The sequence below is a fragment of the Serinus canaria genome, chromosome Z, assembly GCF_022539315.1.
Source record: "Serinus canaria isolate serCan28SL12 chromosome Z, serCan2020, whole genome shotgun sequence".
Lineage (NCBI taxonomy): Eukaryota > Metazoa > Chordata > Aves > Passeriformes > Fringillidae > Serinus > Serinus canaria.
In genome coordinates, this window is record NC_066343.1 from 30490103 (window position 1) to 30562191 (window position 72089).

Here is a 72089-nt window from a genome sequence, read left to right on the forward strand (position 1 = left end):
TTTCAAACTACCTTCCAGAAAAGAGCACAATCAAGAGAAGGAAACCTCTTGTTTGTGCCTAGTATAACATGAAATATACTGCTGCACGTTTGTATTTGCCCTGTTGTGTCCCTTTCATCACTCTGCATTAGCAGTGATAGAGCAAGAACAGTCCAATAAAGCCTGGAAAGTTTAAAAATTAGTCTCATCACACAAACAATGAGTGTGCAAGGATAATTACTGTTTATTGCAGTTTTAACAAATTTTTCTCAAGTGCAAATAGAAATATATATATATATACATTTGTACATGCACACACTCCACATATATTTATCTGGATTTAATGTACTTTGTTTGAGGCAGCTCTGCTGATCAAACTCGCTGCCAGACTGGTAATGCTCTTCAGCACTGGGTGAAGAAAGGAGGATGAGTAAATAATAAAGTGAGTACCTCATGGCACTTCAGAGCCTGCTTCTGGCATGTGGCGCTGTACTTGGAGAGCTGGACCCCTACCATTACTTTCCCAGTTGTGAGTTGCCCTGTGCTTCTCTGCAGTTGAACCATGAAAGAAGCCTATTCATGGTTCCAAAAAACTGGCATTATCACAAGGGGCCTGTGCTGAGCAGCCAACCTGACACTGTTTTCCCTCATCCCACAGCCTCGGGGGCACATGGGCATGCATAGCTCACCGCATTAGTAGTTCTGTCTGTAAGAACATGGATAGTCACCTCAGAATGGCTTTTTACTTCTGTTTGTTAACAACAGGTTTCGGAGTGGGATGACGCGGAAGAGTTTGTGCGTGGTTACTTCAGGCAAACAAAGATCATGAGTGATATGAGTTCTGTGGTCAGGTAAGGAATGCTGTCTACTGCAGGAAATTCTTAGGCTTCTATTGCTTCTCCAGTGCTTTGCTATTTGTTACTTCCACAGTGTCATCTTACTGTGCTGCAGCAACACTTCCAAGGACCTTGAGCAGGAGCTTTGTTTCTGCACAACAAAACTAAAATCAGAAATAGTTTCAGCTTAAGCATGTCTACATTTAAATGCAAAGTAAACAACAAACTAGAGGTGGGATGGCTGACATATACACACATGTACACATATATAGACAGAGAGGGAGAAAGTACTGAGTGAATATTGCAGAAATTGTGGTAAACAGCATTTATGGAACTTGTCTAGCGATTAAGGTACCTAGAGACAAACAAATACATATCTCTGGGAATATTTACTTTCAAACATGACCCATCACATTTGCTTGTTTGCCTGATTGTGTGACTGCTAGGATGCTGTCACTTCTGATAAAAAAGGTGGCCCTGCCCAGCCATTTGATGTGAAGACCAGGATGGGCTGCTGGAATGGCTGTTTCCTTTTTTTTTTAAATTCTCATGACCCAAAGTGCCCTCTGTCTCGCCTAGATTTTAGCTGTGATAAATCCTCTTTTAGGCCCTTGTGAATGTCACAGAGCTGTGCAGAGGGTGGAGTTTCTTACAGAATTCATACTATGATCTACTAGATCTATAGAAAAAGCACATATACATACGCATATATACACACGTGTGTACACACACACACACACACATATTGGGAGAAGGAAGGCAGCATCAGACAGATGTGGCAACAAGGACTGAGGGGCAGAGTAATTTTATGCCATGGCAATCTCTTCCATAGATCATTTGTGCTACTAGGGAAGTCTGTGTCATTATCCAGACAAAATGACGTGTCTGTCAGATTTGTCTGCAGTAGTGGAATGCCTGCAGTCGTCGCTTCCCAGATAGCAGCTCCATTTATTATCAACAACATCACCACTGCCATAACACTGCTTCATGCTGCAGCAGGAGTGGCTGTGATGCTATAAGATGTGACACTAAAGTTATGTAACAACAGCGCACACCACAAATGGCCTAGTGGGACTTGGTGTGAGTGTAATCCATGGAGATTTACTGAGGCATTTGTGAACAAAGGCATGTCAGCATTTTCCTGTGTTTTCTTGAAGGAAGAGCTAAATGGACAAATTGGTGCCAAAGTATGTCTTTATCCCATGATATTGGGAACCCCAGGGGGAAATTTTGTTTATATCCTAAAAATTGTCAGTACCACTTAGAAAAAAATTCCCGTTGCCTCCTTTTGTTCCTTTTTGTTGCACTTTAACTGTGCTGCCTCAGCATTGCTTTGTGGTGTGACTGTGTAGCAAAAAGGGAAGAGTAATATCATCAGCCAATAAACAGTGGGCTCCCTATGTAAATTTATTCTTATCATGATTATGACCAAGCTCAAAAACCTCTTATATTCTCTGCTGACAGTCAGAAGGCTAGCAGTGCAGAGCAAAGAGCCAGGCAAAACAAAAGCATTCTAAGTTGTGGGTTAGAGGTGAAATTATCCTTTTATTTTTCTGGCAGTTGTGTTATTACTAGCTTTGTTTGTGCTATCCCTTATGGGGATCCTGATATTTGGTGTTCTTTGGGAGAAGGAGGAATTTCTGCAATTAATAACCGAGCAGTAAGTTCTCATTCCTCTCCTTCTCCTTACATCACTTCTGCACCCTGGGCTGATGACCTACCACTGAGGATGTGAGCAGCACAGCCTCTCTTGGCTGATTATCTCACTGATTATTTCCCAGAGACAATTTGTTTCCTTATGGGGAAAATCTATCCGAGTTAGATCTAGGAAAGGACAAGCTCTTCCTTCTTCTGCTTCAGCAGCCCCTCTAGCAGAAGAAGGAAGAGCTTAAGCTTAAGCTTAAGCTTACTTCAATCTTCTGCTTTGCTTGGAAGTTTCCTGGAGGCATGGTGCAAACCTTCTAAACCCTGATGGATAGTGAGGAAAGACTGGGGATATGTAAATAGCTGCACTAAGTTGAGGGAGGCTCACACAGCTGGTAGGAAGTCCTTTGGCATTCTGGTTCCACTGTTTTTGGCTTCCTCCTGGCAGAAACACAAATGGCAAGTTGAAGAACATTTCACAGTGGGATTTGGATTCATGTAGGCAGTACTCTTCTGAACTAAACGTGGGAGGGAGAGAAGGAAGATGGAAAACTCAGCCATCTGTCAACATTTTTAAAGTCACATTGAGAAGGGACATTTTTATTCTCAGGGCTTTTGGAAAACTTTCCCTGACAGCACATTTCACAGAGGACTCTTTCTGACAGGGACCGCTATCTATTTAGTGACACATCTGGTGAAGCAGATTGCACTGTGCCGAGCTGAAGTTCACTGCAGGGCTATGAGCAGTTCAGGGAAGTCGAAGATTGGAGGGAAAAGAATTTTGAAGCCTTTCTGGTGGCTTGACTCTCCCACTAAAGTGCATTTTTAGCTGGTGTTTACTCTCTGGGAATATCCACTGTCACTCAACAAGGTTCTGAAAACCTATGGACAGATTTTCTAATGCATACACTGATAATAATTAACAAACTGAAAACACACTAAATTTCATGAAGAAAACTAAGCACTTACTTCCCTGACATTACAATCAACCCTCCCAACCTGCTCTGTCTCCCAGCTTTTTGTACTTTTCAAAAAGCATGCAGAAGAAAAACCTAAAATAGTTAACAGAATCATCTGGGTGTATTTTGCTCTTCAGGGGCAAAGAATGCAATTATATCAATGATAGTAGTAGGACACAAAAAATAGACCTTCTGTATTTCTTCCTGTATTTGTTCTGATGGAGCACACAGTCTCTTGTAATGCATTGTGCATGGATGTGAAAAAAAACTTCTGAATTTCCTGTTGTCCATTGCTACACTAAAAATATAATTTATGGTCAAGAAGAAAGTATATCAAGGAAGTACAGCAAGAATTTTATTGTTAGTATCATTAAAACATTGAGAGACTATTCAGTTTTATTTAATCTCTAATTGTTGCAAAAATGAAGGAATAGCAATAGCTGGAGTAATGCTCTCAAATTGTCACACACACACAAACACACAGAGTCTCTGCTTCATTTAACTCCTGTCTTTGATTCTGTGCTCACCCTTCCACTGGTCTCTTGTATTCTAGAAACTCCTCACTGGCAGAGGGCACAGGGGGATCTTATTGGGAGCTTTCAGCACCCAGAGTCCTTTGCCAGGGAGAATGTTCATGTTATGAAGTCTTCTTTCTCCCTCTAGGATCACTTGGGATAATTTGTATATGTTGATGGGATACTGCTCTCTTCCTACACTGGTCTGCAGCTCCGAGTTACATCCAAATTAAATACACCCCAGGCCACCTCAGTATGTTCTCTCTCTGTTCTGTTCATGACCCCTGAACCCAGTTCGTCCAGCTCCAGGTTCACACTTGAGCTGAACCATGGGCAATTTCAAGTGTGTTTGCAGCTGTGTTCCTCTGTGCCACATCCTGTGTCCTTCTCAAGACCTCTGCTCTCCTGCCAGGCCTGGCTTTGTCAGCACTTTGCCATCAATTTGTGGTACAAATCTCACTGCACATGGAATAGCAGTTTGCCATTGCTGTCTGTGCAAAGCCATGGTCGTACCACACCAGGGGAAGCAAAAGTGAAACAGAAGAGGCACAAGCTCCTGAGCAGCCAGAGGAATTGCTGGCACAGCCAAGAGAAGCAACATAAAGCTACAGACAGGTCAAGGAAAGATCAGAGAGGGCAAACCTGAGAGGTCTCAGTTCACAGGTCTTGCACATTGCTTGTAAAGCTTACAGTCTAATTTACTACCTAACACTGACATGTTTTATGAAAAATCCTTTCCTTAAGATTTTTCCTCCTGAGAGGCTGAGAGGCCTCAGGAACAAAGTGTAAACAATTCTTGTGTGCTGCTGTGGAATGCAACAGGTGATTGGTCTGTGATTGGTCTCATGTGGTTGTTTCCAATTGATGGCCAATCGCAGTCCAGCTGTCCAGACTGTCTTGGTCAGAGACAAACCTTTGTTATTCATTCCTTTTCTATTCTTAGCGAGCCTTCTGATGAAATCCTTTCTTCTATTCTTTTAATATAGTTTTTAATATAATATATATCTTTAAATAATAAATCAAGCCTTCTGAAACATGGAGTGAAGATTCCCATCTCTTCCCTCATCCTAAGAACATTGTCACAACTAGCAATGGCAATGTTCTGAGGGAGGGTCACACATAGAGGAGAGCAGCAATACTTGGTCAGCTTTGTGCTGGAAATACCCTGGCATTGACAGCACTGGGTGTGAAGTTCTAGAGAGCCTGGAGGCAGGTTCAGCTCCCAGTTCCATGTTAACCAGCATGCCTGCTTTCCAAGCTGAAAGTCCACATAAACAGCCAGAAGAGGAAGCTAATTTTCTTAAACTCATCTGGACGCTCCTGAAGGCAGGTTGAGACTGTGGGGCGTTCTGCATGGAGTCGGGAAGAGCAGCCTGTGTTCTGACCTTTGCCTCACCACAGGCTCCCCACGTACCCATAGCTCAGTCACCTGTGCTGTCTGTGGTACACTGCCCACACTGTTAGCATCTTGCAGTAGGCATGGGAAAGGTGGGAATGGCTGGGCCCCCAGGGCCTCACTGCAGCTGCTGGAATCAGGTAAGAGCAAAGGAGGATGGCCAGGCATGCTGGAAACGTAGCACATACACACAAGCACAGAAGCCTTGTCACACAGAACTGCATCCATCTGTCTCTAAATACATGGACCTTCAAATGGCATTTCCAGCTCTTGGAACTCTTAATATTTTAATTTTACCTCTGTTCTTTATGACAAAGATAATAATAAAATTATTTGCAAAATCCAAGCATTTCTGGGTTGAAATTTCTGATTTCTATTCTTGAAATGTTTCTGCCTTTCTTCTTAGGTGGAATTCCCACTGAATTACTACAGCCTAGGCACTACAGAATTTTGTGACTTTGAACTCCTCTTTCTCCTTCCTTCCCTCATTACCTCCCCATTGAACAGGCTGTTTAAACCCCTGCAGAAGACATAGTCACATCCACAGAACTCTACACAGGATGGTTTAGCTGTGCTGCAACATTATTTTGCTGAAGATCTTGGACCAGGGAGAAGAGTATAAGGGGCTCTAAGGTCTGTATCTGTGACATACCAATGTATCTGTGCATGCTGATGGCCATGCAGACAGAAACATGAAAAATGTCAGAAATAAGAAACAGCAGAAAGGAGAGCACTTGTTTAAAGAAGCTGCTAATAAATGATGGGTGTTGGGAAGACAACGACACCATATGGATCAAGTGAAGGTAAAGAAAACCTGCAGACTCCCAAGGGAGTACTTCCGCTCCCAGCCCAGCCCTCTCCAGCAGCCCTGCTGGATACAGCAGAGTTGAGCTCCCCATCATCACAGCTGCTGTCCTTAGCTGCTGACAGCCTACTCTTCACACCCAATCCCATCTGTGGGCAAGAAGAGACACAGGAGGACCAAGAAGATACCATGCCATGGCCATCCATTCTCAACCAGATCCGGGGAGACTCATCTGTCCTGAAAACCAGCTACTGGGAGATCACTGTGACTGAAGAGCAGAGTACCAGTGACTCAACTGCAGGTCATAGCACACAGTGTACCTACTGCCAGCTGCTGGCAGTGAGTGTTTGTACCTTCCCCAGAGTGTGAATGAGTGTGCACGTGTGTGGGGGGGTGTCTGCCTGGTGTCATTAATTGACAATCCTCAATCTCAACCAGCTGGAAAGTAGAGGGGCCTCGGGTCCCGGCTTCTGTGTGGAGAGGCCTATGATTTTGGGGTGCCTGTGGGAGAAGCCCACAAGGAGGAGGGGGCTTTTCTGTCTGTGCCTCTGCCTGTGTGAGCCCCGTGTGTGGGGGTTGTGAAGGCAGCTTGTCAATGTCAGTGTGCATGGCTGCCTATCCTCTGCATGTGTGTGTGTGATTTTGGGGTACCTGCTCTGATTTGATACTGGCTGAACCTGAAAATGAGAAAGAAGCAACCCTGTTCCTCAGCCTAGGCACTGGCCCAGGGCACTGGGCTGGGCTCCAGGAGCTGCTCCTGACAGAGCCCATTTTCTTTTGGTTGCACGCTGTCTCCAAATGAAGCAATATTTCTGTAGTTACCTGTGAACTCCTCAAGGAAGATGACTCCATGCTTCTCCTGAGAGGTAACAGCATGTCAGCTGCTGTGCCTGCACTCCTGCTCTGTGGTGCAATTGGCTCTCCATCAGATGGCCCTGAGATGTTCAGAAGATCCCAAACTGTGACGAGAGAGGCTCAGAGAAGGTTGTATCTGAAAATGAAACATTTTAAAATGAAATTGCTCTATTAGCCAAAGCAGGTGGTTACAGAACCTCTTCCTGATATGCATAAATTTTAGTGAAGTTACCCAATGTGTTTATCATCAGAACCTCATCTCTGTTCATGGGTGGGATTAACTGCAGTCAGTCTAGAGCTTGATGGACTGAAAACAGAGTACTTGGGAGATGCAGAGGATTTAAATCTACCTGTTTAACTGGTCCTTCAGGGTAAGAAGGTGACTGCCTGCTTCCCACTGGCTGATGTGAGAGAATGAGCATGGCCATTTGAGGGGTAGAAGATGCACTGCCCCTCCTGCCTGCACTCTCTCTTCCCTTTTTCTGTACAGCAAAGTGATACCATGTAGGCATTCTAACAAAATTAATCTGTTTATGTGTCCATTCATGTTCATCCAGACATTGCACAAACATCAGAAATCTGGAAAGCAGTTTTCAGGCCATGGAGGGCCAGGAAAGGATCAAAAGAGTCTGACAACATGCAGAAATTTTCTGGTGGTGTCTTCTTCCTGAAACATCTGCTATGAAGTGCTTCTCCTCCAGTTTTATTCTTGATTAGCCCTTTTTCTGTGTCAGCTTTATTCTATTTTTATTGGTTAGAGTACAACTCAGAGCTTAAATAATTTCTCAGATTAATAGAAGAAGAGTATTTCTATCCTTCAAAACAAATGAAAGTAAGGAAATGTCAGCACTTTTAATATAAGCTTGTGGATTTCATGGGGGCTTCTGCTTAATTAAAGAATTTTTAAAGTTGTGACATCCTTCTAGTACTCTCTTTGGTCCCTATGCGGTAGAAGGAAAAATAAAAACATAATAGTTTTTTATGCCTTCCTGTGCTAAATGTCAGTGTGAATAGGCTTAAATGTGCTCTCATTTCTTGGTGGGCATTTTATTTCCAGGCCATTTGAGAAAGTAGTTACTTAGATTTGTCTGCTGTCACACAGAGCGAAGGAGAGGAGCAGGGTGTTACTTCTGCAGTATCATAAAGAAGTGGAGCACTCATTAATATTTATAATTAACGGCACAAACAGCTGCACATGCTCTGTCTGGCTTCTCTCAATTCGTGTTAGATTCCTTGTTTACAAACATCCAGCGATCACTTAGCTACTGTTAAGGAACAGGAAATGTTTCAAGGTGACACTGTGGAGATCCCCAAGCAGGCTCCCTGCCAGACATTGCACTCCTTTCCAACACAAGCACTTCTTTCTTTGCAACAAACCAGCACTGGGGCCAAGCACATCCAGAAACTATGCTCTCAAGTTTTTACTGTTCAAGTCTGAAGGTGACTTATTAAACAATAAATCGTGAAGAAATAAAGATAGAAACTAAAAAGCTGTGTTTTCCTTGTACATCTTAAAAACAACACAAGTTCTTCCCAAATTCTCATCACTAGGGCAGAAATGTCCCTCTTATGCTTTGCCACTGTGCAGGAGGGAATATACTCACATTTAAAGCCTATTTCCTTCTGCCAGTAGTGACTGTTTGTGCTCTTTTTCTGTTTTCTGCTGAACTGCCTGTCTTTATCCGCCCATCTACCAACGTGCTGCCACTCAGCACTTCCCTTTTCTAGTGTATATGTGGTGCCTGCAAGAAAATGTGAGAATCCCTGTCAGTAATTCTTTAGCAAAAGGAGTGTCAAAGCACTGCTCTTCCTGGTGCTGCAGTTCAGAGACAGCGAGAGAGCCATGGACTGGCTCCTATAATCCCAGCTGCAAGTATCTATAACACTTGAGTCTGTCTTTGGAGTCCTTTCCCTGGGAGAGCATGCCTGACCTTGCTCTGAGATGGGTCTGGTGAAAAAAGAGGGCAGAAAAGAACTGTGAAAATTACATTGCTCATTTCCCACCTTAGCCAACGTGGATCTACATTCTACTTCATCTGCTTGTGAGGTTAAGGTTGAAAAGTCTGGTCTACATGGTCCCTATCTGGCAGTGAGACAAACAGTATATATTTGTGTTGTTCCTGCAGCTTTACTCTTGTGTTTGCTTTTGTTTTACCTTTCAAATCCCTTTTGGTTGTATTTTGAAATAAACAGGGCAGGAGATTCTCTTCCTTTTAATGCTTTTATTAAAGTGATTAGCTCGAAGATGGGGTTTTAGCAGATCCGCAGAGTTCTGCCGCTGCTCCCAGCAGTGACTCAGAAGAGGAGGATTTGCAGCTCTGTCCCCAAGAGGGCAGGGCCAGGAGTCCTGTCCTCGCAAGGCAGGGGGGTACACCCAAGGTGTCTCCTTTTGGGTTATCAGTCCAGCGGGTCCTGGGTCTGACTGACATCGTTTGTAGTTAGGGCGAGGAGTGACCGAGGTTTTCAAGTGTCTCTTCCAGCTTCGGACCCCGGCCCTGCTGTCCAGACACCACTCTGATCCCCCAATTCTGTTTCGGCTCGTCTCTTTTGGGGTATTTTCCAGGATTTGGTAAAAGTCCTGTCCTAAGGTAGTCTGGGTTTGGGGGAAATTTGCATGTCTCCTGAGATGCAAATATCCCCCTCTCCTCTCACCGTCCGGGGGGGGGGGTTGTCTTCTTGGCAGCAGGCTAGGGTGGTACTGAAATAAACAAGAATCTCCTACAATTGAGAGTCAAATGACGATACTTAAGGATACTTAACTGGCGGTTACAACATTTCCCTAACAAAGAACTCTAGGCCAACGGTTAACTCTCAGATCAACTCAAAAACTCCTCTGCTGCTCCTTCTCCTAGGAAAAAAAATGGTAACCTTTTTTTTTTTGTTCATAACAGACCCCCCTTTTTTTCTTTGATCGAGCTTAAACCTAAGCTCGCATCAACCTTAATTTCCTTCGGTATTGATTATAAATTTCTTGAGCCCTTTGGTAATCACAGTTACTTAACTTTGTTTTTCTCCTGGGTTTCTTCAGGTTGGCCTGAACGGCTGGTACCACTATTTTAAAGAAGCAGGGACATATGCACAGTAAAGAAAGCAATCCCCCCAGTATACACACAGTGGGGAAAATCGCTTTTTCCCATAAATCCTTTTTGAAAATCCATAGGTTATCCCACCAACTGGAATCAAGTGTAGGAGTCTGTTCTTGGTTGTTTACATGTGCTAGTTTTTTATCTCGTTTGAAATGTTTCTAATGATTGCATTCTTTATCTCAAATACTGCTTGGAGCCTGATGATTTTATTTAACATAGATATCGGGGTCTGAACTTGGCCCTTACAATTTTGACTTCTCTCAATTTTTATTGCACTTTGCTTCTTCTGTTTGGTTTCTCTTAAATCTTTGTAAATATGAACTCCTAAACTTGATCCAGATTCTTTGTGTAATAAAGAGAAATTTGGTGTTATCATTCTAGTAGTGCAACTACTAGACCAATCTCCTAACAATTTCGTGTATGCTGTAATACCAAAGATCAAAACCAGGGGTTTAGGGCTTTCCCAACATTTACACACTTCTTTCATTTCCTAAAGGGTTTATCTCTTTTTCAGTACCCTCATATGCTTCATAGTAAATACTCTTGTCCCTTTCTTTTTTCTTAACAGACAAAACTGCTAAATACCTTTTACAAACCATTTTCTTACCACTTTTACCATCTCTTGTCTTTTTACCAGATCTATCAAGCTTGCTTCAGTAACATTACGTTTGAAGCTCAAACCGGTTTCTCCTACAGGGCACTCTCTCAGGAGTTGCTGCATCAAAGTGGCAGTATTCTGGGCCATCCATCCTTTCTCTTCCTTTTCACAAAAGACCAATTGGGAGAGGTTAACACAAATAGGGTTGGAACTTTTATCGACTCTCGACAAGGAGCTTATTTCTCCCTCCTCGAGGGGTTGGTAGCATTCACAACACGGCTCTCCTGGGCTCCCCAGAGCACCAGCAATTAAAGCCATCATTACTACCCTTCCCAAGGGTCCGGTATGGGTCATCTTACACAGCCTGCCCCCACCCGGTCTTGCCTCTTGAGGATTTCAGGTTTTTTAGCCCTTTAAGAGTCCTTTCTTTTTTATCCACCTCCTCTCTGGTTACCTCTCTTGGTCTGTCCCTACTAATTTTTATTTCTCCTAGGGAGGGTACTCTGTAGAAGTTTAACTTGGAATATTTGATTTTGAGTTGGGGGAGTTTACTCAGAATTTTTTCTAGAATTACTTTAACAGTTTTTCTTTTCTCTTAACGTTTTACAAACCTCATTTAAATACAAAACTGTTTTACAACACTCTTAGATATGTTATGATTCTGATACTCTTTCTATACAGAACTCTTTCTATACAGTTCAGTCTTTTTTGACTCTTTCTTCTGAGAGTCAATTTTAAGTCACTTGGTCCTTTTACCACAGTATTACTCAGATGAATCAACTGGAGATGTAGTTGAATCTCGTGCAGTGCCCAGGGGTGAGACTGGCCCTTTTATCTTGGTAATGTGAGTCCAGCCTTTTTCTCTGGTCCGCACAGCTGAATTAGTGACGAGGAGTACCTGGAAGGGGCCTTCAAATTTAGGCATTAACGGTCCAGTATTCCATGACTTTATCAGAACCCAGTCTCTTGGGTTAATATTATGAACCTTTGCTTCAAGAGGGGAAGTTTGGGGGAGGTATCCTTTTTTTTCTAAGTCCTTCTAGTGTCCTTCCAATGATTTCTAAATACTTTCTGGTAGCCTCTTCTCCTTCCAGATAGTCTCCTGTACTATAGGGTGTTAACAGGAATGGCAGTCCAAACATCATTTCATAGGGTGAAATCCTTAAGTCAGACCGAGGTCTTGTTCTGATGCGCAAAAGCGCTAGGGGCAAACACTTCAGCCAATTCAATTTTGTCTCTTCTACCAATTTAATTAATACATTTTTAGTGTTTTGTTCATCCGCTCCACCCTCCCAGAACTCTGGGGGTGCCACGGAGTATGCAGTCTCCATTCTATTCTAAGGCTCTGATTATATTTGCAATGTTTGGGCTACAAAGTGTGAACCTCGGTCTGAATCTATGGTGTTTACTATTCCGTATCTGGGGATAATGTTTTCCAAAATTACACTGGCCACAACTTGGGCCGTTTCCCTTCTAGTCGGGAAAGCTTCCACCCAATGGGTGAGATGATCTACTATGACTAGTAAATATTTATACCCCTGCACTGGGGGCATCTCAGTGAAATCTATCTGTATGTTTTGGAAAGGTCTTAGAGCTAATTCTCTCCCTCCAGAGACTACCTGTCTCATGACTTTCTGGTTTACTTTTTGACAAATGAAACACCCTTTTGTAATTGCTTTTGCTAGGCTATATACCCCTATGCACAGGTTATTTCTTAAGAAATGATCACATAGCCCCTGAACTGCCCAGTGGGTTAGTTTATGTAGTTCTGTTAGTACTGCTCGAGCAAGTGCTTTATTCAAAAACACTCGTCCATCTGAAGTTAACCACTCCCCTTGTTGCCCCTGTTGTAACTTTAAATCTTTTAAAACCTCTAACTCTTTTTCACTGAATATGGGTTCTTCTCTTCTTTTGCTCTCCTCAGGTGTGGTTTCTGCTTTAAGAATTTTCACTGGTGATCTCCAGGTTCCAAGGCTGCTTCCTTTGCTATCTGATCAGCCAATCGGTTTCCTCTAACTTCCAGACTGTCTCCTCTTTGGTGCCCTTTATATGGACCACCGCTACTTCTATGGTTTCTGTAGAGATTCTAATACAGACCTGACCAGGTTCTCATGAGCTAAGCTTTTTCCTTTGGAGTTTAGATATCCTCGCTCCTCCCATATTTTCCCAAATGTATGAACTATCCCAAATGCATATTGAGAGTCTGTATAAATGGTTCCCCGGTCCCCCTCCAGTAAGTCTAATCCTCTTTTCAGGGCATATATTCACAGCTTTGGGCTGACCAGTTTGGGGGGGAGTGTTCCCTTTTCATAATTTGTAAGGTCTCTCCTTCTATGATGGCATAACCTGAAGCGCTTTCCCATCTATTACCCTAGAAGAGCCCATCGATGAACAAGATTCTTCCAGTGGCTAGAGGTGCTGATCTCTAAATCCTCCCTTACTTTGTTGGAGGTTAATCAATTCAAGGCAATCATGCTCTAAATTCTCTACAGGCTCTCCCATTAGGAAGGGTGGCTGGGATTGAGGGAATTGGATGTAATAAAGTCTAAGTCATCTGTGTTCATTAGTATGATTTCATATTTTAATATTCTGGCATCGGTTAGCCACTGCTGAGCCCTCGGCTCAGCACTGTTTTAAGATCGTGAGGAGTATGTACCTTAATTTTCCTGTAGGGTCAATTTTTTGTTTCTCAATCAGGATAGCAGTTGCTGCTACTGCTTGTATACAAACTGGCCAGCCTCTAGCCACTGGATCTAACAATTTGGAGATGTAAGCCACGGGTTTTCTGCAGCCCCCCCACTCTTGAGTTAGTACACCATAGCTATACCCTCTCAGCACTCACAACAGGTCAAAGCTCTTCTTGAGGTCTGGTAGGCTTAAAACCGGGGCAGAAGACAATTTGTTTTTTAGGTTTTCCAGTTGTTGATCATCTTCTGCTGTCCAAGTCAAAGGATCTGGAGCTACTAATTTACTGTATAAGAATTTACACTTTGCGTGTATTGATCTAACCATAACTTGCAATATCCAAACAGGCCCAGGAGTTTTCTCACATCTCTTTTTGTTTTTGGGGCTGGGAGAGATAGAATGCCTGAGATTCTGTCAGGACTTAACTTCTTATATCCCCCTCCTATTATGTGCCCAAGAATGTTACTTCAGATTGTACAAACTGTAGCTTTTCTGGGAAATTTTTAGTCCCTTCTCCCCCAGAAAATTCAAAAGCTTAATGCTAGTCATTCTGACCTGTTCTTTTTCCTCCCCTGACACCATCAGGTCATCAACATACTGCAGGATTTGTACTCCTTCTTCAGGAACAAACTGTTCTAACAAACTCTCCAGGGCTTGTCCAAAGAGGTTGGGGGATTCCGTGAACCCTTGTGGTAATCGGGTCCATCTTAGCTGTTGTTTTCTTTTGTATCTGGATCCTCCCATTCAAAGGCAAACCCAATCTCTACATTCCACTGCCAAAGGGCATGACCAGAAAGCATCTTTCAAATCTATGACAGTGAACCAAGCATGTTCTCTGGAATCTGGCTTAGAAGAATATACGGGTTGGGCACAACTGGAGGTCTAGCAATGGTCCTTTAGTTGACCTCCCTCAGATCTTGTACCAGCCTATATTTCCCTCAGCTTTCTTAACTGCCAATATAGGGGTATTGTGTGGTGACATACAGGGTTCTAAAATTCCCTCTTGTAACAGTTGTTCAATAACTATGGCAAGCCCTTTCTTTCCTTCTAGGGAAATTGGATACTGTTTAACCCGTATGGGTGAAGTTCATCTTGCATTTTAGTGTATGGTGGTAATGTCCAATAGGCCCCGCTTTCCCCCTTCAGCCCATACTCAGGGTTTATTTCTGCGATATCCCTTGGGATATCTTCATATTGTCACCACCATCCTCCTTTTCTTGGGACAATCCCAACTCCCAATGAACCTGCAGATCTCTTCCTAACAAACTTTTTTCTAACTTAGGCAGATAAACAAAATTAGCTTCATACTGTCTAGAGTTTCCTTTATTTTTACACCTTCTATCACTGATGCTCTAATAGTTTCCCTTCAACCCCTAACACTTCACAAAATTTTTCCCTACTGACATACCTTCTGGTACTTTGTTCAGACAAGACTTTTCTGCTCCTGTATCAACCAAAAATTCAAATTCTTCATTAGGGGTCCACCTCAAAGTTACCAAGGGCTCTTCTAGATGTTGCATGGGATCCCCTAAAGTATAGAGCCCTTGACACCTTTAATAATCACCCCTAAGAATCCTCCCTAAGTCATCTTGTTCCCTGGCTATTGCCTCATCAGTACTAAGCTTTCTACATAACTTCCTTATATGACCTATCCCTCCGCAATAATAGCAGCACTTGATTTGAGGTCTCTCTATTCCGCTTGTACCTGACGGTACTGCCCAATCCTTGCCTCCTCCTGGTGGTGGACCCTTGGATTGTGGGATAGAATAGTTTGCCCCTACACTTTCTCTAGTTACCGCAACCATGATATTCAGAATGGAATTCATCTCCCCCCAAGTGTAGATATTTGGACTTAAGAATTGATCCACTTGGTTAGCTATGCCCACTGGGTCCTCAACTAAATGCCCTAACTCTTTCTTGAATCCTCTCACCTCAGAAGCGGTTAGAGGAGCGTTCACAAAGCCAACATCTCCTGCTACCCCTCCCATAGGAACTTCTCTGAGGGGAAAAAGTTTCTCTACCTTGGAGGTCTTAGATGGGGTATTGCAGTGTGGCCCATCCTCAGACACTGAACTACCAGTTTGAGAGCTATCAGGATTCCCCTGAACTCTCTGCAGGTCACCAGGTGTATTCGGCGATAGCGGTTTATCAGGCAAGGAGGCATTTGTGCCCCAGCTAGGAGGAGGTAAAGGGACAGCAATAGGATGGGGAGAAGAGCCTGCATGCATATTAAATGGAGCTTGAGAAGGGGTAGAGAATGTAGCCTGTGGAATAGGCACTTGTGGTGGTGCTGAAGGAACTGAGGGAGCTGAAGGGGGTGCCAAGGGAGTGGTTACTAAGGGAGATACTGGGTCTGCCGCAGAGGAAGCCAAAGGGGTAGGGGAAGGAATTACAGGAGGTGGTAATGAGATAGCAGCCGGAGGAAAGGCTGCATCTGCTCTTTGAGGTGCTCGAGGAAGAGGATTATAAGGTAAAGGGGAACCCGGGGGTAAATAGTCCAGGGGGTCCCATCTTTTACTAATTCCAACATCCCCTCTGTCATTCCCCTCTCTCTTCCTCTGTACCCTACAAATTCTCACACCTTCATCCCCAATAACACTCTTTAGCCAACAATCTGCATACAATAATTGCTCAGGATCAGTGTCCTCCTGAGCTGTCAGATATTGACTCAGCTGCTGGCACATCCACTTATCCTTTGTCCCACACCAGGGCCATCCTCCCAGCACTTCTAATTCTGGCCAAACTTCTACACAATAATGGATCATCTTAACCTTATCCAATCCCTCGGTGGCCTCTATAGAATCCCATCTTTCTAACAGTTCTCCTAAAGGACAGTTGGGAGGTATATTCCTCAGCCTCTTGCCCTCTTTCTTGCTGTTATATCCTCCCATTTTCTTGGTCTCAACAGAAAAAAAATTTAAGAAAAAAATTGCCTGAAGCTCAGGACTTTATATTTATACTACTGCCTGATTTCGCTATGTATCACGACTTAAAACCCGGCCTCCTTCGCCAAGGCCTGACTTCCTTCGTCAGGACTTAAAACCCGGCCTCCTTCGCCGAGGCCTGACTTCCTTCGTCAGGACTTAAAACCCGGCCTCCTTCGCCGAGGCCTGACTTCCTTCATCAGGACTTAAGTTTGCCTGCAGGGCTTTGAGCTTGCTCGAATCCTTCTCAAGACTTACAATCTGCCTGACCTCCTTCATCAGGACTTAAAACAAACCCCGGCCTCCTTCGCCGGGATCTGTGCCTGACTTCCTTCGTCAGGACTTAAACCCCAGCCTCCTTCACTGAAATCTGTGCGTGCCACTCACCCAAAATTCCTCCGCACGCCCGGAGGGGGGGGCCCTAACTCCCCCTTCGGAGGCTCTCACTCACTCGAATTCCAAACGCTTCCCTCCGTTCCCGGCCGGCCCCCTCGCGGGAGTCCGAAACCGCGGTAATGGGAGGTCCCACTCGCTTCAAAGATCTGGAACTAACCAGTCTCGTCTCATTCACACACCATTCACTCGCCCCCACTCCCGCCGCCGGTATTTTCTCACCAATCCGGCGCTCCTCGGCGTCACTGGTCCAAGCTGATCTCCTCGGGTCCCCAATCCGGCGCTCCGGGCGACCGTCCCAGTCCTGGTGTCCTCTTCAGGCGTGGCAATCTCGGACGAGGCCCCCAGCTGAAATAAACAGGGCAGGAGATTCTCTTCCTTTTAATGCTTTTATTAAAGTGATTAGCTCGAAGATGGGGTTTTAGCAGATCCGCGGAGTTCTGCCGCTGCTCCCAGCAGTGACTCAGAAGAGGAGGATTTGCAGCTCTGTCCCCAAGGGAGCAGGGCCAGGAGTCCTGTCCTCGCAAGGCAGGGGGGTATACCCAGGGTGTTTCCGTTTGGTTTATCAGTCCAGTGGGTCCTGGGTCTGACTGACATCGTTTGTAGTTAGGGCGAGGAGTGACCGAGGTTTTCAAGTGTCTCTTCCAGCTTCGGACCCCGGCCCTGCTGTCCAGACACCACTCTGATCCCCCAATTCTGTTTCGGCTCGTCTCTTTTGGGGTATTTTCCAGGATTTGGTAAAAGTCCTGTCCTAAGGTAGTCTGGGTTTGGGGGAAATTTGCATGTCTCCTGAGATGCAAATATCCCCCTCTCCTCTCACCGTCCGGGGGGGGGGGTTGTCTTCTTGGCAGCAGGCTAGGGTGGTGCTGAAATAAACAAGAATCTCCTACAATTGAGAGTCAAATGACTATACTTAAGGATACTTAACTGGCGGTTACAACATTTCCCTAACAAAGAACTCTAGGCCAACGGTTAACTCTCAGATCAACTCAAAAACTCCTCTGCTGCTCCTTCTCTTAGGAAAAAAAACGGTAACCTTTTTTTTTTGTTCATAACACATTTCTTTAATAGTTATGGAAAATTGCATTCCCTTCTCCCAGTTTCCTTCTGCAAAGCCCTCAGCAATATTTGGTAGTTTTCTTTTCCATATTTCAGTCTCAGATCTCAAGATTAGGCTATTTCATTCCTTGAAGGGTTGTGTGCCTCATTTTTACTGGCTGAACAGCCACGGATACTGCTGTTGTTTTTCAGTTCATGCAGAAGCATTCCCTCTGCTTCTCATGGCACTGAAATTGTGGAATTTTTTGAGTGTCTTCCATATCTTTGATCACATAATTAAATCAAGCAGACAGAATGCAGACTTTTGTTGGAATATCCACACTCTATGGTCTACTATCCACCCAATCATGGAAAATGGTTTTCTAAAATGAATTCTGAACACTTTAAACCTGATGAAATCTCTAAAATCTTTTTTCTTCTCCACCTTTCCCTTATAAATTCTTTCCTATAATTGAGTGAACAGTTCATGCTAGACTAGGGTTTTAAGTAACTTCTTGCTTAACAAGGAAGAACGGTAATCTCCACTAAAAAACTTCATGAGAAATCTGAAAGATACAAGAGCACATTCTTTTGTTTGCCATCTGTCCTTTGTTTCTGAGCAAATAGATGACTAAAAGTAATTTTTATTTTTATTTTACTTTTAATTTTTTTTTTTTATTTTAGTGTCTTATTTGCTTTTTAAACACCTTGAGAAATGGGTTTTTTTTCTTTCTACTGTTCCATCGTTTACATCTGGACTTTCAGGTCTCTGGATACATGTTACATCAGTGTGACTATACAGTATGGACAGATTCTTCTAGATAGTCTGTGCATGGAGAGTGTAATGTTTAACAAAATTTGTTTTTTGAACCCACCTCATGTCACCCTGGAGTTTTCATTCACCCCAAAATGTAGGTTACAATCAGCAATAATACACTTCTTCAATACACAGCTTTATGAGAAATACCAAAGTGGTTCAGTTAGAATTCTCTGTAATATGCTCCCCACCCTGATGCTGCCCGTTCCCAGTCTCACCAAGATGTGACACATGGGTTGAAGCCAGCTCTAGTCCATTACTGTCTAGGTTTTGTGCCTTAACTAACTTGACTGGGACAAGTTGTTCAGTGTTGCACTCTCATAAAATTTTAAAGGCTTTCAAGTGGAGTCAAAATCATGTTGTCATGTTGGCAGTTTTCTATAATGTATCTAAATCCATGCCTTCATAGTAAGCCATAATTTTATCAACAAATTGCAAAAAACATGGTATTTTTAGCTGTTTTTAATTTCTTCCGCTTATAAGAGAAACTACTCTTTAGAGAACCCAAACAAATTTTCAGCCATTTTTGATAATTTTGAACAAATGACCAAAGACAGTACTGTGAATTTCATTATTAAATTTGAGCTGGCTTCTCTGAAAAGACTTAAGATGTACTCCTAAATCAATCCAGGCTGAAAACAGCAGAAGTAATTAAATTAGTTCCTTTCCTTGGCTATTCAGCCCCCTGTTCAACAATAAAATTGCTGAAACTAATTAATATGGCACAACCATTGATTATAAAAATACCATATTTCTGAAATATGAGCTATAAATATATTTTAATGAAAACTGACATGCCAGTTCCTAGGTCTTAAATGAAATATGATTCCTTATTTTGCAAGTAGCCTGGAGTCAGGGGAGTCAGAGAATGCTGTGAATTAAGAAAGCTCTGTGATAATCTATGACAAAAGGGAATAAATCATAATTGATAATCTCTAGATTCCATAGAGCTTTTTTTTTTCAAAGCATCATTAGAAAAAGAAACAACATGGGAGACTCAAGAGAAAACCCAGAGGACTTGTAAGAGGAAAAGAAAGTGAATTGCAAATTAATATTGTCAATTAAAAAAAAAAAAGTAGGATAGATAATTAGCAGGCATCTGCCAGTGAAGGTAAAGTCTAATCTCTCAGACCGACAGTTTAAAAGGTCACATGAGACCTGTAGTCCTACAGTTATGTTATAATTTTCTCTTAAATTCAAAAGAGCTATGAAATTTGCTAAGGAATGCATGTAGTACCCAGTTCAGTTTGTTGAAATAGAGTATGATCTGCTGGGTAGCAACACACAAGATATCTGAGAACAAATTCTATTTCTCTTGAGGAAGGCTATGGTAAAGCTTTTCTGTTCTAAATAGGAAGATATTGCACTCTACTGCCTGGCAGGAACAAGCTCAAACTTCCATTGCAAGGTTTTGGATAGCCTGCAACCATGAATTAAGAGGATGACTTAATCAGTTTATGGTTGACACTTGTTATACCCTGGAAATTAATGAGTGACTTACCTCAAAGTCTATGGAAAAACATACATTTTCAGTGACTTCAGTGAGGTGTGAGTGTTTCAGAGGTGAACCATGGTTTGTAACACATGATACTTTGTGGTATTGCTGGCCTTTCTAAAACACTTCTGTTTAGAAACAAGAAAGACAAGAGGGGACAATTGTGCTGTGACAGGTGTGTGTGTGCCAGGTCTGACTAATACAAATAGCTTAAGGGTCCTCAAGGGCCTTAAAAGCACTGCCCGATTCACCACAGATCTTTTCAATTACATATCACACTGTGACTTGACCGTAATGCCATTAGCTATACAATTTTTATCCAATTTGCTGTCCCTGAAGAATTCAGGCATTGTCCTTCAGGTCTGCTTTCTGAGAGCTCTGACAGCCTGGGTGAAGCCAGCTCTACCAACCTATTTTTAACACATTTGCTTCTCTTGCTGAGCATATAAATTTATTATTAGAGTTCAATTCTTTCAGGCTTTATGTGTTAATGCAAAATGAGACTTATGCAATCAAAAAACTCGGTTGTCAAGTGGCTGAACTTCAGGTAGTAAGAAGTGGTGGCCTGGTTACCGTCTTATAGCTGTCATAGCTACATTAAACTAGTAGTTCCTGCAATTAAGTTGTGAAATCTATCTCCCTGTTTTAACACTTTAACAGGCACACTCTATCAGTATAGGATGTAGCAGGAGAAAATGAAAGGCAGGTAATGGTCTGTGTATTATAGAAGCATTCTGGAGATTTTCTTAGGAAATATTGCAGATGCTTGATTCTGCTGTTAATCCCATGCTTTGGTTATGACATATCTCTGTGCATCATGGAATAACAAGTCCAGCTTGTCTGTAGCCCGTATATTGGGTATTTACACACTCTACAACGCATATCAAAGCATATCCCTATTTATTAAATGTCCAAAGGTTAATGTTAGCCTCCATTTCATCAACAGCACCAGCCTCCATAAATAGGTTTTCAGTCTAGCCACCAGCTTTATCCTGGCTGCTTTTGTACCAGGGTGGAGAAGAGATACCTTGATGGTGTCTACAGTTCTTGCTCAATTTTCCTCTAAACAGCTTTATTTGAACATTTACCTTTGTTATGTTGCACCCAAATCTTGATATCTGGAAAAAGCTGCAGCTGTTTTGTAAGGTATTTGTCATGGAAATTTGTCATTTTTTCTCTGCAATATTTGACTGCTGCTATCCACATCTGGTTTGAATCAACTTATTAAAAGTATTGGGGGATAGAATCTATATCTTTCATTTTGTGGGATCATTGTTCATAAATTAATTTTTCTGCAAGCCAAAGCAGTAGAAATTTTATCAGTAATGACTGAGAAAATGAAAATATGCAGTTGTTTGGTTTCAACTTTAAAATTGCAACCAATTTAATTTTGATGTGGAAAATACATCTCTTTTTCTAGTTTCATTTTGGTTTTCAGTATACTATTTGTAGTGGCTAAGCATTTTCAGCAGTGATGTGACCCCAGAGTATGAGAGAGGTGCCCTGTCTGTTAGAGAGGAAGATAGACACAGCCAAACAAGTACCATTGCTTAGTGATGGTGGTGCTCTTGAGTCTGACACAAATGGTTTAAGGTCTCTTCTAGCTTGATGTAGTTGGTGTAGTACACTATGGACTTTTTTTAAGTAACTGTCATTTATAAGAAAACACTCATAGCCACCAAATTATGTGTTCAGAAGGTTTTGAGCTTTTTTAACTTGATGTTTCCTGTTTGTTTTCAGTTTTCAATTTTTTTAACTGAGAAGGAAGATAGATGAATTATGATTAAGGCCTTTTCAGGAATTGGTATTTTACTCTTGGCTCTCTTTGAACTTCTGTCATTGACAGCACTTAGGCTGGGGTTTGTGTGTGCAAGCACTCCTATTGTTTTGATCTCTAATCCCTGCTCTCTTTCCATTGGAACAGAAAAAGAAATAGTGCTTTAAATTCATATATGAATTATGTTCTGTTCCACCACCATGAGTAAAGCAGAAAAATTACCCAAAAAACATTGCTTAATCTGTTGGGAAGATAAACTTGCATAATGGCAGGAAGCTGTTTAGCAAAGAGATGAAATTGGAGAGAAATTTTTTAATTTGGTTTTCCCATCATCTTAATATAATAAGCAAAGCAATTTTGTACAGCAGGTCAAACAGTCTGCAAATGCAATTTATCAGTACCAGAGGGATATGACAAGAAATTGTAGCATAGGACCCCTTTTGCATTTAAGGAAAGGCAATGTTGCAAAGCCCCTCTTCCTTTTGCTCTTTGGTCATGCCTGAGCACTCAATTTAGGATTGAAGATGGAACTAAATTCTTATTTTGTATGCTTGTTGGGAAAATCATGTCATTCTCATTATTCTTAATCTGTGCCTCTTTAAAAAGGGTGGATGAACTCTCTATGTCAATCTAACAAGTTTAGCTACTCAGTGTTGCTAGCAGAATTATTCCAGGATTCCTCCATGCTAAGAAACTGTTAAAGTCCTAGGACTTAAGTATTGGATGAAAAAGGCATTAAGAAAGTCACTTTTGATATCCTAATTCATGTAATCCTAATTCTTGTTCCAGAAGTATCTGGTTGCCTCTGACTATAGTTTCTGCACAATATGAGATAATTAACCACAGCAACAACAAAATCATGTTAAATACCATCCAGTAGTCCATAACCATGTTACTTGTGGAATTATAACCCCCAAACATTTCTTTCCAAGCTTTTTGTGCCCTGGTGCTCTGCTGGTAACAATAATGCTAAACATCACTTGTCATGATTCACTTCAGTGTTCTGTGTCAGCAACCAGTCAAATCCTGCATCTGCTTTGGTGAAAGGTGCCATTCAGACCTGCTCTGGGGTAAAGAACATGGATGTTGCAGGGAGATGGTCTCCAAATGACCTGTCTTTAGCCTCTGAAAACCTTCTCAGGAGATTTATTACTGTGCACACAAAAGGGATTTAGGGCTGAACAGAGTCAAGTGCTGCAGTAGATGAAGATCTAAGAAGATGAAGATCTATGGAGATGAAGAGCCAGGGTTTTTTCACAGATGTGCAAATGTGTGGGCAGGGCTCAGCTTTGCTGACTCTCAGCTGCTGGGGAGGAGCAGCAGGTGAAGGAAGGGATGTGTACTGACAGCTTAATGCTTTCCTCCCTCAGACCATGCCCCTCAGGAGGGACACATGGCCCAGGTCCATGCCATCCCCCATTCCAGTGGTGCCCTGAAGTCACAGCACCCTGCCTGTCCTCATGCATGGTCCCAGCTCTGCAATCTGTGAGGGCCAGCTCAGTGTCCTTGCCTTGGGACTGACTTCTAGGTAATTGCTTTTTCCCCTTCTAGTTCTGTCCAAACTGTTTACACTGCTCATGCACCATTGTGCAGAAATGTTTTACTACTGAGTTGAGGGCATGGAAAGCAAGCAGTGAAGTCGATAATTTTGATCTTGAAGACAAGATTTAAAAATCACCAGTGGAACACCTTCCAATATAACATACTTCTTTTTTTCTGGGATTATCTGTGTACCAAATTGACCAGAAAGATACACTGTGCAGAAGGAATTACCTTCCCACTGCTTTTCAGCTAGACCAAGTGAAAAGTAGGCCCTTTCAAGAACTTCAATTTTGCCAACAATAATTTTGCTATCTCCAAAGAGCTCCACACAGGTGTCTGCAAAATGTTTATATCTGTCCTGGAAAACTATTTGTTGAAGTGTTTTTATGTGGAACTTGTAACACATTGAAGAGTGCAAGTGCACGCTTGCTGCAAAGTGAAAACCACTGGTTCAGCAGATGCAAGCACCCTTTCCCAAGCATTGTGGGAATTTCAAGCTGCATGGGAAATGGACAGAGTCACAGTACCTTGGCGTGCTAATCTGGTCCTGATGAGTCATTGCTTGTTGGTAATGGAATTCTTTAAAGACAAGAGTGAGTCATCTTGTGCAGTACCAAACAGGAATTGAATTGCCTCTGGGCATAGAATTACAAGAAAGCAAAGCCAGGGAAATCCTTTTAGTGCTGCAGTAAAAGCACACAGATTACAGGTGGTGATGCTAAATTGATCAGTCAAAGAGAACAGGACAAACATGTGACTCGTAGCAGTAGCCAACAGAAGAATTTTAGCTAGAATGTCCTAGATGACCTCTCAGTAGAAAATTATGTAGGCTTTGTTGCTACCCCCGTTTCTGACATGGGAATCTTGTCCAAGTCTGCCAGAATGATCTGAAAGCAGTCTTTGTGATGGCACAAAATCTTATGTCAAAGCATTTTTAAACTGGTCCTAAATTCAGTATTTAATGAAGGGGCACAGAGTGGGAACAAACAGTGCCTGTTTTGTAGCAGGGAATCACCACCCAGTGTGTGGAACACAGGGAAGAACATCTGAGCAGCCTAAAAGCTACCTTTCTGTCTTCTTGATCTGGAGCTGCTATGGAACCGCACTGTCTCCTTGTGTAAATTAACTCCTGTGTACTGCCTCAATGGCTTCAGGGCTGCCTGAAATTTGTATAATGCTGCAGATTGAAAGTTGTGTCTTATATCCTCAATGCCTTGTCTCATGACAGTAAAATGTGCTTATTTCATAGAATCACAGAAGGGTTGAGGTTAGAAAACCATCTAGGGATTCTGAATCCAGGCTTGCAACTAAAATAAGGACCAACTGGAGCAGGTTGCTCAGAGATGTGTACAGCTCAGTCATGAGCATCTTCAAGATGAAGATTTCACAACTTCTCTGGCTAGCCTTTCCAGTATTTGATCACATTCAAGTAACTAAGTTTTTTAGTAACTTTTTTCCTCAGACTTGCTGTATATAATTCATCTATAGGTAGACTGGAGTCTCAAAACTGTTGCAGATGCATTACTCGTCAGCAGTAAAGGTTCTTCTGTGCCTTGCTCAACCACTGCCCCGGTGCAGGGTGTATACCTGCTGAGGGTATAATGCATCAGAGGGACTTTGCAGGTTGCTGCTGTGAGAGTTGTATGCCCTGTGCCACTATCTATCAGGCAGCCTGACCTGTGCCACGATGCATTTCTGTAACTGCAGCGGTGACATTGCTGCTGCTAAAAGTAACCACCTGATAATGTGGAATGAGCTGATTTCCCTGTGGGAGGGTTCATGTAACTTCTTGCAGTCTGCTCAGCACAGCAGCACATGTACCTGGTTTCTCAGTTCATCTCTGACTTCTGCACTACGGGAGTGCCCATGAAATAAAACTTATGCTGCGCTTCCCAGGCCTGGCCTTTCTTTAGAGTAAACTAAGGGCTAAGGGCAGGTCTGCCTTTTTTTTTTTTTTTTTTTCAATCTCTGTCACAGTGATAAAGTGTGAATGCACTTTCATTTTTAGGCCACTTTTTGAGGCCTGTACTGCATTCCAACCAATATTGTCCCTAAGTGTTCTCAACTTCTGGCTTTGGCAGCCTGTTGGCTCAGATTGGTAACACATCCCAGGTCTGGCCAGGAGGACCCCAAATCCTCATAACAGCAGAGGATTCTTACTTACCCCTGACATCAGATGTTGGAATGACAGATGCCCAGACATGGGTTATACCAGCGCTGTCTTTAATACGTTATTCTTTCTTTTGACAAGAGTGGCAAGTCATCAAAACTTTATAAGAAGACATAGTACACAGGCAATTTGGAAAAAAAGCAAGGTTTTATTTTGCTTTCCTCCCCCACCAAAGTTTTGGTAGCTGTAATAACCAGCACATTCAATGCCCAGTTTATGACACCAAAATGGAATGGGAGATATTGCCCAGCAATTTGTACCATTGTGCTCACAGCATTTTTCATTCTCTCTTCCAGTTTTTTCATTTCTGCGATGTCCTCAGGAGAAGTTAGTGGTGCTGAGCCCGACAAACAAACTGAGCCTTCCCTGATCCTCTCCAAGTCTGAGATAAGGAAAATGGATGTCAAGTGTGTAATGAACTTGGGGCTCATTAGACAATCCTTGACCAGCTGGCCTGGCTGCTTTCTGAACTGAGAGAAACACAGGTGTTAAAAGTAGGACATGATGACATCTAAGCCATCTACGTGAAATGGTTTGGAATATTTTCCCAGGGGGTAAATTTGTAGGTGTGGGTAAATTTGTAGGTTAGACCTTTTGAGATACATTTACACTGACTTCTGTAATTTATATAATCTAATGCCATATCTTAGTCCCTTTGGATTATGAGGACTCTTTTAGAGTCTGTAGGAGAATACCAGTTCAATAGACTTATGAAACTACTTGTTTGACTGTGGTTTTCTGATTATATTAATCATCTGAGTACTCCACCCAAAATCTGAATTTCTGGTTTCCATGTGTGTGCGTGCATACGTGTATGATCTGCTTTCATCCAATATCAGGTTTTTCAGATCCCTGTGGAGAATTTCCTGCAACACTGATAAGAAGGTAAAATATGAAAACTATTTATAAAAAGTGCTAATACTAGGTTTGAGAATACTTGTGCTGTTGTGTGAACACAGTAAAGAATATTGGACCCACCTCTGCATTTGCTGCAGCAGAAGGGAAAAAACACCTGGACGATATCAGTGCTTGATACAGTTTAGAGGAGGACACACCAATGGTGGTAAATATTTGCTGCCCATGTTGTTGCACAGCAGGTGTGTGAACATAAAAAATATTAGTGAGTTGTGTGCAAAGAGGGTCCTTGTTTCCAGCATTAGACACAGATAAGGCTCATAATACTTCTCATTTCCTGTCAGCTTTTTGAAAGCACTGGTGAGGAGTATTGATGCAGAATGTACAGCCTGTGGGGTTCAAAACAAGGGACTTAAGGGCCAGCTTTTTGACTTCTAGACGGGAACAGTGACTTTACTTTATTTGGAAGTTTATGCTGAAAGACAAAATCTGTTTCATATTACATATATCATGTGAAAGCTGGTGGAAAGATGCTACTTCTGAAATTATTCTTTAGTAGCTTCTGCATTGGCTATCTTTTGCCATTATTTGGGAAAGGGCAGGAGAACAGAGGGAAGAGGAGCACAGGCAATCTCTCTCTGTACCATTTCATCATTCACAACATGATGATCAATCTGAACAACTGGGAACATGGTTGCCACTGTCAAATACTGAGTATGTGGCATTTTGTTTTCCTTTTCTATGCCTCCTGGATGGTTTTGTTTCTACATGCATGCCATCTTCTTTTGATTCACTTTCCAAGAAGGAATTGGAGATGAATGTTTGTCTTCTGCTTCTGGAAGTTTACAATGCATTAGCCTTTCTTTTTTTTTTTTTTATTTTGACAGCTATTTGCCTTATTTTTCTTCTTGTCTTTCAGTGTACCTGTGCTTGCTTTGATTCCCACTGGGATTTCAGAGGCATGGAGCAGCAGCAGCAGCACTGATCTACTGACTAACAGGTTCATGAGAACTCTGTAAATTCTTGTTGGTCTCGTTTGGCTTTGCTTTGTAAGTAGAGGATTATGCGCTGGTGTAAGTACATCTGAAGCTTCTGTCCTCTGATATGCTTCTGCAAAGAGCAGCACGTCCCAGCAGATGGAGTAAGATAAACAGCAAATTCACAGCCCCTGCTATGTGCTTGTTTCCATCACAATTTGAATGCAAACTGGATGTCAGTTATATACATATACATATACACACATACATACTGGATGTCAGCAGTATATATACTACTGACAGTATATATGTATATAGACTGTAGTCAGCTGATTGGAAAGGTCAGATACTTGCCCCTGCTTTGCAGTTCTGTGAGTTAGTGTTAACTGGGATGGCAGAGGTCTCAGAAGTAAATTACCAGTAACAGTCAACTGGAAATCATACACTTCCCCAAGCACCCTATTGTCTACAAAGAGAGATAAATCAGGGAGGGATGTCAGTAGTTCTTAGGAAATTAGTTATTCAGTCTTTTATTAAAGGGGAAAAAAAAAGATTTTTCCCCCAATTCAACATCTTTTCATATAAAACAAAAACAATGTCACAAGGAGAAGCCCTGTATTATTCAAAAGCCCATAATTCTGCAGAGCATTTTGCAAACATAAACATCAAACCTTGGGTGGCCTACACAATCAAAAATACATGTCTTTTTTGTTGCCAGCAGCAGGAGTATGCCAAGAACTGAGTCAGAAATCACCCCCAGGAAGTTTGTTTTTGAAAATAGGCAGGTTGTATTGGGATGCATGGTGAGCCTGTGGGAGTAAGAGGCTATCCACGTGCCATGAGTTTGAATGTCACTGTTGCACTTGCTAAGGCTTGTATTGTGATAGGACTCTTGAAAATGCCAGAGAAATAATAATAAAAAATATATCTAGGGATCTAATCCATATTTATTTCTTTCAATTTTCCTTTGCTTTTTTTGTTTTTTTCCTTTTTAAATACAGTTCCTGCTTCTATGAGTAAACAAGGAAAACTGGTAGCTTTCTGCTTGAAAACTCCCATATCTTCTGATACATTGGCATTCATGTTTCTGGGGCTGTCTGCCTCTGCAGAAGATTTTGCTGCTTTCTTTCCTTTGATAAGCTACTGCTTTTTTTCCTCTTTTTTGGTACAGTTTGGGCTTTATTCAGTGACTGAAATCATAAATGTATGTGCTTGTGTTTTAACTGTTAGCAGCCATCTTGCAAGTATTGTGAGTTAAAAACATGTTCAGGTGTTTTTTAGAACTCTGATATGAAGCAGTTATACAATGCTGTTGAATAAACTGCCCATGCAGTATGCTAGAAGGTGAAATTTTTACTGGAACTATGATATTGTATGTCAGCTTCTGATAAAACTGCATAAAAATTACCATTTCAAGATACATTTATCCTACAGAGTCATTCACAAGCCTATCCCCAAAGAACAAACAATAAAACAAAAAAATCCCTCTCCAAAAACCCTCTCATATTAAAAAATGTACATTACTTTATCTGTATACATATATGTGTGTGTGTGTGTGTACGTATATGGTAACATTATGTAACTGCTGTTTCTTTCCCTTTCTATTTTAGTTTCTCAGCATGACTGCAGTTGTCTACAGAGATAATTGGAATATTTTTGCTCCTGTTGCCCTAAAGAAGGAGGGCAGGAGTGTTGTTGCTGCTTCACAGACGAAGAGAAAAGAGGTCAAGTGGATTTTCTCAGGGTCACACAATGACATCTGCAGCAGAGCTGAGATTTGAAGCCAAATTCCCTGAACCACAGAATTTAGACTATTAAAAGATCCGAATATATTGGATGTAACAACCAAGAAGACACCTAAATCAAATGCATAGTTTTCATGGCCTTCCCACTCCTCCCCCCGGCCAACATTACAGCAAATTGTGGGCTTTGTTTAAACATTGCTCCTGCAATATAATAGCTCTTTATCATTATACTTTGCAAAGCTTGATTGGACTGTTCACTTAGTCCCAAATTTGTTGGCATGGGATTACTGCAGGGGAACCACAATTTTCATAATAATATTGATTTTGAAGTAGATATGTGCCTCACAGTTTCTTTCTTTAAATCAACTGGATAAGAAAAGCTAAGACATTCACCTCCTGGTCCTGAAAGGAAGGACTCCAGCTCTTTCTCATTTTCTATCTTTAAAATGTATCTTTGGTGAACTACTTTTGGAAAAAGTTTAATTTATCATGCCCACAACCTGCCATTATGTGCAGTAGTGATCTGTTTTTTCTATGTGCTCCACTGTCTCCCTACTCCTGTTTGGTTTTTTTCCCTTCAAACAGTCAGCATATTTGGACAGAACAACTTTTCCTGCTATCCCACACAGGCTTTAGGGTTTGGGGGCCTATTGAAACACAAACCAGAAACAGGCAGTTTCATCCTAAACTCCCCATGCCTTTTCCCCAGTAAGTGGAGGTATCTCCACTGGCTTAAATCAGCACATAAGCCTGAGAGGCTGCCAGTGTTCTGCAGAGACCAAGTGGTTCTGCTTACCATGTTTTGGGGTAGTTCTCTCCTGATACCTTAAATAACCTGATTTTCTGACAGCTTGGTCTATCTACTTTAGCACCCAGCTCTTGCATTCTAACCTTGTCAGGGTTATCCCCTATCTCTTGTGCGTTGATTAGTTGAGAAACTGGAGCTAGGTTAGTTCTGGTGTGCAGAACTGTAACAGCTTTCCCCCGCACCTGGCAGCTTCTGTTCCCATTGACAAATCTCAGCTCCAGAAACACTCTGCATTTTTTTCTTTTTTATCTCTTTTCTTTTTGTCCTTTTCAGTTTTGGCAGCTTGGTCTGCTTCTGAACAGTTTTCACTTAGGGTCACATGTCTGCTGACTGCAAAGATTCTGCTGAGTTCTGCTGCTTCCCAGAATCATTTTGTCCCTTGCAAACAGCCGGAGCTAGGCTCTCTTAGAAAACTTCACCACAGTGGATGACTTGGGCAAAAGATGTAAGTATGTACAGCTTTGAACTCTGGAGGCCACAGTACTCAGTGAAGATTTCTGGACTCAGTAGCTTCCTGTCTTCACTCACAGAAGGAAAATCAGAGGGAAATGTTGTATATAGTGGATTAATAGTTCCCTTGGTCCCTGAGCATTTGTTTCTGTGGAGAAGAAAATTGTTCTGAGATGGGAGGATTTGCAGTCCTGAGTTAATGTGAAGTAAGGCAGTCTACCAGTACAGTGCCAGGACATTAGTGATTTATTTCACCTGAGCTGGCCTTGTTGATCTGTTTTGAGAAAGCCACTGTGTTGCACTACCATACTTTCATTGATATGGCACTGAAATGCACTACGAGGTGTGTGTCCATCAGCACTGTACTCGTGTTCTGCACTGGTTTTGAGGAATCATTGAAGTGACTAGGGACACGGCTCTCTCAGGTTTGGGTGTGCATCTATTGGCAGCAAAGTATGTTGCTGTTTTTCAAGAAAAAAAGGAACATTGTCAGATTTTGCTGTTTAGTGAGAAAAGAGGAAACTGAATAATCAGACCCAATAGTCAGACCCAATAGTTTAGTTCTGTTTAGTTTAGTTGATTCCATTCATCTCCAGACTTTTCTGGTCTAGGAGAAGGGTGTAATTTAAAACTCTCATGGCGGCAGGTCAGACAGCGAGGTCTGGGACTGGCAAACTCCTCTCACTGCAGTGTTCCTTTGCCCTACTACACAAGTCTTCAAAGTGAAGGTTTAAAAAGGGTGTCTGTAAATAAGCAGTTTGGCACAACCATGCCAGGTTTTAGTGTTTTCTGCAAAAGCACATGCTAAGCCCCCTTCACCATAATTTCTGTGCTGAGTTGTCTTGATTTCATCTGCTATTTAGAATATTTCTGTGTGAGCACCTGATTGTTAGCCTTATCTTCTTTGCTCAGGACTCTGCTTGGATAATTGTGAGTGCCTTTAACAACTTTCCCCCACCCAAGCTTTGGACAGAACAGTATATGAAATTTAGCTCAGCCTTTCCACTGAGCAGGTACATAAGAGACCTCCCTACTCAGTGAAAGGTGCTGCGTTTTCAGTCATGTGGTTTGTGGGAGCAGTAGGGAGGCAATGTGTTCTTTAAATGTACTTCTGACAGGAGACAAAATGGCCTCAAGCGGCAGCAAGGGAGGTTTAGGTTAGATACCAGTAAAAATTTATTCTGTGAAGAGTGATCAGGCATTGGAACATGCTCCTAAGGGAAGTGGTAGAATCACCATGCCTGCAGCTATGTAAAAAACATGCAGATGTGGTGCCTAGGGACATGGTTTCGCAGTGGACATGGCAATGCTACGTTAATCGTTGGACTTGGTGGTATTTTCCAGCCTGAATCTTAAACAATCTACCATTCAAGTCCAGAGCTAAGTTTTGGACAGGAGTCCACGTTGAGACTTAGGATGGAGGTGCTGGAGGTCAAAGGGGCTCACTTGGGACCACTGTTTATAGGTTCACAAGAGGATTGGTTTTTAACACATTGACGTCCTGGCCACAAAGTTCGAGTTGGTGACTTTCTTTTAAAGTTCAGCAACAAAAATGTTGTTCCTCTTGGCTTGTTTTTCAGGTGAAAAAAAAGTTTCCCATAGAATTTGTTAAAACCAGGAGGTTTTTAGACAGCACCACCTCCTGGGAGCAGACAGTGTTTCTCATAAGCTCAAGAGAAGCTGAGCTCAAGGGCTGTTCATCAAGACTAAGCATTTCTGAGATTATAGCTTAGCCCAGGGTTCAGGACAGGGAGAAATGCACTACCAGGTTTATAATGTTTCTGGGATGGGTTTTTTTCAGCGTGTTTTGGGCATTTTTTAGTTTGAGTGGGTTTTAAGTTGCTGTTGTTTTTACTCTAATGGGCCAAAACTAACTTCTGACTTCTAATGGAAGGAAATTTGTGTCAAGAAAAACAGTTTTCAGTTCTCAGTTTCCTTATTTTGAAAAAAAAAATACTATGGGCTGAAATATTGTATTTTCACTTACAATGAAGGAACTATTTTAAATGCTTTTTTAAACTTCAGAAGAAATTTTGAAAATGCTAGTTGAGGAACCTCCAAATACAGATTGAACTTTCTGTCATGTAAGCATCTGTTTTATGTCAAATATTCCTGGACACACTTTCTGTCCATAATTAATCTCATGAATAGAGCAAACGCCTAAAAAGTGTTCTGCCTACCAGAAAAAAGTCAGAAGTCCTGCACTGGTATAAATAATCTTCAAATGCAATTCAAACAACCACTATCAATAATCATAATTTTAATTTATAATGCAATAATAGAGTAAAATGCAAATATTAAGTATTATGATTCTATTCACTTAATTGAAATGGAAAATTACAAGGGGAAATGAAATATCATTCTTATCTTTTTTATGCTGTCACATTTAAAAGATTTTGTCCCTAATCACAGCAGAAAATACATTTGGAGAATACTCTTCCAATATCCTAAGCATCTTCACCTATGTATAAGGTGAAGATTATAGGGCAAAACGTTTAGTCAGTTTTGCTTCCCCACTCTGAAGTCCTCCTTTGTGGAAGTCCTCATTTCCCCAGCCTGTCTGTAATGTCCTTATTACTGCCCTATGGGTTTTCACCAAAAGTGCTCAACACACTTCAGAAGGACTGTGCTTCAGACAAATGAAGTTCTCTTAGTATTTCTGCTAGGGCTTGCTGAAACAGAAGATTGCTCTCTTCTCTCAGCAAGCCCATCCCCATACATTGTTGGTCTCTCAGCAAGACCATCCCCATACAGTGTTGGGTTTTGCCCAGCAGTCCAACACTACTTACAAAGTTTCATAGCTCCTAGGCTGCACCAGACTTTGCAGAGTCTGGAGTGGCCCTCTGGTATTGTCCATGCTTTTATTTCCACCAAATGATTGTTTTGGGCCCCAGTCCATGTTCAGAGTCTTCCTTCGTTCATCCTCATCTCCTGGAACAAATAGCATGCTACCACAGATAGCTATCCTGAGGACCAATAAACTTTGGTTCATAGTGGTGGCTGTTAACATGGGCCCTAATAGTACTTTTTGTGCTCCTGAAGACCCTTCCTGTTCCCAATCAAGCCAGCTGGAAGCTTTGGGGATGCTCCTCAGAGTGCCATGGTCTAATGCAATGAAAATGCCATTTCCGATCCCTGACTTCTGCCCTTTGTGTTTACTGCAGCTGAGCCCATAGCAACTGCAGTGTTGAATGTGAATAGTTTAACAGATCATCTGGAGATGTGTGTGACTCTTTGAAAGTAGACAGTTGTCTGGACATTCGTGGCATTGCTAATTGCTGTTTTATGTGCCTAGAATAGATGTTATGCCTCAGAGCAGCAGCCTGTAGTTATAGAAATAATTAATCCACCGGCAGTATCCCTAAAATTGCCTGCAGGGTGTCCACAGAGCCCCAGGGCTCCATGCTGCTCCCATCAATATCTGGCTGTGAGGATAACATGCTTATAAATTGCAACCAATTTGAGGCACCCACGCTGAAATGCAGTGCTTAAGTGAAGAGAGAAGAGGGCATAAAGGGCAGTGAGGAAAGGCAATTTAAAAGGATGAAGTTGCTCTTGAACTGCTTGATTTGCTTCTTTCTTTAGGGATAAATTAGATTGAAGGACAGACCCTAGAAGCCTGGTGCTAGCGTAGCTGAAACTCTGACCCCGAGCCTCTACAGCTCAACAGTTTTTAAGCTGTCTAATTCTTCTGCCCTTCCTCTGGTGTGGTGTAGCTAGGTGAGGAATGCACAGGACCAGCTGTCTGCTCAGGATTGCTCATCTGCTAGGTGTATGTGTCCTCTGTCCTGCCACTGCAGCACAGCATCACAGCCTTTTCCCCTGCAAGGCCACTCCTTTGTTTTCCCTCAATAAAAAGAGGGTTCTCTTCCTAGACATGGTCCTGAGGGAGTAGTACCAGGCTCTTCTACATTTGCAGGATCAGCCCTGCATTTATTTCACCAGTTCTGTGGAGTCATAGCCATTTTTGTCTCATCTGTATAGGTTTAGTTAAAATCGTCACACATGGACCATGAAGGATGGATTTCACCAACTAAGGAGACAAATTATGAGATGGTTAACTAATGTATGTGTTAAGATTGAAGCTTGTGCCTTACCAATAGCATTAAAACCATTTTTTTACTAATATTTCTTGAATATTCTGATTTCATAGCTAGTATGAGAGGAGCTGTTTTCTAAAGGCATATAAGAAGAGGATGAAGAGGTCTCTCTTGAGCCTCTGAGCTGACATGGGAATATCAACTCAAAGAATGGTTTTTATGGATACATAAAGGCAGTGCTAGACAAAGCAACTCACTGATTCTAGCATTACATGTTGTTGTTTGGGACTTTTTGCAAATATAAGAATGAAATCTCATATTTCACCCACAAAAATATATTAGTACCTGTCAAAAAGCTCTGGAAAAAAGGAAAATCCTGCTGGTTTAATTTTTGCCAGTTGACCATTGCTTTTATTTATATAGGCTAGAGAAGCTAGAGATTGGAGAAATAAATGGGAATCATTATTTGTATAAAGCTGGTGAGCTGGAATTCCCACTGACTCTATTTCAGTTACATTTCTTTCCTCCTCTTTTATTGCCCATTGTTTCTAGATTCAAAGAAGAGGCAATGTAGAATGAAATGCTGCTAATTCTGTAAGAAATACATCACCCAGACCACAATGGATTAGATGGACTATTAAGCAATGAATGCTGGAAAAAGCAATTAATCTGCTGAGAGGTAATTTTCCAAGTGCAACATTTTTCACTGGGCACATATTTTTTTTAAGAGGTATCTCATTATTTAGGTCTCCTATAGGTTAGTATCTTTCTCTCTTTTAGAGAAGAGGTAGCCTAGATTCAGACTGTAAATATTCCTCTTGGAACTTGAGCAAAACTTTGATGTCTTGGAAGCTCTTCCATTAACTGATTTTTTTCTCAGAGTTTCTGCTGCTGTCTCTGTGTCCCTTTTTCCAAGGAAATTCAAGTCAGGGGTCCAGTTTGTCATGCTGTTAGTTTAAGATCATTTTACATCAGCCTCAGTGTCCTGACCTCTGTGTACATGTCATCTCCCTGCTTCCTTCAGTGGTCTAGGAGAGGCAGTCACAAAGCTGTTCTTTTGTTCTCCTTCTGTGTGCTGATTTGCACTAATGAAGGTGTGTGGTGGTGTGCTAAATTCCAAGCCAAGTGTTTTCCCCTGATTACTGTCCTGCCAGTCCAGCTGTGTGCCTGCACCTGCTCTGTGTTCAGGCTGCCTGTGTTCCTCCTGCTGAAGCTTCCATTAACTACACTTTGTGAGCAGTTTTTGCATCCATGGTTTGGAGCAAAACTGCTAAAATGTGTTTGGGGGTGGAGAATGAAAAGAAGGTGAAGGGTACCTCATCAGTCTTAATCAACCTGCTTTGGTCTGAGCCAGCTCCAATCAGCCAGAAGTGGTAGCTTTCCCTCTCTTTCAGTCAGTATAACTCCCAGCAGGCATGCTGGACAGTCAGTGTACAACTCATTAACAGTGACTAGGCCAGGCTGTGACCTTTCACTGCCTGCCTAAACCATACAACCAGGTCTCCAGATGCAACAAAAAAAGGGAAGGTGCCTCTCTGCTTCAAGCTTCCTCTCTATGTTAGAATTGGCTTTAGACAATCAGTTCAGGGAGATCACAGTAAGAGAGCTTAAGGGGCCCTGCTGAGAGAATGGGCAGTAATTTTGCTGTCTCTGCAATGTTGTTCTTGTGAAAACAGTCTAGTAACACTGTCACTTTCCAATACAGTCAGCTGTGTAACACAAAAGTGTTCTGCTAGACAAATATGCATGCCTAGAGTGTTCCCTCCCCGTGCATGAATTTTTTTCAGTCCTTCATCATCTTTACAGACAGACAAGGCAACTACCTTACTCCTGCTGGTACCCTATGCATTTGATCACGTCCCTCCCAAAGCAAATCTCATCTCAAGATATAGAAGGTGGAAGCAGGAGGGGCAGGCTTTAAACCCAGCTCACTGCTACATCAAAAGCACTGGGCTATCTCAGCGTTGTACATAGCAGATTGTTTTTAATGAGAAACAAACAAACAAAAAAAAGTCTGGAATTTCCTAGGTGTAAAGGAATCACAGTGAAGGTTCTCACCCAGAAGTTTCTGTGCTACCTCGTCGTGTACTGTCTGGTTTTTTTACTGTAGAATCATAAGGAGTCACCATGCAGTGTGGGGAAGGACAGTCTTGTTCTAACTTCTGCAGCCCAGCAGCTCTCTGGAAAATTCAAGTCATGGCACCCGCACCTGTTATTGGTCTGTTAGTTTTTAAAAGTATGAAATCAGTAAAAAATTCTGAAGGAACTGTTCAGCCATGAAAGCCCTCCAGGTGGGCTCCTACCCTGTCTGTGAGGCCCAGCAGTGTTTTCAATGGGCATAAACAAGAAGGAAACAACACAATGGATGAAGATCCAATCCTGCCCAACAAAGAAGGAGGTTGAGCAAAAAGCCATTATGAATGGTGTATTAAACCAGTGCATATGTAAAACTGTTTATCTACAGAAGAGCAACATTTGAGCTCTGTGTTTCTGTAACTGGTGAGAGTTAACTACGCAGAAAAAAGGGATTTACTTGAATTGCAGCATTATTTGGACCCAGAGTCTTTTCTATCTCTCAGGCACCCTGCTAAAATCATTCTTTATTACTAACAGTGAAACAAAAAAACATTGCATAAAAAGCTCAAAGGCTGTATCATATTACTTCACTTGCTGTAAATCGGGGATTTTTTTCATTATTTGAAATTTCCTGGGTGAGAAAGAACCATTTGCATTCGTGTTGCTGTCAGATTCAGTGACAATGAGGCTCTTCCTGCTTTATCCTCCTTCTCTCCTTTCACACCACTCTCCAGCAACATTAAAAGAAGGATTGAGAAAACACTGAATACAAATTGATAAAGTGGGAATGGCACTGCCCCTCCAAGCTAGCTGCAAAAGCATCTCAGGCACAAAGAGATGATGAAACAGCTATAAAGAATTCTATTATTTGCTATGTGTAAAATGAAGTTGCAATCACTGGTCCTGCTGTGTCCATGCAAAGTTCCATTAAGGCTGATTTTGAAGCTGGTCTCTAATATGCTTATGGAAATGAAAAGTAAGAGTTCCTTGGTTGAAGAGTTAAACTAGTGGAGTTCTATATAGGTAAAAAAATAGTGAAAGCTGTTGTATGTTATCTATCTTTGTGGGGGTTTTTTGTTTTGTTTTGTTTTCTTTTCTTTTCTTTTGTTTTAAACATCTAGGCTGTGTCTAAAAAGAGTTTTATCAACCAAGCTTGTTTTCTGGTGGAGCAACTCTTCAGTGTCTGGAGTACTGACAGGAGTGAGGAGGTCAAAATTCTGAGTAATAAGTACAAAAATTTCTGATGAGGGTCTTCACATGGCTTTCAGGTATGCAAGATGTAACTGGTGAAGCTTTCTGCTACCTGAAAGACAAACAGCATTTTCTTTCTTGTGCTGCTGCACACAGTGAACCTGCTGTACTGCAAAGAAGCCCTGATTTCATGCCACCTTCCCAACCTCAGAGTTTTCAGTCTAGAAATCCCAAATATCCTCAGAGATTTCTTGAGCTATATGCCACCTCCCCTGCTAGGGCTGTGCACAAGAGTGCATGGTCTGTTGCTCTCCATTTACTTTTGATAACTTCACATGCCAAACAGCTGGGGAGAAAAAAGACATATTTGTTGATTTTTGCTGAACTGTGGTAATTCATGCTGCATGTTCCTTCAGTGGCTGTTTGGCACAGTGATGCCAAATTGAATTTGGTGTTGCTGATATTTCCAAAGTGGAAAAAGCTTTCATTGCTTCAATAAGTCTTTCAGTGTACTTCACAGAAGAGCAATTTAAACAGAATTCAACATTGAGATCAAGCCAACTCTCCCACTGAGCACTACCACAAAGAATAGATGACACTTCATGATTCCTGCTACGCACTGCCAGCTCTGTGCCTCAGCTAGACAAACAGGAATCTCCTTCCTCTCTCAGAGAACTGGTTTTGCCTTGTTAGACAACTCCAGGACATCATCTTTAGCAACAACAACGCACCTGTCCCTGGGATATAAATCACGTCCACCAGTTGTTGCCTGTGCTTCATGCTATGCTGGGTTTGATTTATAATACCTGCACGGCACAATTCACCCAAGCCATGAAAAAGGTACAGTGAGTGCACACCATACAATTGAACATGCCATCATTCATACTTCTGAAAATGACTGCACAAAACATTCTGAAGGATGTGACTGACCTTATGTGGAAAGAGGTTAAAACTGGAATAGTGCATTCATTGATGTGTGTGTGGAGAGTGAAAAGGAAACTCGGATGAGCTTCCTATACACTTTTCCCAGGTTTTATTTAAGGCAATACTTAAGTTTAAAAAGGGAAGTATAAAAATCAATATTATTTCTGGTAAACATTATATAGCAAATAAAACTCTGTGGAAACACAGAGAAATGTTCCTGTCTTAAACCTTAATAATGGTAGCAAAAAAGTTCCACACTTATCATCAGGTCTTATCCATGCAATAGGCATGTGGTACATTTTTCTCTGAGTGATGCAGCTGCTGTCTGCATCTTCCTTGGAGACCCCTTTAGACTGCATAAAAAGTGGAGAGGAATTACACTGAATAAAAGGTGATGTTTTTCAGCAAAACACCAGATTTACAGGGCCTTTTTATACTTTATCAAATTTACTATTAATCTGTAGTCTCCATTAGTTGGAGGCATTCTCCTTGATGACTGCAAGAGAAGCAGCCCTCAGATTGCTTGCTCACAAAATGAAACTATTTCAGTGCTGCAGAGGCACATTGTCTGGAAAGCCACAGCACTGAAGTGCTCTCATTGACTGCAGTTCCATAGCCTAGGAGTGACTGCAGAAGGTTGGGCAGAGAAAGGCCCAGAGCCTTGCCATGCTCCCTGCCCGTGTTAAAGGACAAATTGTAACCAAAAATTCTTACAAATCAGAAAAATTCAAAACAAAAACAACCCAAAATGCTCATAGTGTTACAATTGCAGCAAGCATACCTACTGGCTCTCGTCCTGTTGCTGAGCACCAGTGAAAGAGTCTGGCTCTTTCTTGTTTTCAGCTTCTCTTCAGGGTTTTGCATATTGATGGAGACCCTGCTGAGTCTTCTCTCTTGCAGGCTGAACAGTCCCAGCTCTCTCAGCCTTTTGTTGTAGGACAGGAGCCCCAGTCAATCATCTTTGTGGCATTTTTCTGGACTCTCTCCGGTATGCCTGTATCTCTCTTATACTGGGGAGCCCACAGCGGGTGTGCCCTCACCAGTGCTGAGAAGAGGGGAAGGATCCTCTCCTCTAACCTGCTCACAACACGCTTTCCAGTGAAGCCCAGGACAGCATTATCCCTCTTTGTGCAAGAAGTGCAAGGGTGCAGAGCTGGCTCATGTAATGCTTGGTCTCCACCAGGACCCCCAGGTCTTTTTCTGCCCAGATGCTTCCCAAATTGCATAGCTCTCAGCCTCTTCTGGGTGTTCATCCCCAGATGCAGGACTTTGCACCTGTCCTTGTTTAAATTTATAATATTCCTATCAGCCCACTTCTCCAGCCTGTTATCACCTCTGGATGCCAGTACAACCCTGTGGCATATCATTACTGCTTCATTTTCTATCAATTGCAAACTTACTGGGGATATACTCTGAACCATCATTCAGATGACTAATGAAGATGTTGTCTGGGATTGAACCTTGTATAGACAGCTGGGGTACAATGCTATTTACAATGACTTCCAAACACACCTTGTTCCACGGATCTCCCTGTTGATGACCTGACCCTTCATTTGTTTTTCAGTCCATCTCATTGCCTTTTCATCCAGCCTATACATTAGCATCGTGTAAGAGGATCCTGTGGGAGATAGTATTAAAAGCTTTACTGAAGTTCAGGTAGACAATATTATTTTCTCTCCTTTCCTCTACTGAGCAGGTAATCATCCCATACCATTCATCAGTCCTGAACTAAAATTTCCCCCTTGCTTCACTGATATCACATGCTAACAGCTGACTTCACATGAAAGGTTGTGTCTTATTCATATCAGGTGAGTGTGAATTGGTGTTTCACCACCAGGACAGGAGAGCAGCTCTGCTTATCTGAAGTAGTTCAGCTCAACACTGAATAACAGGCTAGTGTTGACCTGAATTCCTCCTTGGGTTTGTTATCCCTGTTAATTACTGGAAGGACTGTCTAGGAAAGACACCACAGTAGGAAGTAGCCTTTAATTCTGGTGACCACAGCATCCTTATTAGGGAATGCCATACTTCCATGTACCTCTGGAGCTCATAGCAACAGAGAAGCCAAAGGGAGGAGGAAAGCCAGGCAGATCTCAACAGATTGTTAGCAGGAAGCTATAATGGGAAAAGTCCAGATCAGAACAGAAGGGACATGGTTTTCAGCAAGAGGCATGGGTGCAGTCCAGCCATCCTTTATCCTGTCCTGCTCCTTCTGAAGTAAGGGATTGGACTGATACAAAATTCTTTGCTGCCCCCTTAGTGTGATGAAGAATCAAGAATGTAAATGTTTCCTCCTCAAAATGACGTTCCAGGGAAGAAATGAAGCTGGATGCCTTGTAGTTGCCTTGCCTGCATCTTTCATGAAGTCTTCATCTTTCAGAAAATTTTTCCATTGAAGGTGAAAAGATTTCTAGCTGAAGAAATAGATGGAAGTACATTTTATTTTATGAAGTACTGTCACTGTGTTTGAATACTCCCCCCTCAATATAATTTCTTGAGATAATATCGCAGCTTTTCACAGGACTTATTTTTGACTGGTTTCTTTACAACATCAAGTACAGTCACAGGGATAACTGGGTGCCTAGTTGATGGCCTCAGCTCCATTCAGTAAGTATTCTGTTAATATGCAGTGTGTGGCTGCCTATAGTCATAACATTTATATTCCAATCAAATTATCTTTTACAGTTGTAATATAATCAGAGGAGGGTATTTAAATATAAATTTGCTGGAGAGTCTTTGGGTTAATGTTATAAATAAAAAGGACTTATTCTAACAATATACATTGTACATTGTGCCTTCATTACTTACATAAATCTTTTTCTTTCCCAACTGCTTTTAGAGAACATTTTGTCTACACAAAACATTGATTTTATTTGGTGGTTTAACATACTTTATTAAGGTTGAAATTTTTAAAATATTACTTTTAATATGATATTATAAAATTGTGGATTGGTATTACTGTGTGTTGCTTGGCCGTTTACATCTTGTTCTTGATCTCAGGCACCCCTCAGAAGGACAAGATGTTGATATCATAATCAAAACAGTTCTTGGGAGTATGGGTAAGAAACTAGCAGACAAGTGCCATAGGATTTTCAGTGTCTTCCCATGCAGCCTGTGAAAACTAGAGTAATTTTCTCTTACCTTCATCTATTTCAGTGGATTGCCCATTGAGGTACGAATACATGAAGTGACAACTCTTGTGGGTGTGATCCAGTTATTGTAAAAATGTATGTCAGTGGAGAGAGGAAAACAGTGAACATACACACAAGTTCCTTGTTAGACTGCAAGGGAACTCTCCTGGTTATTCCTTCTCCCCTCAGTGAGTTTCTTGGTGGCTTGGATTACTTATTTTTCTTATGTCAGATGATCAGGAAATTTTGGACCTTTTTGTACTCATTTCCCTCAGCCATGGGAATGATCCATTATATCATTCCCGTGGCTGAGGGAATGATATAATGGATGAGGTGTATATTGAGATCAGAAAGCTTATAGCACCTGGGAACCTGGTCCATAATGACGAAATAAAAAGATCCCAAATCTCTGTTACCCTAATAAAATTATGAGAGGATATTTACCTTCTCTCATTCCCTTCCTGCTTTTATCATACTGAACTCTCCAGAATCACTGAGAATCTTTTCCACTTCCTCCCTTCAAAGAGCACTGAAAAAAACTGCTGGGTACTTTGACAGAATTATAAATGTAATAAAATTGGCTGTAGAAATGTCATGTTTGTCTATAAATGTCCTTTACTTCTGGGAATATTTATTCTTGGGAAAACACCCAAAAACAAAGAGGAAGAGAAAGGAAACCAAATTATATTTTAAAAATAGTCCAGTTTCATATGAGGAAGAAGCTCAATCTTCTTTTATATGGAATTTGCATGTTAATTTAGTAATTCTTTCTAGGGCCTGGTTCAGCCAAGTTAATTTCTTCTGATTCTACATGCTTTAGTAGTCTTGCTAAAGTCCCAAGGAATCAGTTATTTCATTGTAGATAAACTCTGCTTAATGAATTGTTAAGCTGAGATAGAAAGTGCAGAATCAGACAGAAAAGGTCTGCAAAAGGGACATGTACTCTACCTTCAGGTCTCACTGAAGGACTAGCTATACTTAAGACATCCTGACATGTCATTGCCTAGGCTGTCTTTAAAAGCTTCCAAAGGTGAAGATTACAATTCTCTCTACAGCCCATTTTGCCTGATTTCCCTTAGTGAGGAACACAAAGGGAAATCAGGCTTCCTTATGTTTATTTAATTCTGCTTCCTGTCCTATCCACTTCCTACATAAGAAATGTTACTCTCTACCTCTTTACAGCAGCCCTTTATGTGTCTGAAGCTGTTGGTGGAGCTCCTTTCAAGTCTTTTTTGGGAATTCCAGCTATGCAAGCATCTACTTATTCTTTCTGCTTGCCTGATGTGCCACATATATTTCTCGAAATGTCAGATCCCTATACTGTAAATAGTATTCTTGCTGAAACCTTAGCTGGGATTATATCTTACCTTCTCTAGTCATGCATCTCAGAAGAGATTTTGCTTTTTAATGTTTAATTTGCGGTCAGTATTTAATCTGTGGATGTGATGAACCGTTTATCATGATGTGGAACCAATTTGAGGTGGAATCAGCAATTTGTAGATTACCACTGACACAAAAGTAAAATGCTGAGTTCCTTATAAGCTGATTATGGGAGACATAATGGGATCTTCAGACAAATTTTATCAGAGAAACCCTCCCACTGAGTCATGAAGTGCAGAAAGGACCCTCCTGTTTTCTGAAGACCTTCTCACTTAGGATCCACACTTAGCCTCAGAAAAGGAGAATTTAGATTCTTCATGAACATGTTTGAACCTAGACAACAACTTTACCTTACAAACATCTCTGCAGTCTTTATCATGGATGGAATAATTATAAAAAATGGGAAAGCAGCAAGTGTAGGGAGTTTCCTTACTCCAAAATCTCAGCCACAACAACAATAGAAAAGGCCATTTTCTGGAAATATTATCTGAAGGCATGAAAAACCTTTACTGAGAGGAGAGTCAAGCAGTGTCACAGGATGCCCAGAGAGGTTGTGTAGTTTCCAAATACGGAGATACCCAAAGCCAAATTCCTGGGTAGCCCATTCTAGCTCACCCTCCTTCAGCAGGCAGCTGGACTAGAGGATCTCAGGACAGCCCTTTTAAACTTAACTGTTCTGTGGTTCTGTGAAGTGAATGAGCTCTGTTCTGTGGACTAACCACCTGCTGCCTTTTGGTGCTGCCAGTTTCAATAGGTTCTGGCCCTTCTGAGTGAGACTTGGATTTTATTTCCATTTTGCTGAGTCAAAAAGGCACTTTTCAGTAAAAAACCATGAACTTCCAATGGTCTTATAAATTGCTGCTATTCATTGCCCTGCAACGAGCAAGCTGTTACATTGAAAAACTTGTTTATGGACAAGAAGGAAGCACATTTCATTTATTAGTAAGGCCAAGAATCTGTTCAATATAAATGGGATTCTTCAGTTTTAACCCAGCTCCAAGTGCTGCAAAAATGAAGGAATAGCAATGCGGTGGAAGAACTGCTCTGAAATTGTCATCACATGTCTATTCTCTCACTCATTTTGCCCCTTTCTATGTTGTGCTTACCCTTTCACTGGTCCCTTGTCTTGAGAGGTTCCTCACTGGCAGAGGGCACAGGGGGATCTTATTGGGAGCTTTCAGCACCCAGAGTCCTTTGCCAGGGAGAATGTTCATGTTATGAATTCTTCTTTCTCCCTCTAGGATCACTTGAGATAATTTGTACATGTTGATGGGATATTGCTCTCTTCCTACACTGGTCTGCAACTCCGAGTTACATCCAAATTAAATACACCCTGGGCCACCTCAGTATGTTCTCTCTCTGTTCTGTTCATGACCCCTGAACCCAGTTCGTCCAGCTCCAGGTTCACACTTGAGCTGAACCATGGGCAATTTCAAGTGTGTTTGCAGCTGTGCTCCTCTGTGCCACATCCTGTGTCCTTCTCAAGACCTCTGCTCTCCTGCCAGGCCTGGCTTTGTCAGCACTTTGCCATTAAGATGCCGTGGTACAAATCTCACTGCACATGGAATAGCAGTTTGCCATTGCTGTCTGTGCAAAGCTGTGGTCGTACCACACCAGGGGAAGCAAAAGTGAAACAGAAGAGGCACAAGCTCCTGAGCAGCCAGAGGAATTGCTGGCACAGCCAAGAGAAGCAACATAAAGCTACAGACAGGTCAAGGGAAGATCAGAGAGGGCAGATATCCATCAAAGAGGGGCAAAATCTCCCTGGGCACTTTCTTTTGGGAAATTCAAAAATATCCATGTATCAGTAGACACCTTTTCAGGTGAAGTTTTTGCCTCCTTGCATACAGGAGAAACATCCAAGCATGTTTGTCATTGCTTCTTGTAAGTATTTGCCTCACTGGGTGTACCTCAAGAAATAAAAACAGACAATGGTCAAACCTACACAGGAAAAAAAGTAACCATGTTTTTAACAGAGGGTTGACCTGAGAAGTCTCAATTCACAGCCTTGCACATTGCTTGCAAACCTTGTAGCCTTTGTTAAGAATGGCAGGGCTGTGTAAAAGGGCTGCATGATTACCACATCACTGGTATCTGGGTCTGTTCAAAGTTGCTGGCAATGTTATCAGCAGCAGCTGTCTTCTCATTCTGCAGTCCTGGTTGTTCTTCAATTAAAACCTGTTTCCCAGATAACACCTTCTCTTTAACAACCATTCCTGGTGAGGGTTACTTTCTCTGGAAAAGCTTTCTTCAGCAGTCTCTTCTAAAATAACCCTTCATCAGCTAGATGAGGTAAAGGACACTTTCACCTGGTACTTTTCCAACTATCTTTTCAAATTGATTTTTATTCATCCAGTTAATTCATGTACTTAGCTGGAGCAAAATTATTACCATAAGCCTTAGGGTCTTACAAATTTATCTGCCATTGAATTCTCTTTTTTTTCCCCCATCGTTATCTTTGGCAGACTTCTGCCTATTGGCTGGTATGGTTTTTTTCAACAAAAATGAACAAATACCCATTTGCTTTCAGAATGATCGTCCATTTGTCATTTGATACAGCTCTGTCTACTGCTCCTGCAAACAATCTCTCTGCTGGCTTTTTCAGGCTCTTTGTGCAACTCCATTTTTGAATGCCCAAAGAGACTTTTAGGGAGACGAGGCTCCTGTATCTTGTGCCAACATAATCTCAGTCTGCCGTGTCTATTGCAGCAAAAATAAAAGCCCACATTGTTTCCTATCTTATGACCTCTGGATACCTTTCTGTCTTTGATCTTCCCATTATTTGGGCTCCTGCTTAAAATGGCAAAGCCTTGTGGTCCTCATTATAGACTTATCATTATATATATGCCAGGCTTCCTCAGGATGTAAAACTATCATTGCTTTACCAAAATTTAATTTGGGATCTTACATGATGTCTTTTTCTGCTGCAAACACCCTCCATCTTCCAAGAGTTTTCAATCTCTGCTTTTCTATAACATCTATGTGGCTCTAGCCCTACAAATTGAAAGAAATGTTCTCCAGTCTTCTGCCAATTGCAAAGTTTTTTCCTACCTGGCTTTTTCTTGTATTACATTAACAAAAAAATTGTTTTCTGGACATCCAATACCACTCCAGCACATTTCTCTCACCCCATTAATTCTTTTAACTCTTGACAGTTTGAACTGTCCAATAATCAGTCAGTACTAACTAGTCCAGCAGTGCCTTGTGGCCTTCTCTGCATTTTCCTGAGTGGAGAGGTGTAACCAGAGCCTCTTCATAACACAGCAGCTGGTTTGAAGCCACTTCTGAGGGGGTGACATAGAAATATATTTCCCCATCCTTTCTAGATTAATGACAAAAGTAGATAGGCACATTTAATCTGACTTTTCTTCTGATATTTTATTATTCCACTTGATACCGATTTAGACTTTTATCTTATTTCTTTTAAAAAACACCTTCTTTGTATATTTACCCAGAGTTTTTTTAAACCTCTTCTCTTTTCCTTCTCACACCTAATTTTAAATTTTAAACAAAGGAAATTGAAACTGATTGAGGTACAGAGATCTCCAAGAGGAAAGAAATATAAATACCATGTGCCTGGCTCAGGGAAAGACAGGTGGAGCTCAGCCCTTTTTGGAGGCAGCAGCCAGCTGGTCAGCACTCCTGTTTGCACCAGACAGTGGTCCAGGAGCTCCAGGTCAGTTGTGGCACACTGCCACACACTGCCTCCAGCCCATTAAAAAGGAGGAAAGGAGCAATGGTGGAGGGGTGAGGCATGGTGTAGGATGGGAAAGTTGCTAATTTATGAGAAGATATCAGGGCAGATGATACAGAAATCTCTAGTCTGTTTGGCCTCATCTGCTTAGTGGCACTTGAAACTGCCTCTCCAAACTGAGGTGCAGGGAGTGCATGATGCTACATGGCTGCAATAATGGTCATGGACAAGGGGGTTCAAATTCTGGAAGTGCTCTTGAAACCTTATTTTACCCATCTGTCAAATGGTATTGATAATGACTGCTTTGGACTTTGGTTAGATTAGAAACTGTAGTGTTAGGTTGCAGTCTCTGTCATGTGTCACCCTTTTTTTTTTTTTTTTTTTAGTGCTGCTTTTCTTGTAGCATTTGATTGAGAGGTAATTGTTGTCCTGAACCTGATTCTTGAAAATCTCTGAAGCACAGCAACCACTGCTTGCACGAAGAGATCACTCATGCTGGGAAAAAAATATTTGTTCCAAAACATTCTGCAAGAATGTTTTGGAAGAAATCATCTCTTAGCTCAGATCTGCTCTAAATGTACAGAGCTAAGAGATATTTCCTACTCAAAAGGCTCAGACAGCATTCAGAATTCATTAAATATGCGAGTGTGGGTACCTTTACTTTATCCATGTTTGAAAGGAAATTGTGAAACTATACCGCTATTCAGCAGCCCTCTTTTTGCCATCATCATGGGCTCTAAACACAGAATAATGCAGAGCTACAAACACATTCAGCAATAGTGTGAAGTGTTTTGTTGCACGCCTTTTTGTTCCCCTTGCCAAATTTCCTGGGTAAGTAACAAAATTACTTGGGCACCACTCTGCTAAATGAGATGTAGATAACACACAGTTTGGTTAGCTCGTGCATTGTAAATATAGCTCTCATCAGATATTTCAGTGGCTAGCACTCTACCTATTTATTTCTCAATTAAAGGCCATCTGCAGCAAGTTTTCTTCATGTTATCTCATGAATTAGATGTAAAAATGCCAGCACACTCCACAAAACACCATTTGTCATGTTTCTTCCTAAATTAGACATTGCTAAATTGGACTAATCAGTGCGAGTGATTTCCATTTGTGCCTTGTAGAGTCTGTTTCACTGTGTTTCCACCTTTGCATTACTAGAGTGAAAAAAAACCCAAAAAACTCTTAACCAGCCCCTGTGCTGGGGATCCAGAACCTGGATTCCTGCTCATCCTATGCCTTGTTCAAGGCTAAACTTCTTCCTGAGGAAAATCAGGAAAGGCCATAAATTGTTTCACACTCAGAATAGTCCATGTTCTCTGATGTGGAGTGTGAATTATCACATCAGGGGTACACTCTGCACTTGAGTTTTGCTCAGGTTTGATAACAGTGAAGTGACAAGATGGCACTTGTCATATCTTTCCATGCCTTGGGAAACCCAGATGAAGACAGATCAATGGATCACCCCCATTTGCCTCTACCTGGCATTTGGTATTATGTATGTTATAAAAATTCCAGAGGAGTAAGTTCATCCTTATTTGAAGGACTGTGTCTTGTGAGATATATCTGAGAGAGATGCCTTTGGAGGTTGAAAGCACTTGATGCCCTCCTGCATTCTCAGTAGCTCATGGGAAGTATCAGATCTAATATGACTTATGCAAAGTATGTATCTTATTGCTTGGCTAAAAAGGTTAGGTTTGTCTCTGAGGAATGATTTTTAAAGGTTACTTTAATGTCAAATTAGTGGTTTTGATTTCATAGTAATACAATTTTCAGTGTTTGGTGGATTCTTTTAGTTAAAATAGCTATTGGGTGACATTTTAAAAGCAATCTGCTGTTTTACCCAGCTGAGACTTTAAAGCATAGTGATTAAAAATGGAGGGTCACAAAAGCATTACTAAAACTGTTGCCCTTAATTTTAAATGCTGAAGTATAATTTCTCTCCCTGGACACTTTCTGTTCACAGAAAGTGAACAGAAAGTGTCCAGGGAGAGAAATCCATATCTCCATATCCATATCTTATCCATATCCATATCTTAAGTATTATGCAGCTTCAGTAGTTGCAGACCCTTACTCAGAATTAGATGCCTTTCTTGCGCTAGACAGAAGCACACATTTAGTGCCTTTCCCTGCTCCTGGAAAGGTTCACCTGCAAACTCAGAAGGACTAGAAAGAAATATGTTGAGAAATGGAGAGTAAATGGCTTGCATAAGGGCATGCTTCAGATCAGTAGCTAGGTTTGGACTACAGCCCAGAACTTGTACACCTCTATCTAGTGTGCTGGCCACTCAACTCCTGCTAAACTATGCAAGAGTACATTTCAGTCACCACTGAATTAGAAAATTTATTTGCTGTATCAAAACCCCCTGTGAGGTATAGTTGTTAACAGTGTCACTTCCATTCTATTTTTCAAAAGAAAAGATTGATTTCCATTTTTTTTTTTAAAGTAGTACCTGGTTATGAAGACCAGAAGAGCTGTGTATGACATAGCATAGTCACGTAGTCTAAGATTTAATTGTTGGGACTTAGTTTATCGCATAAGTTCCAAGGACTCTAGACAGTTGTCCTCTCCAAAAGTATCTGTTCACACAGGAAGAGCCAGTCCCCAGGGTGTAGAATTTGAACCATGAGTAGCAAAACCAGAGAGAAACTTTCTCACTCTTTTCCATAGTTATTGGTCTACTTAATAGAGCCCTTGAAACAATGAAGAATTACTACTGGTTCATTACCTTACATTGTTTCAATGGACAACTTCTATTTTCCTTTTCCTGCTTAGGAATACTGAAAGTCATCTTTGCTTACTTTTTATTCTCATTTGCTCTACTTCAAAATACCAGTGACTACCAGGGCAGAAAAATTAAACCTTACTAGTATACAGCTTCTCTTTCCAAACATGTAGAGGCACAGGCAGATTTACCAAATGGCTCCTGTGGACACTGTGCATGCTGGATCTGCACGTGAAGTCTCTCAGTTTGTACTCACACATTTTAGAATGAGATGTCTGCCCAAATGTGAGAGTGGGGCTCATTAGCTTTACCTTGGGTGCCAGCTTAACTATTGAAAGGTGCTCCAGAATGTAGTGATCTTGTGCAGGCCTTTCTGTTGAATAAATACTTGTATGGTCATAATATTAAAGTCTAGAATGTTTTTTTTTTAGAGCTTCCATTTCATTTCCTCTTCAATTTGTCCATTGCAGAGACAGGGAAGTAAAGCAGAAACTGCAGCAATTTTCCCTTTGAAACTTGCTTTTCCCAAATTCCCTATAATCCTAATTTTCAGACTTGACATTACACAGTCCTTCCCAAGAGCAAGAGGATTCAATATTTGTAATTTCTCCACATCCAAATGAATGTGTTGTTAGAACAGTCCCATTTTGACGTCTCTGGTTTGGCCAAGGCTTGCAATCTGCTCTTAAATCTGCAGGGGGACGTTTGGCAACAGTGACATTTCCAATAGCTAACTAGACACACTGAATGATACCTGCTGTATATCCAGGCCTACTAGCCTTGTTGTGTTTTTTCCTCTGTTGCAAAAGAGTGTCTTTAAAGCTCCTGTCAGGCAGTAGCCTGGAACGATCTGTATTTTGTTGGATGTATGTCTTTGTCCATGTTGTCTATTCTGCTTTAGCTGTGACTGTGCTCCTCAGGTCCAGCTAAATATTCCCAGCAAGTGTGTTCTCAGGCTACTCACAACAACCACAGCCCTACAAAAACTGGTAATACACTTGTTTTAGATGCTTTAGGGAGCTTGCTCCTGGGCTAAAACTGAACAGCATTTTTGCCTTGCAGTGGACCAGAAAAGGAAAAGGAAAGCAAGAACTAACTGTGTCTTCTGCCAGAGAGCACAAGGGCATGAACTTTACTAAGAAATCTTTCCCATAACACCCTAGAGGCTTAGAATGAGGGCTGTGCATGAAACTGGAACCAGCTGCAAGAATGAGACTGCTGGAACATGTGCTGCAGGGGGAAAACTTGGAAAGGAGATGCCTCTTTTGTCCAGGTCTGCTCCTAACTGTAGTCTGCAAGACTATCATTGTAGTCTCCAAGACCACCTACATCTGCACCTAATTGCAGTCTACAAGAAAAATCGACACCTCTGTTTAGGGTGCCATAATTCAGCTCATATTAACAAAGTCAGAACAGAGTAGTCATGACCTGAATGCCTTTGAGATATGGGAAAAACTCCCAGCTGGGTCAGATGTATCTTTAGGTCTAGAAGAAGTTGGAAGTTAGGACTGAGTCTGTTCTTATGGGTGATAAGCAAGAGGCAATGGTTCACAGGGGGACAGGTAGCTTCTGACATCCTAAGGTGCATGACAGCTTTCCCTCAGTCATCCCACTGCTCAGCAGGTCTGGCTTCAGCAAGCATTGGGCTTTGCATGATGTTGGTCATAGATATGCCTCTCCATGTCCCCTTGGGCGTATTCAGAGGAGACAGCTCTGACTGCCTCATGGATGACATGCATTTATGGTAAGTGCCAACACCTGGAAACAGCGTATCAGAGACCTGAGGTGGCTCTCGCATTTCATCTGGGCAAGTGTCTGTGAAGACTGCCTGTCAGCAATGTGAGTGCTGTCCCAGGAAAGGAATGGCAACCTCAGAGGAAGTGGGAGTCTGACACTGGGGCTGCTGTCAGGGACATCAGGAAGTACGGTACCTTTCTGCCTTGTAGATGGCACTAATTTTTCTCCTTTGCCTGTACTTCTGGGATGTGTTTCTGCTCCCTTCTCTGATACTGCATGTACTACTTGTGATATTTTCACCTGCCTGGGCTGCAATTCAATCTTGGTGTGTTTCTGCATGCCTTATGAACCAGTGCCTGGTGCTCCTGTCATCACAGGATTGCTTTTCAGTGTGGCAGAAAAGTAGCCACAAAGGTGTTTCCTAATGTGTCAAGGGCACACAACAAGACTTGGGCAATGTAACAGGTTGTTGTGCCTTACTGGGTTCTGCATTTAGTTTACTGCTTTGGTTTTTCTTTTTCTCTGCCATTTTCACAGCTCTTCTTAATAATGAAAAGGTTTGCAGAATTTTATTCTGCATACTGCACCTGATTTTTTTTTCTGGTCCTGAATTGGACTTTTCTTTGTTTTTTCTTGCTGAAATGGCTTGTATCTTTTGGAAACAATCTTGTAGCATCTCTGCTGTCCTTGCTAAAACTCAAGCAGCAATGCAACCTCCTTCAGTGCACCAGCAGCACTTATGCTTGTGTTTTGCTCTCATCAGTCTGGGGTGATATGTTGAGGCACAGGTAGATTTACCAAATGGCTCCTGTGGACTTTGTGCATGCTGGATCTGCATGTGCAATCTCTCAGTTTATACTCACACATATCAGAATGAGGTATCTGCACAAATGTGAGAGGGGCTCAAGAATGAGATCAAGAATGGATTGCCTCAACTGGTTGTTTATGTTCATCCTTTTAGTGACTTGTCCCACCAGACAGGGAATCTTGTCTCATTACCACAGAAAAATATAACTGCATTTGGAGGCAAGACACAGCTGGTGGGTGTGGATGGACATGGCATCACAAGAAGCAGTGGGTAGTTTTTATCATCATAATAGAGAGTTGTGATTCATGCTTTTCTGTGGGCTGTGGCAAGTTTTAGAAGGATTTGTGGGAGAGCAAAGGGACATTAAGATGCTTGTAAGGAACTTTTTTGGCTATGAGAGGCTGAGGTTCCTTATGGAAAACTCTTTTTTCAGAATAGGATTTTGGTCCCTTAGGCAGAACTCCTAACATGACATGGAAGAATGTTTTGAACAGATGCAGGCACCTTGGTTCTGAGCATGAGAAAAAGCCATAGAGTGAGCTGGTGAACTTCTGTAAGAGTTATAATCATTCTGGTCTGTGTCAGAAAAGAACATGGATCTGTGCATGACACAGCAAATTGTCCTTTTGGAGATGCTCCTTTCCTTCCAGTGCTATATTCAAATGACATAAGCACAAAAGCAAGCCAAAATTTTATTAATAGTTTGGACTGGCATGACTCTGGGAGTGGATTCTCCTATCTGGGCTGAATCTGGTGTTTCTGCAGATCTGCCCTTAGAAGGTATCAATTCTGATCTATCAGGTGTCTGTGTCAGACCAGAGAAGCATAGTTTGAGTCATGAATGGCAAAACAGATTCCAAAAGAAGGAAATTAAGATAATCTGTGCTAACTTTCTGAAGTTAAAGGTAAGTATGAAAGCCTGTGGAGCAAAATTCTCATGTGAGAAAATAAACAGAAATGCATCTGGATTTCCTATGATGTGAAATTAAAGAAGAAAATTATAGACTAGGTTAAAATAAGTATTTGTCAAGGCAAATAAAAAGAACATTTATTTCAGCTTTCAGAAGTCTGTGCTGTGGTTTAAAGAAATCCATTGACCTTCTGTCCAGAGTCATGTCTGCAGGTGACACTGAGAACATTTTGTTTCCCCCAGTTTCCAAGCATTCAGTTTGCCACATTCTTCTGTTCTGAGCGTACTAAAGCAGCATTATTGAACATCTCCTGAAATAGTCCTAGCTTGAGGTATTGAAATGCCAAGAGCTATTATAAGAGAAATCAATTTGTTGTGCGGTATTTCCTGAAAGCGCCTGACTACTCTCTCACATCTTGTTACCAGACCCAGCTCAGCATTAAGAGACAAGAAGGGATGCCAAGAATGAGTATTTTTACTCAAAACCTCTTAACTGTAGCAGTGTCTGGAACCTTAACCTCCCCAAAAGAATTGTCTCTGTCCTTTGTTATAGAGGAGAGTGCTTCTCTTTCACTGTAAGCAGACAGAATGGCAACTTGGGGTTTAGTGTGTGCTTTGAGTTTTCTTTTAGTCTGCACTTTTTGATTCTCTTTGTAATAACATTAGAGTCAAACCACATGAGTTAATAAATGGTAATCCCACAGACCTTAATAGAAGATGAAGGTTCAGTGAGTCTATTTTTCCTGTAATGCAGCAAAGAGGCTTTAGGTAAGTTCAAGTGATTGGATGTTCTAGTATTTCTTTCAGGTCTCTTCATGCTTGTAGCTGTGTACTCAGGTTTTTCAATCCAGAACAGGTAAGTCTTTCAATAATATTTGTGTTTCCTTCATAGTCTTATTGCTTGGGATATTTGTTGAATTTTGCTTCTGTTTTGTCCAATATCGGCTCTATGTAAAATATTTATGCTCTGTCAGTGAAACTCATCTTCTGAGACAGCTGGGGAAGGAACAATTACAGTCTTCAGGTTTCAGTCCTGGGCTTGCTTCTGCAGTCTGAACTATACACCATCAGATTGATCTTCCAGAGTACAACTCTGCTAGTTGACATAGAAATGCTGCAATGTGAAGGTGAGTCAAAGTGAGGGAGAAATGGCAAATTGTTCATGTGTGGTTACCCTTTTACAGCCACTTTGGTGCCCTAGTTCAGCTGGATGTATGACATGGGTCCTGAAACTTCACGTGCTATTTGGTGTGCAAAGCTATTCAGTGCTGAAAAAGTTTGTTGGGAATTTCTTTCCATCAGAAAAAATGTGGGGATAAATGCAGCACTGAGCTTCCAAAGTTCCCACTGTCATCTTAGGGTTAATCCTTAAACAGGCTTCAATTTGTCACAACTGAAATCAAAGCAGAGTCATTCTACTATCTGAGTTTTGCATTAAAAGCATTAAGCTCTGCCTGAACAAGGCAATGCCCTTGAGGTTCACTGGGATGCTGAGCTCTGCCAGAAGCTCTTGTTTTGTTGCTGTCCTTTGCTCAGTCTGCACAGACTGCAGCACCGTGGTAGGAGTGCGTCACACTGCAGTGCACGGTCATCAGCTCTCAATGCAGACTTTGGAGGCTGCAGTGTAAGACTGCAAGGCTACACTGCAGAGATGCTGAGCTTTTGAAAAGCTGCAGTTAGATCTGGTTGAACAAGCAAAGTGTTCAGGGGCAGGATTAAGCTTGTTTTGCCGTTTGTCAGCAGATTGTGCTCTTTGCAAGTATTTCTGTAAGAGCCACAGGGCTAGAGGAAAATCAACCCTCTGTTTCCGATCAGGTGGGAGAAAAAGGAATTGGCTCTGGCAGCCTTCTTATGTACATTGGAGTGCGGTCCCAGAGCAGTTTGCAGGCTGCATTGTTTGACAAAACTATGCAGAAAGAACCAAGATTTACCTTTCATGGTACCCTATGGTATTGGTGAGAGGGAGGAGAGAACAGCAGCAGCACTAAATAGGCAGCTGACACAGAGAAAGAAATTCCTGCTCAGTAAGACTGCTGAGGGCGTTTTATTTGAACAACCTGGCTTTCATCAGGAAGATCCAACAGGAGTCTGTAAATTTTTCCTGTATCTTTCTCAGGGTTGGGTAGGGCTGGTGCTATGGGACCATGATGATGAATAGCTAATTTGGCAGGATGAGGAGCATAATGGTGGTCTTTTTGAGATCAGAAAACTCTCTCCTTTTCTTCCACACACCCTTAACCATTACTGGTGGGTCTGATGGGTGAAAAATGGTATGTTCAAAATAACACCTTCAAACTACTTGTTGATCAGAACTACTTGAAGACAGTAAGACTGTGAGGATTTTTGGACTGGAAGCAGATGAGGAGGGCACTATGGAGCAGACCACCGTTGTAGCACATTCTTTGCATACCTGCAAATTGCTCTTGTCAGGACATCAAGGGATATTGCTCTTGAAGCATCTTTGTAGGGTCTTGCTCTCCTGAAGTCAAGAAGAAATCACTGGAAGGTAGCTTTTTATAAGTTGAGGTAGCCTGTTTTAGGACTGGCTTCATATATTTATAATCTGTCTCTGTGCTCCTAATCAGGGCAGCACAAAATGTTTTGATATATTTAAACAGCTATATTTAAAACCAGATGGATCTCTATCTCTCCAAGAGCAGCAGAGATGGTTGTGTTCTACTCTTCAATGGGCAAATTTACTATTCAGCCTTCTCCAATTGCATTCCCCACATGGAATGTGGGGTGTCTAGACAAGGACTTCTGTCACAGACATTTATATTCAGATGCAAATAAGTCCAATTATACAAAACTGTGCCCCTTTACATGAGTATGAATAATTATGTAAGGCAGAGCTCTACTTCAAGTGATCATACAAAGAGTACTGCTATGTGAATAAAAGGAATAAAACCCAGGATGGGGCCTAAATATCTCACCAGAAATAAGTTTCTCCCAAGAAAGAAGTCTGCAGCAGCCCCTGAAACCCACTGCTAAGGAGCAGAGGTTTAGGCTTGCTGAAGATAGAAGCCACATATCTGAGAAGGGAGGATAGGAGGGAGGACCTCGTTTTTGTAAACTCTCTGATGTGACCAGTTTGTAGGGGAGGTCCTGTAGAGACAGGTGATTGGTTAGAGACAAGAAAAACTGTTCTCAAGTTCTGCTGGGTTTTTTGTTTTGTTTTGATTTTTTTCAGGGTTAGACAGTAGCAGAGAACATATCCCTCTAAGATCAGAATCATCCAAGAAATAGACAGGCCCCTTTTGCCTGGCACTATAAACAAATAACCACGTGCATCTTGGCTGGTTTCACCTGGAATGGAACAAGAAGAGCCTTTCAGGACCCTGCTAAAAGGGTAGGAGACAAGATCTGACTGCAGAGTGATGATTTATCCTGGGAATTCTGCAGAAAGACACATTCTTTGGAAACCTATTTTTAATTCACCGTCTGTTTTTCAAGCTAGCAAGAGCCAGTCTTGCACTTCTAACACAATGGACAAATCAAAATAAGATGTATGCTCAGCTTCAGTCCTGCACAGCTCTTGTTCAATTATTGTTTACATAACACATTCAGAAGGGATTGCCTCTCTATTTGGCTGTTAAATCTTTAAAAAATATTTAATCTCTGATCTATCAGTTGTCAAGGAGAGGAGATAAATAGACTGTTAACTTGTTAGTGTGTTTCCTTTCGTTTTACCTGTGTAAGCTTAATGGTGGTCTTTAAGAGAGATGTTTCAAAAAGAGCAAAGACTGTAAAATATAAAATATAGTTGAATAATGCATTTTTTTTCCATTTTAAAAAATAGCAGAGAATTAGATACAGAAGAGAAAGTGTAAGATCAGATTATGGTCAAATTCTGAAATTAATTATTGCTATGAGACATCTAAGCCAAGACATTATATCAAAGTAGAATCCCACCAAAGCTGTTTAAAACGTAACTGATCATTATTTTTGCACATTTGCAGGTACAAAATCGAAATGGCTGTTGTGATTTTCTGAGAGCCTACTTACAAGTGCAAGAATATAAGTATTTTTATCTCTTCCATGTGCTGGTTTTCAATCTTGGGGAATATTCAAAACAGCTGCAAAGACCTTTCCTTTGAGGTGGCATTTTTAAGGGGAAGTTGTTGTAATTGTAGGGTTCTGATGTGAGTTTCAATGTTAGCTCTTTTGCAAAGAGCTATGTTATCTTAAAGGTACAGGACATGAATAATTCACATAAGGCTAAATGTCCTAAACAAGAAAAGAGGCTACCATTGGTAGCAAGTATATTTGGATGCCTGTTTATTTTTTTATGTTGCCAGAAAAATCACAAAGTCCTTTTAGTACGTTCAAGAGAACCAGTCTGTGCTAGAAATGCTGATTTTATACTCTGGTAAAAGGAAAGGTAGGGTAGAGCAAAGCAAATTAAATATGTGACTGAAAGTACATTAGTTTAATGATCAATTAATAAAAGGGGAATATTTTAATTGAAATATCTTTTATGAGGTATTCTTTTCATTATACACTTTAAAGGAGTTAATGTACATTTTGCTAGATAGAACTTTCCTCCATTTATGTCTGTCTGTTTTCATTAATTTAATTCCTTTCTACAACATGAAAAAACACCCTTGCTAGGAGTAAGTTTTATTTCTGGTAAAAAGTCACTTGGAAATATACCTTCTGTTAATAATGAAATTTTCATGGTAATGAACGAAGTTGTGTTTACACAGAGTATTGTAATCATAGAACCAGTTGGAAGGGGCTTTTAAAGTTCATTTAATACAACTCCTCTGCAGTGAACAAACATTTTAAATTAAATCAGGTTGCTCAGAGCCCCATTTAACTTGACCTTGAATATTTCCAGGGATGGGGTATCCAGCACATCTCTGTTACCATGGCTCACCAACCTCACAGTAACAATTCTTCCTTGTATTCAGCTGGAATCTATCCTCCTTTAGTTTAAAACCATTACCTCTTGTCCTATTGCTACAGACTTCCTTAAAAGAGTTTGCTTCCATCTTTATATTTCCTCGTGATTCTTCTGATAATTTTTAGCCCTGCTCTGAACCAACCCCAACACTTAAACTCTTTCAACCCATGTATGGGTTGAAATATTCTTTGCTTTCTTATTAGACCAAAATTTTTAAAAAGCAAAGGAAATGGCCAAATGCACTGAGGAATATATCACTTGTTGTTCGTTTACCTTACTTTCATGTGAGATGGACCTGTTGGTACACCATGTAAGACAAGTGTGCTCCAGCTTGTGTCAGAATGAGGTTTTTCCTCTGGGACAAAGGAGGGGAACAGGTGGTGCCTGTCAAAGGATGTGTGCAGCTCCCCTCACTGCGACTCCCTATTATATCCCAGCTTGCCTGCCTAATTTTCTACATCTGAAACTGAGCAGTGACCAAATTTTAAAAAAAGCGCTGACTGGGATTCTTCTCCTCAGACACTCAAAACTTTTACCAGTTTAATTCCTTCAGACCTGTCATATGCTCCTTATTGAATTAAAATATTTTTCTGTTCCTGTGAGTTGCAGAGATTAGACAAAACTTCAAACTTATAATTAAAAACTTCATTAAAACTTTATCTGTGCTGCCTGACATAAGCTTAAAAGAAGAGGGAGAGCAAAGGAACCTTGTGCTGGTTTTTTTTGACATGTGGACAATTTTTGGAAGCCACCTTTTTGGAACAGGAAGCCTGATACTGCATTGTAAATACTCAGTAGAAATCACAATGTGTTTGGTCACAAAACCCTTTAAGTTTGGGAGCTTTAGAAGACAAGGCCACTCATGAAAGCATCTTTACAAGGCCATCAAAAACGTGGCTATCACCAAACACCACTTTTGCTTTTCCCTCAGATGAGATCACAACTAGAAAGGCTTCCATAATGACCACTGAATACAGAGGTGGATTTTGTCAATGCAGGACACAGCTTTCATGTTTGTGGCACTTTTGTGAGAGTGTAGCCCTTCCTCACATGCTGCATTCCCTCCATCACCTGTCTTCTATCTGTTTCAAAGCTCCTCTGTCAGCAAGGACCAGTGACATCTGACTGGAGCCCACAGGGAAGGAGCAAAGCTATGGCAAGCTGCAAGTGTCATTTTGTGCAATAAAAAGAACAAGCTAGGTACAGGGCATTCCTGTGGTCTTTCCAAATGTCTCTATTAAGAACGATTCCATTATTTAAAAATAAAAATGTTTCCACGGTTCAGGAGAAGAGTGCCTGGTTGAAAACCATTTTTTCTTGCACTTTCCCTCTCCAATCACTGTAAGAACAAACACATAAAGTTCTGATAAGATTGAAAGCCTTTTCCCACAACTGTAGCTTTTAAAAAAATACTGTATGAAATGGGGGTCAAAAGGCTGTATTTTAAAAATGTCTAACTCAGTGGGAGATATTTCTACATAGTATGGAAGAGAAATCACTTTAGATTCCAGTAGAGAGTGGACTCACTTCCTCCATTCTCTGCACAGTAAAAATCAGTCAGGGAAAATCAAATAAACCAAAAAATTCCAGTGAATTATTTGTAGACCCTCTGCAGAGACACAATAGGAGATAAAGAAATAGACACTAGCAAAAGACATTGATTCTGTTGAATCTCAGCTTTTATTGTCTACCTCAGAGAAATTAAGAGTATACTGCTGGTCAAATTACTATAAATCTGCACAGATCATTTACTCCACTTAAAAATTTTAATACTTATTTTTCACTGCTGATAGAAATGAAGACTCCAATGACATTTAATTTTTATCAGTTTTTAGGAAATTACAGAGGCCAGAGAGAGGCACATGTAAATCTTGTTGTGACTTGAAGGAAGCATGTTTGAAAACCCTGAACTTCTCTTTATCAGCCTTCAGAGTTTATGCTCAGAATGGTACCTCTCACAGTGGCTTATTTCTCACAGTGGCTTTGTTTACTAAAATAGAACTTGTGGGCTTAGAAGAGCCTTGCTTTTCACCCATCTGCCACATGAACCTCTGAAAGGGATTTATAAAGCCACAGTTCAGATGTGGTGCAGGTGAACCTGGAGGGAGACTTCAGACAATCCTTTGTTCTCATCATGTTTGTTTCCACAAGTTTTTGACTATGTGGTGTACTATGGAGAACTTCCCTAATGAAGTCCTGGTCTTTTCTCTAATTTGTTTCTATCTGTTTCCCATTTGTACTATTTTTTTCTTCTTTTTTTTTTTTTTTTTTAATTTTATTAGAATGTAGAGTGGTTTTTATAGCTCCTTAAGAAATGAAACATGGATATACTTGTTTTTTCATTTCCCCTGAAAAATGAGTTCCTATTTCAAGTTGCACACAACGCATTACAATACCATTAGCAGATTTACATAAATAATGGAGGTAACTGAGTCTTAAGTGTAGCCATAAATATGATAAGTGGCTGACTTAAGGAAAAATTTGTGAGTCTGAAATGCTTTCTGGTTTCATGAGTTCTTTCTGTTCTAAGATATAAAATTCATTGTCTCAGATGGGGATGAGTTTGGCTTTCACTGATCATGTCAAGGCCTTTGTATTCAGGGCACAACATAAACTCCTAATTGCATGTGTTTACAGAAGATGTTGCAGAGATTCTCTCTGTGACTGAATTTTCAAATGTCAATAGTTACACATAAGGAGTAAGGTGTCAAAGCTCTGTTTTTCATTTCTTGTTTTGCTCCCTGTCTTCTACCCCATCAACCCTAAATCTTTTCTATGCTTGACACGTTTCTGGCTTCAGTTTCCTCACAGAAAGCTCAGACTGAGTGCAGCACAGTGTCTATGACTAAAGAGAGCAAATATAATCACTTGCTGCATCATTCACAATACCTTACAGTCTCACTACAGCAATACACTTTCTTGGCCTGTATAAATTCTGGTTGTTACTAACTCTTTGCCTTGTGGTGAAACACAAGTATTCAGTCTGAGATGAAAGATTTTCTTTGAATTGAAATCCAAGGTGTTTAATTCAAGCTCCTGGTGTTCTGATCAACTGTTGAATATTTCTTGCCTCCCTCAGTTTGTGTTGTCATACACATTCCGTTGCAAAATGGCAGCTGGAACTCAGCTCCAAATGAAAATTAATTTTTCAGCTTTAATACTTCAGTATTGTTTCCTTACAAAACCCTTCTTGAGAAAAATACATGCAAATGTCATACGTTGATGCAGAGAGGCGCGAACCTCTGCTCTTCTGCACATAAAGGTTGAGGCATCTTACAAGTGAGTCAGATGATCTGTGGAATTTGCAGTTATCATTGGCCACAGTATGTGGGCAATAATATTTGGTAGGCTTGGCAAACTGGATCTGCTGTGGGTGGATATGGCAGATCCCTTTAGAGAGCATTCTTTGCAAGTGGCCTTTGAGCATGCTACCTCTTCATGCAGCACCATGCTATGGTTCTGCATGAAGAACCACAGCTTTTCACCACACAGCTTCCATTCTGGTTTTTCAGGAGAGGCAGGACTAGCCCTGATCCCTGTCAGAATGACAAAACTTGTGTAAGGCTGGACAGGCTGAGGAGGCTCCTCAGAGTCTGGGAAATCAGAAAGCCAGATAATAGATGTTGTTTATTTCTCATTCCTTGCAAGATTCCTACATTTGATCATGGGCTTATAATCCAATATCATCCTTAAAGCAGGAGTAATACTGAATTCAGACTAGGTTGCAAGAGCCTAATCCATAAAGTCTTGTAAACCTTCAAAAATGAAGACTGGACATTTTATCTAGGAAAACTCTTCAATTTCTTTCCCTTATATCTATCTGAACCTCCACCAACTTTATTTTTGTCTCTGATTCTTCTTCCATATATGACTGTGAAGAGACTTGCTGTGTTCTCTTTATGGTCCTGTAGGTACTGTAAGGCACCTATGAGGTACCTCCAAAGCTATCTTTTTCTCCAGGCTGAACAAGCTTTTTTCACAGGTGCAGGACTCCTCATTTCTCTTCACTGAATTTCATGATGTTTCTGCAAGCCCATTTCTCTGGCTTGTTTATGTCTCTATGAATGAAAGGTCTGCCCTCAAACATATGAGCTACAACTTCAGATGGGGGTCATTCTCAGATGTGATGAGATGCATTGTCTACTCAAGATGGGTAGGTAGGTCATAGATAAAAATACCAAATATCAGATAGGGCCCAGGAAAAATACCTGAGAAAAGCCACCTGTCCTTCTGCCTAAGTGGAATATACATCAGCCACTTTGTTTTGAACCAAGTGATCCTCTCAATATTTCATCCAGGCAATTATCTGCCTGACTAAACCTTTAAGTTCTTTCTTGGATAAAAGGGTATTGTAAGAAACCATGCTGAAAATCAGCAATTGCTAAGTTCAAGGTCAATGACATTCAATGATTTTCCTGTGTCTGTACCCTTAGCCCAGCTGTCTTTTTTTCATCATTATCCCAAATATCATGATCTTTTCATCAATATACCTGGAAAATATCGGGTTTCCATAAATGTTCTTTTCTAAATCTGGACCATTAGTCAAACAATAAAGTCACCAGTAAATCTCACACATAACACAGAGATATAACCATCTTTAACTCATCCTTTCTGGACACTGCTTCCTTCTGTTCATTCTCTTCAGAACACTCGAATGAAAGGTTTCTGGTTTGTGACAACAGTCTTCTTCTCAGATGGGAACAACAGAGATAGATAGATAGATAGAGAAACAGAGGGAGGGGAAACAGATTAGTTCCTGGCAAGTCTGACATTAGTCAGGCTTATGTCTCATAAGACACTGAGCCCATGCTGAAGTGAGTGAAGGCCCAGGGATGGCACTTCATGCCTTATGAAAATGGTACTTTATGTTTACCTTGGAGTAAGTACTTTGTTTATGAGTTTTCTTAAAAAGAGGTAAGATGCTAAGTGATTTTGTTTTGCCACAAGGCTGACTGTCCTGAGGGTCATGGAAGAACTGAGGTGAGTTGATTCATCTTGTAACAGGACTGTCACTCCTTCTGCTAATTTCTCTTTGTGCACCAGGACAGCTGTGCAGCCCTGCTTGTGCTGTGATAACAATCACTGCTCTCTGTTTTCCTCTTAACCAAAGAATAAAAAGCAAGGCACTGAATTACTTTAAGACAGTTGGAGAGACAGATTTTATATTCAGTATTTTCCCAGAATATAATGTCACTGTCTTTCAAATATGTGCTAACTCCTTAACTTACTTTTTTTTGCATAAAACCCACTTCTACTGCTTCTGACCTCAGCCAAGTTATTGTATGTTGCTAACACTGCATTATTGACAGAAGCAAGCCACAGTGCACCAATAGGTGCTGGATCTTTCCTGCTCTGCATCATACTTTGAAAAGATGACAGTTGGCAGAAGATGCCTGTTGTCACATTCTACGTGAAAATACTATGAGCTGCTTTCATTGCAAAATGTCACAAAGCACATGTTGTTTGGGGAAAGAGAAAAGGGAAAGCAAATACTGGAAAGGTACTGAGTAATCAAACTTCCTTTGCTTCACACTAGATACTGAGTGGCACAATGAGGTGCCAACAGTGACTTTAACAGTGTTTTACCCCGTTCCTGAAACTCACAATTGGGTAGCTCCTATTTTTTATTTCTGAGCTTTCAATGTCTTAATAACATTTCAATATCTTAACAACATTTCTGCATTCTTGTTTTATCTGGTCTGTAAAGCATCATTTCCACAGGAAAGAAATTGCAGAAAATTAAAGCTGGAGTTCCAGAGTTTGCTGTAATTTTAATTTTTCCATTCTGCCTTAGAAAGGTTTTAAAAATACATTAATATAAATATTTAGTCTTTTGGGATTTTGCCACTGTTTTCTATCTGCTGAGGCTAATTTGTCTCATGGCTTCTCAGTTCCCTGTTAAACAGAGCACCGTTTATGAAATTAAATATATGCATAAAAATATAAAAATATGGAGCAGACACTTCTGGAACAAAGCACAGTCCATAGTTCTGCTAGAAGAAGTATGCAAATGAAAAAAAAGAGACAGAATTTTAAAACTGCAACTTTCTCAGTTTGGAAACGCTGGACTGTCTGTGTGATACAGGTGCATTAACATGAAAAATGGTGCATGAAGGGCAGTGCACTGACAGGTGTTCAGCCTCTGCTCAGCAGCAGGCTTATGCTCAGCCCTGACAGTCATCCCAGATAGCTGGTGGCTGTTCAAGCCTACACAGAAACTTGAGGTCTACAGCAAATTTTAATTAGAAAAAGAGAGTCTTTCATGTAACAAGAGTGTCTATGGAAAGAAAATGGTGCCCACTTCCTGCAACTGCAAGGCTGAGGCTGAACCCCAAGCAGAAACATTACACCTGTGTTGATATCTCTACTCAAAGAGATCTGCCAAAATCTGAAGTGCATGTCCAGAATAGCTGTTTTTGCTCCAGTACCTGAAAATCACTCTAGCATCCATCCCTGCTTGTGGATGTTGTAGCTGTGAGTAGACTCAGCTGGAAGAAATCTTCAGACAATTTGCTCTGTTACAGGAGGAGTTTAACAGGTGGTGGAGGGTCTGGGAATGTGAGAGGGAGGTCAAGAAGTGGTATTGTGTGCTGTCCCAGACTGGCCAAAAGCCCTGCCTTGAGGCTGTACAAGGGAATCTAACCTCAGACTTTCTGACACTTGTAACTCATGAGATAAAGGAGATTGCACGATTTTCTCTGCATGGAGAATCTTCCCCTGAAGTGTCTCTACACAACAGACACTGTGCTCTGGGCATGCACAAGGAAGGTCACAGTGATAATGGACAGGATACAGCAAACCCCAACCATTCAATTTAATCACTTGTGTGAGAAACAGGAGCTTCAGAAAAATACGTAATTGGAGATTCCTTACTTTGAGCCACCAAAGCATCTATTTCTCATCCAGATTGTTCTCTAGAGAAGTTCACTGCCTACCAACAGATTTCATTCACAATGTCACTGTGAAGCTGCTGAGCCTACTGAACCCTACAAATTACCATCTGCTCCAATACCATTCTAGGTAGGGTCTGTGGCAAGACAACTCTGAACACTCAGAAAAGATTGTATATCCCCCAGAGCAATATCAAACCCCTGGAACACAGATCACACTCTCCTTGTCCTCCCAGGCAGATGTAGGAGTTTAGGAACGAGGAGTCAAACTGAAAGGTGAATGCCTGGCTTCATGGCTGATGCCATACTCAAGGTTTGGCTTTGGAAGCTGGGTCTGTTGAGAGCTTGTGAGATTCACCTGACAAAGTGGGGCAGAAGGTTGTTCACCAACAAGCTGTCCAGACAAATATGGAGGGCATTAAATTAGATTTAGTGGGGAAGGGGAATTTGAACAATAGAGAAAAACTAGGTGTTGCCAATGTATTAGAAACCAACACAGAAACACCTGTGGAATGCCCAAGAGACACTGGGGAGCATTCATCTGAAGGGGTGAGCCAATCTGTAGCTCAGGTGAAGTGCCCATGCGGCGATGCCCACAGCCCACAGGGTAACAGCAACAGCTGGAACTGCTGTGCAGCTGGAACACTGTGGTCTAACCACTGTCACTGAGATGTGGAGGGACGAATTGCATGGCTGAAGCACTGCATCAGTGGCTATAAACTGTTCAGAAGGGACAGGCAAGGAAAGAGGAGTGGGCAGCAGTGGGGATCATGATACCCTCTCTGTGGAAAATGGATGAACTACAGAGAGCTGCCATGGAAAGGCAGCAATGAACAGGTGAAATGGGTAAAAATGTATAGGTAAAAACTGGGGTCAAACCAACAAGGGGAACCTCATGGTTGATGCTTACTACAGGCCACCAGACCTTGGGGAGGATGTTAATGAAGTGTTTTTACCTCAGCTACAGAAAGATTCACACTCCAGGCTCTGGTCCTGATGGGGGGCTTCAACTGCTTTGACATCTACTGGGAAAGTAGCACAGAAAGCTGTAAGCAGTCCAGGAGACTACTGGAATATTTTGAGGATGATTTATTAATCCATATTTTCCTACCAACAAGAGGAAAAGCATTACTAGACCTATTATTTAACAGTATAGATGAAGTAATTAGAGATGCCAAAAATTGGTGTCAGCATGGCCTGAAGTGATCATTCTTTGATTGAATTTATAGTCTTGAGGGATACGGGCCAGATGAAGAATCCTCATGTTTAGGAAAGCAAAAGTTTGAGGAAATAGTGCGCTGAGAAGCTGGGAAATTGCCCTCAGGGTATAAAGGAAGTAAAACTTTCTGTCAGCTCCTTAAGGACATTCTTCGCAGAGTGCAAAAGGTCTTGGTTCCCTATAGGTAACCAGGAAAGGAAGGCAGGAGGCCAGCACAGCTCAGTTCAACCTCCCAGCTAAAGACAAAATTGCAAAGGACAGATACCCATCCTGGGAAGGATATACACACTGTCTAGATGTATGGAGAAGGGAACAGGAAAGCTGATGCACAGCTGGAGCTGCAGTCATCGAGGGATTCAAAGAATACTAAGGGCTTCTTCAGCTATGTTGGATAGAACACAGGATACACAGGATAGAAAAGGAAGATTAAGGAAAATATGCCCCCTCAATAAATAAGACAGGACAACTAGTGGCAATCAATGTGAAGAAGCTGAGTAACTCAGCAATTATTTTAGCTTTGGTTTTAAATGTTAAACTGTCTTCCAACATATCTAAAGCCCCTGAACCTCAGGACAGGAATTGGAGGGATGAAGTTCAGGTTTGGGACCAGCTGAGGAACCTGAACATAAGTAAGTCCATGGCATTCAATGAGAAGTAACCCCCCCAGGACATGAAGCCAACTTTGCTCTAGCTTTCAATGCTGTATCATTTCTATCTCAAGAGAGACTCAGGATTAATTTTCCTGAGAATGTGGAAGCAGATTTTATGTTGAATATTTTGTACAGAGGAATGGTAGCATTCACCAAGAAATTATCCTCTTGGGAAATAATAACAATAAAGATTGTTTTTGTTTAGTTAAATTTCCTTTAGGTCCTACAGCAGAGTTCTATCAGCATATTGTTGGATTACTCAATCAACCTCATTTCCATTTGCCTTCAATTACTTTTACATTTAATATTCATACATTTCTGGAGTTGGCTAAAAGAGAATGAGGATGGGAGCTGGAATAGGGAATTGATTCTGGTCCTCCAGGAGGATTTAACAGTGAAGCAGCAAAATTATTTCACCATTACCTTTGTGAGGAGTTAAAGAACATTAAAGCACTGGAAACTAGCTTCATTTTTTCTCTTTTGGCACAGACATTGCCACTGCCTTAATAGTCACCTAATAGAAACCAAAGAAATGTGCTGAAGGCACTACTTAAGCTGTCGGTTCATAGTAAATGAGTTTTGAAATGCGCAAATGTGTTGTCACCTCTCTTCTGTTCAGTATTCAGGACCCAGCAGCTTTGCAGAGACAGAGGGAAGCATTTTACCTAGGTATGAGCAGGATCCTGTCTTAGGGTGATGCCAAAATTCAGAGTACAAATTGCTTCCCAGATGACTTATACCCAAGTTAACATCCATCTAGGAAACATGTACTCCAAGGCAGGGAAACTGAGGCAGCAGAAGCTGCAGCAGTACTGGCTGTACCATCAGCAGGCCTTTAGGAAGCTATCAGATGGATTTACTATGTGAAATTCAGGCTGCTTTTCTGCCCATCACACACATTATGCACTCACCCCTCTGATTTCAAAATTAACATGGTGAGCAGCTGATAACCTCTCTATTCGATTGCTAAATTAATGAAATTTTTTGTGCCCGTGGAAGAACTCCCTGTTTAGCTTGGAGCCTAGTACTCCTTTGAATGATACTGTAAAAAGTTAGCACATTTTCAATAGGATCCATTCGTATTGCTGAAAAGCAATAACTTTTCAGGTTTTGTTCAGGAAGCCAATTTTTTCCTGTTTGCTTACAGCACCAAGGATAATTATAACATATGGCAAGAGAAGAAATCCTGCAGGCTTATACACTGTTGCCTTCCTTCCCATCTGCTTCAGGAGCTGGGTGTCCTGCCTTTGTTGCTTATAAGCTCTTAAGTCCAAGCACACTATTTACAAGTGAGATGGAAGGGGAGGGCAAGATTTTTAAGGGCACAGCCAATAGCTGACCTAGGAACAGGGAGAGCAGGACATTGGGACTTTATTTTATTGTCTTTTCAAAAAACCTTTAACTTGGCTTCCATGCCTGATGAGAATATTTGAAAGCAAATATACACCTTAGTATACCATACAAAGCAGCAGGCATGAACTGGATGGCAAAGAGAAAGACCACCCAAATTCCACACTTTAAAGGCACTTGATTAATTTGCAGATTTGAATTTTAAGGACAATGCTGCTTTTACCTGAAAATCCTGACAAGTGCTTCTATTTTCATGGCCTAAATCCAAGATCTGTCCTCTGTCTCTCCGTAGGTATTTGGGACTCACCTTTCTGTCACTTTTCCTCATCTCTGTCTACAATCACATCCTGTGTGGACATGGTCTCTAAAGTGAAAAAACACTGGATGTGGGACACTCTGCAAGGGTTGCACAAAACAATCCATTGATTTGCACGAAGAAAATATTTTCTGTATTATTTATAAATAAAATAAAATTAAACAAAAATCAAAATACTTTGTGGTTTTTTTCAGTATCTATTTTGGTCCATGTTTTATCATGTACCTAGCATTTTATTACAGAATTTCATTTTTATAACTACTAAATAAACAAACGTATACTCCATCATTGATGTTGTGTGCTCAAAACCTGTTTTTTAATAAGAGTTGTGTGACCAAAAATTTGGAAGAACATTGGCCTATCTTCTCTTTGTATGAGGGGCTAAGAAAGGAAAAAAAGAATCCATATAGACCTAATTTATTCCAGGAAGAATAATTTTCTAGCTCAAGATACTGAGTACTCTTGAGCCTTTGTATTTGATTAGACAATGAAAAGTACAATTAGCATTATTTCTCCAATGATGCTTGAGACAAGATTGTCTCCTGTATGTACTTGTTGCTACACCCAAAATTAATCTCTTTGCAAATATCAGATTAAGTTCATACTTGGTGCTTTACTGTTTTAGCGTCCTTAGATCAGACTCCTCTGTCCTATATTGTCCTGGGGAAGGCTGAATTTTGCAGAATGGACTTTGACCCATATTTCAAAACTTTAGTGGTCGTATTTCCATGACAATCACAAGTGCTTTCTGAATGACAGTTTTAAAGTTTACATCTTTTGTTTGTGAGATTGCATGGTGCTCAGAGAAAACACAATTCTTAATATTTGACAACACAAGTTTTTGTTTTCAATGTAATTCTGGAAAATTCCTGATCCCAGCTTTGTCATAATATGAATAAAACACTTGTATCCAGTTTTAGATGCATAGATTAAAAAGAAATTTTAATTTTTTAATTTTGTCTCTTTCTGAATTTTTGCACGCATTTCTCATGGTCTCACCTCCATCTTCCCATTCTATTAGTCAGTAATTCACAAAATAGTTCCTTCGTACAGCTATCCACCCATCCATCCATCCATCCATCCATCCATCCATCCATCCATCCATCCATCCATCCATCCATCCATCCATCCATCCACCCATCCATCCATCCATCCATCCATCCATCCATCCATCCATCCATCCATCCATCCATCCATCCATCCATCCATCCATCCATCCATCCATCCATCCCTTCTTGGAGCTGGATCTGTATGCAAGTGAATATCTTTCCATGTCTTGATATAGTGTCAAAAAGCACAAGTAAGCATTTCTTAAGCGCCACGATGAGAATTAGAGAATATATTTTCTCATTTGTGTATATTCTGAGATTATTTTTTGATTTCAAAGTTTCAGCAACATGCTTTTCATTCTGGGTTTACAAAAGAGAGAACGTTGTTCTGTGGTGTTGATGTTTGAGATAATATTGACACCACAGAATATAATGCACGGTTCTGTGTCATTGACGCATGATGTATACATCAAATTGAGGTTTTACCTTTTCTTTTGAGTGGGAGAACTCAAAGATTTTAAATATTCATTGTATAGAATCTTCCACATAAATGTGAAATATAATTAAAAGAAAACAAACACATTTTTTCTTGTGAATGTGGAAAAAAAGCAAACCCAAAAGAATGAGATGGAGGTTATCACTCCAAGTTCATCTCCTCAGTCATAGGGGACATGAGTATTCTTTGGAGGAAGACTATATTTCCACCAGGAGTGATATCCAGCACTGTCTTCCATGCTATGGTTAAAACTGCAGTCCCACTACTCCAACAGTCCCTGGAAATGGCAAAACCTAGGAGAAAAAGGGAGGACAGGAAAAATTCTATTAAGTGTGAAGAAACCTGTTTCTTCCTCCCAGTTAATTTAGTGAAAAGGTCAGGGACCAGAAACTCATGGTACCCACAGATTTTCATGACTACGGCTTCTGCCAGAAGAAATCGCTGTCTGGAAAATACAGCTAGACTGTACTCAAATTAGAAATGAGGGTCCTGTTTTCAAGGCACAGGGCACTGGAACATTTCAGCAACCTGTTAAAAGATGTGGCAGTATCTATATCTCATGTATATTATTTAATGCCTTAAATGAAATCTGGTTATCCAGCGATGAGAGTTTTGCCCACAAAACAGTGAACTTTATCTGTCTTGAGGGCATGGCAGCTCGTTAGATCCCCTAGGCAAATCCACATCTAAGAGGAACACTATCTGACACTTTGTGCACAGCAATGGAAGTTAGGTACAGGTTTTAAAAGACAGTAAAACATACATAGATATAGGTATAGATTTATTATATTATCCATTTGTTGGATACCTTGCAAATATTACGTAGGTGTATTTAGAACACACATAACATTTTGTTTTGTGGCTTGCTCTGTTGCGCTGATTCAGACCTGACTTTAAGCATCATGCTTGGATAATGAACAAATCATGCCATGTTGTGGTGGTCACTGTCCTGACATATAATGTCTTTCAGTCCTGGTAATCTATAGGAGAGGAATCAAAGGCTGAAGACAAAAACAGACTCTGTGAAAGGCTTATGGTTCTTTGAAGACTGTTGCATTAACAGAACAGAGAAGGAAATTCTGTCACAGCTTAAAAAGAAAAAGAAATCACAGAGACACGTACTAAACATATGCTGCTTCAGTATTAAGTCACAGGTGTTCTTGCTTCAGTTTATCCCAGGGCTTGGAATGAATCTGCACATTCACTTATGCAGTGAATCTTGAGGAACTGTCTCACAGCACAAGCCATTGAGTGATAGGTTCCTACTAACTGAGTTGCATCAGAAAGTTGCCTGCAAGGAAGTTGGGACAGAGTCCCTGGCTGCCTGAAAAACTTCAAAGGGATTCATTCATATCACTACTGCTAGTGTTGCCCTATCTGATGGCTCTGCAATTATTTTTTTAAATCACAGAGAACTAAAAATTATCTGGGATACAAAACAGTCAGCTATCACTAACTGAACTGGGGGAGAAACCCCTTAGAGCAGCAAGATCCCTGAGGCAGCTCTTGAGATCCAGTTGTTCAACACCAGAATTTATTACTAGGGACACATGAGGGCAAAATACAATATTTAATGAGTCACAAAGATTGAAGGAATTCTCAGGAGCCCAGGAAGTTCAGGCATCTTCTTTCTAAAAAGGGAAAATGGGACAATGGGGACAACTTGAACCTGGGGAAAGGTTCTTAGGCACATTATCAATAATTACATCTAGAAGCACTCAAAAGCATGTTGAAAGGATAGAAAGCAACTGGTAAGGATTTGTGAAGAATAAATCATATCAAAGTGATACAATTTTCCCCTTTGATGGCACATCTGGCCTTATAGGAAAGAGGGAAGTTGCCAGTGTGATAGTTCCTGATATCAACAAAGCCTCTGAAATTGGTTTCCCTGGACTTCTTTGGCAGAAAATGTGGAGGACAAAAAGCCCTCCAGGCAGTGACAGAAATCACTGTGATTCATCCCACAGAGCAATTTGAATTCCCTTCTGTAACAGTAATGTCTGTTTCTGCAGACTGGCAACTTCTTCATTCAAAGTTCTCTCAGGCTGCTGTTTCTAACTAGCCACACTCCTCAAGTGAGGCAGAAAAATCTGTGCCACTGCAAGAGACATATCTTGCCCTTGATAACTATCCATAGCAGGCTGAGCTATCAGGCCTGAATGATCCATGCACAGCCAAAGAACAATTCTATAGCAGCAATGGAGACAAAGCTGTCTTCTCTGTCACTGGCCACTAAATCACAAC

The 72089-nt window shown here is 41.1% G+C and overlaps 1 long non-coding RNA gene across 1 annotated transcript; it reads left to right on the top strand.

Annotated features, from left to right (window-relative positions):
• Positions 1-348: 348 nt before the first annotated feature.
• LOC127061035 (uncharacterized) lies at positions 349-25979 on the top strand. Its single transcript, XR_007780446.1, has 3 exons — positions 349-421; positions 745-830; positions 25811-25979. It is a non-coding gene; the product is annotated as an uncharacterized LOC127061035 (long non-coding RNA).
• The last annotated feature ends 46110 nt before the right edge of the window (positions 25980-72089 follow it).